General features: G+C 39.2%; 1 long non-coding RNA gene across 1 annotated transcript; it reads left to right on the top strand.

The window, feature by feature from the left end:
• The first annotated feature begins 12,016 nt into the window (after positions 1-12,016).
• On the top strand, positions 12,017-56,659 carry LOC119528554. Its single transcript, XR_005215747.1, has 3 exons — positions 12,017-12,210; positions 12,612-12,708; positions 56,555-56,659. It is a non-coding gene; the product is annotated as an uncharacterized LOC119528554 (long non-coding RNA).
• Positions 56,660-72,089: the final 15,430 nt, after the last annotated feature.

Genomic DNA, 72,089 nt, shown 5'->3' on the forward strand with positions numbered 1-72,089 from the left:
CGGAACTTAGATCTTTAAATGCTTGTGACTTTGAGCACTAATGAGCTAAAGGAAATCTTCCCCGCACAGTTTAACCTACTGCTTCTTAAATGACAATCCTAAGGGTCTTTCCTTCACATCCAGTCTCTGATAAGCTATTTTATAATTTCCTGATGACAGTTAAATTGAGTTTCCTCGTTAGTGCAGTCATCCCATTTGCTTCCAACCATTCCGCCTTAAGAAACTTCTGATGAGGAGATTGCAGGGGTGGCACCTCCAGCCATCCCCAGGGGGATGTCATGCAAATAAAGTATTTGTTTTTTAAAACAGAAAAGGAAAGGAGTTGGAGAAATCATTTTTTGTTTAAAGCCAGTTTCTAAGTGCAGGAACGGTTTCCCAGGGTTTTATATGGTTAATGAAAAGTCAGACAGCAGATGACATTTATCCAGGTAAATGTTGATGATTAAGAAAGAAAAGGTTAGACCCTGCTTTTTTTTTTTTTTTTTCCCCCCCTGGAGCTTCTATATGAGGAGTCAACATGAATGTCTGCACTAAAGGAATTGCCTGTTTGTGAACCATGGAGCCCAACCCCACTATTGTTGCAATTGCGTTGATGATGGTAATTACTTTGTGTTCCCCCCTGGGTATTTTCCCCTTGCTGAATCTGGCCAGTTGAAAGCCTTGCTCCAGCTTCCCAGCCTCCAATAGTTGGCTCCCTCCTGGACACATGCCAACAGCCCATAATTAAAGTGTTTTCTGGAGGGAGCTTCTCCGTGTACTACCTATTGTGAATGATGTCCTTGGAGTCAGTAATTGAAAAGGAATGAGACCTTTCCAATTTGTCCCTCTTTCTGCTGCCCTTGCCCCGCCCCTTTCCCAGGACAAAAACATTGTGAAATATCACACAGGACCAAAAGATCCATTTCTGTCAATTTGAAAGCTGAAGCTTAATACCTTCCCAACTCCTCCCTTTTCCCCCTCCCCAGGAGCGAATATTTCAAGTGTAACCTTCTTATTACAATTATTCTTGCATGATTAAATATAAACTGTCCTCTTATTGGGCTCTTTGTTGGTAGATTAAATGTTCCGGTAATACATTAGACTGTATTATGATGAAATATTTCTGGAGCATCACACTGTAAATTAGGTATGTCTTTGAGGATTACCTTCAATGAGGTTTGACTATGTGTCTGTTAATTCTAAATAATAAATGTTATCAGCATTTTCATATATGGCTTCTCATTTGATATCAACAATACTTCTATCGGGTATTCAGCACTGCTATTATAAATCCAATTTTTACTTGTTAGAAAGACTAAACTCAGAGAAATCAAAGCTTGCCCAAAGTTCCCCAACTAGTAAGTGGAACTGAGACTTGAATTCAGGTTTCTTGATTTCCAAAGTGGAGTTACTTTCACCCCACCATAAACTTGTTTATGAAGTCAGTGTACTGAATATACATTTCGATTTTCACAAAATTCTACAAGTGTATCTCCAAATGCTAAAGGCCTGAAATTGAAAAACATAATGGTATTCAGAATATAAAACTTTGACTGAGTCGTGCTCTCCTACCAAGTGGTCCAGCCTCACAGAGGGAGAACAATTACACTATCAAATCCTGTTCTCTGCAATGAATCTCATATACAAAACTTGGAAGGAAATTAAAGAGGATTGTTGGCTTCTGTTCCACAATAAACATGGGAAAAGAGATCAGTGTTTGCTTAATGGAAACCTTAATTCAAATTTCTAATTGGGTATAATGAACAAAGGAGAATTTCCCAAATGCTTGAAAATTGTAAACAGTACAGTGTTCTTTTAATGAGCACACACTGATTATCCTAGTGAATGTAAGTAACATGGATCCAAATGCTGTAGTGGGAGGCACAGCTCCTTAGGGTTTCCTATAAACTTTTGCTGTCAGAGCCAGGTGCTGTGGGGGTGGGAGGGTTTTTTTTTTTAATTCATTTTTATTGAGATATATTTACATACCATGCAGTCATACAAAACAAAGTATACATTCAATTATTTACAGTACCATTACATAGTTGTGTATTCATCACCAAAATTAATTTTTGTCATTTTCATTACTACACACACAAAAATAATAAGAATAAAAATTAAAGTGAAAAAGAACACTGGGTGCCTTTTTTTTTTTTTTTCTTCCTCCATTTTTCTACTCATCCATCCATAAACTAGACAAAGGGGAGTGTGGTCCATATGGCTTTCCCAATCACATTGTCACCCCTCATAAGTTACATTTTTATACAATTGTCTTCAAGATTCATGGGTTCTGGGTTGTAGTTTGATAGTTTCAGGTATTTACTGCTAGCTATTCCAATTCATTAGAACTTAAAAAGGGTTATCTATATTGTGCGTAAGAGTGCCCACCAGAGTGACCTCTCGGCTCCTTTTGGAATCTCTCTGCCACTGAAGCTTATTTCATTTCCTTTCACATCCCCCTTTTGGTCAAGAAGATGTTCTCCATCCCAGGATGCTGGGTCTAGATTCCTCTCAGGAGTCATATTCCACGTTGCCAGGGAGATTTACACCCCTGGGTGTCAGATCCCATGTAGGTGGGGAGGACAGTGATTTCACCTGACAAGTTGGCTTAGCTAGAGAGACAGGGCCACATCTGAGCAACAAAGAGGCATTCTGGAGGAGGCTCTTAGGCACAATCATAGAGAGGCCTAGCCTCTCCTTTGCAGCAACAGTCTTGATGGGAGGGTTCTTGCTAGCTGGTTGACAGAGAGTTGCCAGACATGAAGAAGACCCCTTTTCAAAGAATTAGGATGAAAGAAAACCTGATTTAAGGATATTGGCTTATAAAACTTGTACATGAAAAGAACTGTAGTTTATGTTTAAATTCATAGTCTTCAAAGTCTAAGCCACCTATTCTCAGAATGCTCAAGCTTTATTTCGGAAACTACGTGGTGGTGGTGGTGGTGGTGGTGGTAGGGTTGTCTTTAGAGTTTATGTCACCTTTCTTTGAACTTCCTCAGCAGTTGCAAATCTTCTCCCTAGGAAACAACTTGGTTTTGGAAAAAATTAATATTGTTTGGAATCAGACCAGGGCTAGTGAATCAAGTGAGGGAGAAAGTGGAGGGGCAAGGTCATTTTCTGGTTAAAATGAAATGTGACCAGAAAGTATGGAGAACCATTTTCTAGAGGGTCTTGTTCACTACCTCTGAGGGATATTCCAGAGGGAACATTCCTAAAATGTTTTAGGCAGCAGAAGCATCTTTGAAGTAATTCCACTCAGCAGAATTTTTAAATACAGTTATTTTTAGTATAAAATTATTTTCTCATTATTATATATAATGATATATTGCATGTAATAATTTAGAAAGTTTAGGTATGCAAAAAGAAGAAATTCACCAAGTCACCACTATGTCTCTACTGATGTCTGTTCTGTTTCTCTAATGCAGACATATAGGATTCAGTGGTTATGAGTTTAGATGGGAGAATTGGGAGACTTGGATTCAAATCCCCACTTTGCAATTTCCTAGCTCTGTGATTTTGGCCAAGTTACCCAACCTCGATAAGACTCTGTTTTCTCATCTATAAAATGGAGTTAAGAGTAGCACTAAACTTATTTGGTCATTGCTCATTCAATTTTCATGCAACAAATTTGTTGAGTACCTACTATGCACCTAGCTCTGTTTTAGGGTGCAGGGAAGAAAAGAGAAGTGAACACAGTTAGGAGATCCAGAACTCAAGGAATGTACTAGAAAGGCGAGATCAACAAAATCCTTATAAATGCATTTAAATACATCATATATAAAGTGGCTGTGCTAACTCCTTGAAGCCTAATTCTCACAGGCCGTGCCAAAGAATCCAGATAATGCCTGCACACACAGAGGCATGCATTACAGAGGAGAATCATGAGCTAGGGAACCTGAATCTTTTATCATGGACAGTGAGCTTGCCTGACCTTTGTCCTGGAGAGACACATTATTATCTTTATTATATTGGACTGTAAATAAACTGATCCTTTACTTTGGAGGGAGATACTACTACTATCTTCTAAGGCTGTTTTCTCTACAGACATCTTTGAAAAGTAGTCGGGAACAAAGGAAGATGGTACCTCTGCTTGCAAGAGGTGCAGAAATGCAAGAGACTGGTGGAGATTGGTCTCTCAGCACTTGTTAGTAAAGCAAATTCCTGGACTCCGCCCAGACCTATTGAATGAAAACCTCTGAGGGTGGGCCCAGCAGTTTAGGTTTTAAAAGGACTCCGGATGATTTTGAGGCACTCTAAAGTTGGAGCTCCACTTTCTAGAGAATGCACTGAGGACTGGGGAATTTGGACATAAGCAGATGGTGAATCAGTAGGTCCATTTCCTAGGGCAGTGCCTGCAGCAGACAGACTCTGGTGTGTCTGGGGCTCCTCGTCATGGTAACCCACAGGTGGGGGTGGGGGAGGGACCCAGAGAGGCAGCCTCAGTATATAAACATGAAATCTCTAGGAATCGGGACCACAGGTTTCAGCCACTGCATTTTCCACGTAAACTTGACAGTAATCCTGTCTCAAAGACTTAAAAATCTGAAAAAGGATTTTGAAGATCACCTAGTCCTGGAACTCCAAATAGGGTTTTTCTTTTTTGAAACTCTGATCCACCGAAACACAGGCTTTAGGGGAATTTGCAGGTGTCTGCCATGGGAGAGAAATAGGATGTGGAATGCTCTTAGCAGACACCACTAAGCCACTAATCCATCCAAATGGCCTTTTTTTTCCTTTTCTTTTTTTTTAGGATAACGGAGGACAAGTTGTTTGTCCCTTGATATTTGCTAGCCCTCTGTCCTCTGTATTCTTACCAGGAACACTCAGTGCTAACTTTCTTTCCTGAGTGAATTCTCTGTTACAATTTTGCATTGCTTAGTTCAGTCATCTCTGAGGCTGCTAGAAAAGTGTAGGTTATTTGGACCCTTTGGCCATGACTTTGTACTAAAATTTAGCCCAGATCAACAACTTCTGAGACAAAAGGCCTTGCCGGGCTTCTTTCTTTGAAGGGTCATTAGTTCCCAACCCAAATGGATTTCATAGTGCACCTGTAATTAGCAGCAACTAGAGAAAGAGACAAAAAAAAGAAAAACATTCTAAAGTAGGTGCTTAGAAATCAGTTCAAAGGGCTTAGCAACTTGGATATATCATTAATTGCCTAGTGAGTTCTCAAAAGCAAGTTGGAAATCTTAGAATCTTGTCTATTTTTACATTTTTAAATTAAATGTTTTCAGTCAGCCAAGCACAACAGAAAAAATAATGTGAAATTTTGATTTGAATCTTACCAATTCCTTTAAGGTGAATCCTTAATTTTAAGTGGGACTAATACTTCAAATGGAATTAAACGATGTTAGCAGATAATGGTTTTGGTCTGTTTCCAGGAAAAAATTATAGCTACAGATTTGTTACAGTACTAATTAGTTATTGCCCTAGCTAGCACAGTATTTAGAATAATGAGGAAAAAAACAGAAACAGGAAAAGCAGTAGTATAGGGGAGAAAAATAGAGAAGACTAGGTGGGAGAGAAAGAGAAGAGGGAGGGAAGAGGAGAAAAAAACAGTAAGGGAGAAAAAAGGGCAGTAAAGGGGGGAAAAAGAGCTAAGGGGGAGAAAAGAAAGAACGAGAAAGAACATACGAAAGGCTATTGTCAGCCTCCACTCTCGCGACCCCACCCTTGGAACATTGTCATTTCTAGGGGGTGAGCAGCTCCTTTTCAGTTTGAAGCTAATGCTTTCCCAGAAAATGTTTTCTTTGCTCCCTAAATTATTGATTGCACTATTAAGAGTCTAAAATGGAACTTGAATTCATTGTTAGATCCTTCGCAGTGTGACCTTCTGGAACACACTGATGAGCTGAGACACCACCATCCGACTAACCAAAGAGAGAGGATGGATGCACTGGGGACGGAAGCCAATACCCATGGGCAGCAATGGCCTCACTCCTGCAGGGCCCCTCTCACAGGCCTGGCATCCTGGGGGCAGAGAGGGCAGTGGGAGGTTGGGAAATGCCCTCCGGACTGTCCGTCCAGGGAAGGGGTCCAGGGTCCTCCTGCCAGTGCCCTCAGCAGCATTGAAATTGTTTCTCTGCTCTTCTCAGGGGTCCAGTGCACCCACCCCAACCCATCACTCCTGACCCTGAGGCAGAGCAGACGGACAGGGGTTCAAAGGTGCAGAGCTGGGGTAAGTCATGATCCCATCCAGGCACAGAAAAGTTCTTAGAGTCTGGAAGTTGCAGTGGTATAGATGGCAAGAGAACGGCCTTTGGCATCATGAAACCCTGGATTCAAATATTTTCTCTGGCTCTTAATGACAATAATCTTGGAAAAGGAAGTTCATGTCTCTGCTCCTTGGTGTTCTCATCTGTAGAATGGAGATGAAGTTGAAAGAGGGGGCCCAGTGTGCAGAGGAAAGGCTATAATAAAATAGTAAATAAAATAAAAAGTGCTTAGTGTCTTCCCTGGGACCTGGTATACAAATATTCTGCCATTATTTTTAAAGTTACACTTGCTGTTGTTTCAGTCATCGTCAGAGCCTGGAGGATAAGAGCCTGGACAGAGTGTTAGCCGATCACCACGGTCTAGCTTTGCTAGACACACTACTTTCTGTGAGTGATAGAATTTTAGGCATGGACTATTCTGACTGGGTAACAGACAGGGTCTGACAGGCAGTAACTCAAAGGTTCTGGGAATAGGTAATGGTTCAAGGGGAGATGGCAACCTGGTCTTGGGAAAAAGACTGGCTGAATATGGAGACAAGAAGGTTAAGCTAACATGCTAACTAGCTTGTTACAAATACAAGTACCCAATATTTATTGCACGTCTGCCAGATGCTGCACTCTTTCATTATATCATTGTTTCCAATCCTCACATGCATTCTACAAAAAAGAGATTATCATTTTCCAGCATTAACTAATGAAGAAACAAGAGCTCTGAGCAATTATGTAGCAGGCAAGAGTCCAGTCCTCCTCCAGTCCGTGGTCTTTCCATTCTACCCATGCTTCATGTGGGTATTAGCTGGGTCAGTGGGCTCTGGTCTGTTTTCTACTTCTTTCCTTCTGTATTTGCTAACAACTAGGACTTTTCACCCCAGAGAAATATTCAAAGGTCTGTTCCTTACCCATATCTGCTTGTCTTTCTCCTCTCATTTCCTTTTTATTTCCTGGCTCCTGTTTTCTTCTGTGGTTTTGGTAGATCATATTGTACCTCTGATTTTATTATGAACAAAATATTTTAAAATACAGTGTACTTGTTATGGAGAGTAGCAGGCCAACCCCATACACCAATCATTTCTTATTTCTCATAGCCTATGGGTAGGCTGGGGGTTGGTTGGTCTAGCCTGGGCTTGGCTGCAGGTGGCTCTGCTCCACATGTCTGTCATCCTCTTATGGAAATATCAGGCTAGTCCAGGCATTTTCTTGGCATGGCATGAGGTACAAGAGAGCAAGTGGAAGCACACAAGACTTCTTAAGACCCAAATTCAGCACTGGCATCCTTCACTTCCATCCCATTCTGTTGGGGAAAGCAAATTACATGATTACATGTCTGAGCCCAGAGTCAAGGAATAGGCAAGAGAACTCAGCTACAGTGAAGGGCTCTATGGAATTATATGGAAAAGGAAATGGATAGAGGGAGTAGGGAATTGGGACCGTTGATGCTACTTATCACAGAGATGTATCAATCAAGCAATTATTTTGAGACCTACTATTGCATGGTGGTTTCTCTTCCTCCCTCTGACTCTGACTTGTGTGTTAGCTCCTCTTTGGAGTCCTGGCAATGATGAGAATCAGATGTCTCCCTTGATGGTGGTTAACACTGAGTGTTGCTTTTTCTAGGGTCTCATCCTGTCTCCCTCTCTTCAGTGAAAATATAAGCTCTAGGGAAGGAGCAGTACCTTTAAACTCTTGCATCATCTAGCAGGGCACATTATTGAAGAAACTGAGGTTTTTGTCTTTGAATCCCCAAACATCTTACTGTCTGAGTTGCACACTTTATGAATATTATCTCATTTACTTTTCAGCATCACTCCAAATGGTTTGCTATTATTATCCCCATTTTATAAATGAGGATACTGAGGCTTTGAGAGTCTAAAACCTACCAAAAATCATGGAGTCAATAAGGGGCAGAAACAGGTTTTGAACTCAGGAAGCTTAACGTATGCAACCAAGAATCTTGTGTGGCCAGATTGAAGGACTCTGCAGAACCTAACATTTTGAGTGGCTGTTACTCTTTTCCTTTTTGATCTTTATGCTCTTTTGAACATTGCTACAAAATGCCTTTGTCTCTATTTCTTTGGTGTTGGTTATCTTTGATCACGTGCCATGTTTACCTAATAGCCAATGTCATGTGTAAGGCTGCATCTCTAACTGGATAACCTGTCCCTGAATGATACATTCATCACCCTGATAATGGCAATAACCAACCTTTTTAATCCTGTGACTTTGTTCACTCCATTTACCATTTATTCCTGTGCTTCTCAGTACTTGGTCTCTGGCCTTACCCAAATGTCCTCACTCCATGCTTGTTCCTCTTAACTGTGTTTGTATTGACTTTGGATCTCCTTGACACTGTTATTTCACTCATATCTGCTACTGCAGCTACTTCAGGCAGTACTAGGAAACAACCTAAAATAATCTCTGTATCAGGTTAGCTACATTAAGCTGCCATAACCAGCAAACTCCAAATCTTAGTAGATTACCTAGCAAAGGTTTATTTCCAATTCATGTTAAGTATCTCTAATATGTTAATAAGCAGGCTACTTATCCTAGTCCTTTAGGGATCCACCATCTTGAACATGGCCTGCTGTAGACCTCTGACATTTGTCACCAACAACTGAATGCTTGGCCTGGAAGTGATACTAGTCACATGGCCCCACCCAGTCACAAGGGAGCCAAGGAGTGCAATCCTGCCATGTGCGCAGACCTTGGAGACCAAGATATACTTGTTTTTTATTTGATAACTACAGTCCAAAAGACCATGGTCTGTCCTCGGGATAATTTGATACAGAAACTTGTTCAATATAGCTCACGTAAAATGGAAATTTATTATCAGAAAAAGGACAATAAGAGATTTTAATGGAATCCAAGGGTTGAAGTGCAATAGACCTTCATGAAATATGGTCATTAGGAATTGGAAGGCTTCCAATGACTAAGCAGATCTTCCTTCATTCTATTTCTCTTTGGAACCAAATGGATACCCATCTCTGATTCCTTGCACATTTGATCTATTCTCTTTTTTACCCCCTGCCAACTAGCGTTCTCTGCTTATTTCTCAGAACACACGGCTCTGCAAATGACTACTCCAAAATGGCAGCCTCAACTCTTAAGTCTACTTTATTTAATAGGTCCAGGGCCTGCAGCTAGCTAACTCAGAGTCTTTCTGCTCCAGATTCTCAAAAAGCCACCAAGGGAGACTCTGATTGGTCTAACTTGGGTCAGTATCCTTCCATAGTCCAATTAATAATGGACATTCACAATGCAAAGATGAAGTCAGGTGGTGGTAAGAAACCCTGCCTTCAGGGAGCACAGAAGAGGAATCAATAAGCATCTTCATCACATTAGCCCGTCCTAGCACAAGCTTAGATGATCAATGATACAGTTCCTGAGAAAAGGAATTAGACATCTTCTTAAGTAGAGTGGGACATCCGGAAAACCCCAATCATTCTCTTTTGTCTAGTCTTTTTCTAGCTGACTTCTGAAATTTTACCTTATAGTTTTATCTCTTAAATAGTAAGATTTAAATCTCAGTGAACTTTAAAATTCTCTCCCACTACCACTCTCTATATTTCAACTAATTAATTAAATAAATAAATTAGCTAATAAATTGATAAATTAATCAAATAATTATAAATATTTGAATAAATAATTATAATTATTTGAATAAATAGTTATTTGAATAATTAATGATTGAGTCCCTATTATGTTAAATTGTTTAAAATCAGGTATTGATAGTATTTTTGTGGATTGAGATTCTAAGATCAGGTTTCCAAGTCCAACTAATCACAGGTACTTGACTGTGGTGAGGGGGAGAGAACTGACTTTTATGGAATACCTACTACATACCAAGAACCACATGTTGGGCCTTCTATGAACACTTTCTCAAAAATCCTTGCATTACACCAATGGAGATGGACATCATTATTACAATTTAAAGGGTAGGAAATTGAGGATAAGTAACTGTCTGAGATATTACAGCTAGTGAGTGACAGAATCAAGACTTAAACTCAGGTCTTTTAGATTCTAAAGTCTGTGTTTCTCCCTTGGCAGGCTGTCTTCAAGAAGGAGGTGATGGCTTTGACCAGAGTTGGATATATTGGGTAGGCTTTTGATTCTCTTCCTTTTCTTTTGGGCTTGTTGCACTGCCTATATGATATTTGTCTTATGCATTGCATCATATGAAAACTTGTTTCTCACAGTCTATAAATAACTGGGTTTTTTTTTTTTTTAATTTGGGTTCTTTCTTAATTATTATGTTACATTCAAATTCTAAGTAAAGCTTCATGATAAGATGGAGAGGCCAGATGAGTATGGGTTGATGATTAAAGCTGGAAGCAATGATTTCTAACACCGTCATAGTGGGAAATAAATTCTTATCAGAAATTTAGTTAACAATTGACCAAGGTGTCCCTGTACCTATGCTTTTTTCATGAGGAAGCTGACCCTCTGGGAGGATATAATATTTGCTCACATAGTTTTCATTTCAGAGCTGATCATTGTCCTTTCCATTTCAGAGGCTCATCCATCAGTTTATTAAATGGTGCCCAATGGCCTCAAAGAGCTCTGTCTCCTTTTACACTTTCCATCTCATTCCTAGGAAATTACTTAAGTCCTGGTGGAATACTGCATGCTATTAAAGTTTCTCAACTTGCTCTGCTCTAAAAAGCTTTCACTAACAATCAATAAATTAAGGAGAGGCACAGTGGGATGGTGGAAAAAAGTCTGGAACAAGTCAGACCCAGGTTTGAATGCTGACTTCTCTGTTAAGTAGCTATGTAGCTATGGTAAATTACTTAGGCTCCCTTATTGTCAGTTTCCAGATCTGGAAAAAAAGGGGGCGACATAATCTACATTGGAGGCTTGTAGTTATTAAATAAGGTAAATCATGTAGAAAATACTTGATGTGACAATGCATTTATAATGTATTTATAATGTATGGCTATCTAGGTTCTTCACTGCAGAATTCTAGGGGGTCCCATCACATTGTGATCAGAGCTGTGTAGTTAACAACCTGTATAACCAAGTGGGGTCACCCTATTGAAGCACCTAGTATACTGCCCAGGACAAAGAAAGTATTCAATAAATGGTAGTCCATTATCATGATTAATGTATCCAGTGGAATTTTCATACTAGGTGTTCTCTCTTGCTTTCTTCTTTTTGTATTATCAACTCTGTTGGGCTACCTGCCTACCTAACTTCAGTTTGTTTTCACCCCTAGCTGGACATTGCTTCTTCAGTGGCTCTTATGGGTTGAATTATATACCCACAAAAGATATGTTGAAGTTCAAATCCCCAGTACCTCAAAAATGTGAACTTATTTAGAAATAAGGTTATTGCAAATAGAATTTGGCAAGCTAAATTGAGGTCATAATGGAGAAGGGTAGGCCCATAATCCAATATGGCTGGTGTCCTTATAAGAAGAAAGAGGAGACACAGGCAGACAGAGAGAGAGAGGGTAGCCATGTGAGTCTGGAGGCAGAGATTGAGTTATGCTGCAAGCCAAGGGATGCCAAGGATTGTCAGCTACCGCCAGAAGCCAGGAGAGAGCCAGGAGAACCGATTCTTCTCTACAGACTTCAGAGGGAGATTGGCCCTGCCAACACCTTGATTCCTGACTTCTGCCCTCCAGAACTGTAAGACAATAAATTTCTGTTGTTGAAAGCCATGCAGTTTGCAGTACTGTTATGGCAACTAACAAAGGAAACTAAGACAACCCACTTCCATTTTGGACCCGACAACTTATGGACAAGTTCTGACTTGTCCATAAGTTGGGATACTTTTACCCAACCATCAGCTAGCCTTTCCATTTGCCTGGGAGGTGGAATTGGACACCCTGGATGGAAAAAGTGCGAGCTGGGCTTGAGTGACAGAGAAGCTAGCTGGTTTGGGGACAGTGGGCTTCAGATTGTTAGGACTTGAACTTGAAAATTGTGGTGATCTTGAACATCCATTTCTCAATCACAGAAGCACAAAAAGGTTCTTGAAAGCAATGACAAAAAAGTTCAAGGATGAACAGAATTCTGTGAGTATGGAATTTTGCACTTCCTTAGAGAGTATCTGTGGGAAGCACAATTTATAATTGGATTGTCAAGCATGAATATATATTACTGAATGCTGAACTTTAGGTGTAACCAAATTCCATTGTTAACTGGAGAGGAAGTATTTTGTGAACCTTGGACTAGATTGACTTTTGAGTAACCTGGCACCTCACCTACATATTTATCTGCTGTTTTTCTCTTACATTGTAAAGTGATGCCTTACCCAACTGGTAGTTGTGCTATTTGCTCCTCTTCTTCAGGAGAGCATCGAGGGAAAGAAAAGGGTAGAGAAAAGTGGGAAATTACATCTATTTGGGAACTATAGGAGGGCTGGAGTTTTAATCCTTTATACCTCAATAATTATTTTTGAAATAAATTTTAGTAGGTTGAAACTATAAAGTTCAAGAGAAGTAGAGTGGGTTGTAGATGGAGGCTGAGGGATAAAGCATAGGACAATCGACAATTGTGCGATCTGCTCTGTGGTAAGCTCTTTGCATATTTGTTTATTCCTCATGACATCTCCATAAAGCTAGGATCAATTGTTCCCATTTAACAAGAAGAACCAGGCTCAGAGAGGATAATTCTTTGCCCAATGCCTTAAGTAGTGGCAGAGCTTGGATTAAAACCCTTATCTCTGAACCCAAACCAATTCTCTTTTCTTTAGGCCAGGGGTCAGCAACTTTTTCTCTAAAGGGCTTTAGTGAATATTTTAGGCTTCAGTTGAAAGTATTCAATGTACTCATGTAGTGCAAAAAGGGTCATAACCAATATGTAAACAAATGAATATTGTTGTGTTGCAGTAAGACTTTATTTACAAAAACAGGCGGGAGACAGGATTTGGTACACAGGCTGTAGTTTGCCAACCCCAATTTTAGGCATATAGCTCAAGTTAAAAAACAAAGCAAAAAAGAAAAGAGTTACAGGAAGGTAGAGTTGTGGGTGGAAATTCTGTTTTGAAAAGGGCATCACTGAATGTACATAGTTTTCCTCATACATTGAAGGGAATGCTATTTCATACATGTTGTTTTTTTGACTGTTTTAGTTGTATGACTCTGTCAGACCCTCAAAGGTAATTAAACCTTTCTTTAAACATATACATGCCTTGTTTTTCAAGTGTTGCATCTTAGTTAATTCCAAAAGGTTGGGTCGGGGAATTCCCCAGCACATGCACCTGCTATGATCATACTCAAGTTGGGTGGCTGGCTCCTTCTCTTCTTCTCGTTGATAAACACAACATCATGTTGTTGGAACAATCACAATATCATACAACCTGGCATAAAAAAATTACTTTTTAAGGTAAAACTATAATATTATTTTCTGTACTGACACATCACAAATGATACATCTCTAAAATAAATTTCTTTGCCATTTTTCTATTCATTTTTACATGCTACAGAGATAGAGACTGGGAGACCCCAAACATGAAGCCACCTGAATAATACTAAAAATTATTTTTTCCCAAAATCAATAAAAACACTTCAAAAAGATGAAAAGAACAACTTGTTAACTCTCACTAAATGTTACAGAAAGTCACCACTTGTTTTCTTCTTCTCATATGAAAACGATGGGACACCTGGTAGTTGGAAAATGGCTAATACAATAACTAAACCAAAGAGTGTAGCTGAGTAATACTAAAGACTTGAAACCAATTTGCAATAGGGTTCAGGTTCAGTGGCTTAATATTTTGGTTTAGGAATCCTTTTGCAGTGGTTCAGATTAGAGATGATGAAAGTAAAAATTGAGGCAATAACTACAAGGGTGGCAAGAAAGGGATTCACATAAAAATTTTGGAATATAGAATTGACAAAATGTGGTCTATTACTAAAGGTAATTGCTATTGATGATGATCTTGGTGGTAGGTAACATAAATTCACCTTTGAGTTAGAACAGAAATGGGGATTTGTTAGAAGGATTCTGAGGTAGCTCACATAATTGAAGAAAGGACTGATCAATCAAAACTAGGGAAGGCAGATATCAGAGCAGCTCTGAGGACCTCAACATTGAGCTTTCATACATCTTTTCTCTAAGGTGTTGCCAGTAGAGTTGGTGACTTCCCATTTGTGGTTGGTTGGTTGCATCCATGACCTCAACTGAAGGCCTCACTGTACCCACACTCTTTGCTCTGAATCCCCTCCCAGTCTGATTCTGAGCTTGGCCATGGAATAATAGCAAATGTGTTGTGAGCAGAAGCTTGACGAAGCACTTGCAGGTTTTCATTCCTCCACTTGCTCCTTGCCTTTGCTGTGAGAATATGCCCTGACTAGCCTACTGGATGATGAGGCACATGGAGCAGAGCTGAGTCATCACTATTGTAGGATCTGAGGCCTTAGATATGAACAAAACCCATTTAAGAATTTCCTATCAAACCTGCAGGTGACTACGGACACAAGAGTGAGCCCCACCAAATCCAGCTCAGGTCAGCAGAAATGTCCAGATGACCCATAGACACATCCAAAAAAAAAAAAAAAATGTTGTTTTAAGTTTTGTGGGAGTTTGTTACAGAGAAGTATCTAACTGATACACTATCCATGTCTCTCTTGATTGAAGTTTTAATTTATTGAATATGAGTCTTTTTAAAATTTAGCTTTGTTCATGTGTTATATCCCTGAATCATTTAGCTGTGACAAAGGGGCAGGTGGCATGGCTAAAAAGAGAAACACTGTGATCCCATCTGGTAATTTATTGTGTAAGGAAGAGAATGGATAAAGGTGGAGAGTCAGAAATTCCTGGAAACATTAGATTTGTAAATGTTCCAAAAAGTTCACCAAACTCCTGAGCAGAAAGACTTTTAGAGTTTCACTGATAGCGGTGGTAAATCAGCATTGGGGAAATTGCTTGTTCCTAACAGAAAAAAAGAAGATTGCTCCAAAACCATGAAGAATTTCATTGAATAGAGGACATAGAAATGATATGTTTTTCATCTCTGTGTCCCCAGTGCCTAGTAAAGTATGGCACCTAGAAAACCAATATTTTTTGGGGGGAGGGTGGAATTGGCAGAGCATCAAAAGAATTGTGCAGAATAAAATATCAACTGTGGAGACAGAAAAGAGAGGGATCAAATTCTCCTTAGCAGATAAACCAGTAGATGGTAATTCAATGCCTACATTTTACTAAATGTGATGGGGACTTTCCAAAGAATTAAAAATAAAAGTAGGGGCTTCCTGAAAAAAAAAGGAACATACCCTACAAATTTGCAGTTTAAGTAATATTTATAAATAAGCTGTTTTTGATAGTGTAGAGATAACCTATCAAAAATAGGCAAGTCTGACGTAGTAAACAATCTATGATAATTCCCTGATTTGTAAGATACTCCTTTATATTGAAGAACCAATTATTGTATCTTCCCCTTTGGAAATTCTTTAATTGCCTTTATAAGCCAATATAACCTATTAACCATTTTGAGACTCTTAGGTTTGAGATCTCCCTGCTTGAACAGTTTCTCTTTCAATAAAGTCACTGCACTGATTATTGATTATCATTGGTAACTCAGTTTCTTTTGACAGTTTCTGTCAGAAGTGGGATCCACAGAAGACCCTTGACCATCCTGTGGCTGGTGAGCCACTAAACGTTGGTACCCACAGGACCTTTTGCATCTGCTGCTCTCTTGCCACTCATGGAGGGTGAGGGATAAGTTTCTCCCAGATCTGAGTACCACTTTCTTTGTGTTGAGCTCTTGAGTTTTATTGTTAGACTTGGTTTTGGTTTGGCTTTGGTATTGTCCATACATGTCCTTGGTGAGTACTCCTGATCTGTGCATGTGGGGGGGTGGGGGGGTGGGGGTATGGAGGTTCCAGTATACCTTAGGACAACTGTTTTTCTGTTTGTGGGACCTGTATGTAATTTTCATTTTCAGAACATTTGATTGAACATGAACTCTTTTCTAAATCTAAAACATAAGATCTAAGATCTAAAATCTAAAATCTTAATCTCTTCCAGAAAATAGGCCTACTGCTTACATAATTTCTTACTAGGGGCCAAGTTCTTGTTTGCTTTTGAGTAAATGGGTAAATCCACCAGGGAAGACTTGAGTTTGTAGTGGCCACTTCAGGTAATTTTTGACATGAACAAAATTGTTCACTTGAGAGAGACCATAGAAAAGAAAGGATCCAAGAACCTCCAAACTGAACTGATTGCTCCCCTGGTTCCCCTATCCTTGCCCCTTCCACTGAGAGGGACTTTTTTCAGGTTTTTTTATTTTTTTTTTGAGGTCTCTGTCTGTTTCTCTTCTCATTTGAGATCTCATGTGAACATTGATTTTCCTCTTTTGTTGGGATATCAATTGCTGCTTTGGTGTCCTCTCCCAATGAGGGAAATACCTAATCTTTTGGTACTCTGCCTTTAAATGGACTTTGGAGACACCCAGATGGACAATTAATCCCTCCTTAGCCCCTTGCCCAAAATTTAGTCCACAAGCACACATTAGGCAAAAAAAAAAAAAAAAAAAAGCTATAAATCCTTTATTTGTATTATGGATGTTATGTATCTTATGGGTATGATATTTTCCTACCTTTAGATGGTGTTGGGTATAGAATTATGTACACCAGAGAAACACGTTCTTAATCTTAATCCATTCCTTAATTTTAATCATTGTAAGTAAGAGCTTTTGAAGATGTTATTTTTAGATAAGTTGTGGCCACCTGGATTAGTATGGGCTTTAATAAAGATTATTGGAGTCCTTTATAGACAGAATGAAAGTCAAACATAGAGAGAGAAAGTCACAGGAAAAAACTGGTAGTCAACAGAATCTGAAGGAGAAAGGAGAAGATATCAGCATGTACATTATCATATGCCAGAAAAGCCAAGAACCAAGGATTGCCACCTGTCAGCCCCAAAATGCCGCAGTCTTTGGGGAGAAAGTATCGTTCTGCTGAAGGCTCAATTTTGGACTCCTTCTAGCTTCAAAACTGTGAGCCAATAAATTCCCACTGTTTAAGCCAATCCATTGTCTGGCGTTTTTTAGAAGTAGAGAAACAGAGACAGATGGTATTGCCAAATTAACTTAAAATTCCTGAAAAGAGCTCTGTTCAAATTGGCTTGTAGGTAAATAGGCACTTAAATACTCCTAAAATCTCAGAAGTAAAAGAAATCAAAATTGAACACCTCAAATGTTCCTGAAAGCTAACTCAAATGTCTTAGATATTAAGATACACATAATTTGGGTAAATCTTCAGCAAATGAGGCTATAATGTTGGTCTAATAGAATAGCCATGCCTTTTGAATTATCAGTGTTAGGTATAACACAAGCACATTGTTTTATTCTACTGGGGTATGTTTTTCCTAAAATTATGCAGGTTTACTGATCAAATACATTAGCATTACATCTACTAAATGTTCAAGATTAATGTGTGGATCTAAAAGTGCAAATGTGAACTACTTTACAAAAGTTACTGCAGTGTTCAAAATTAATCATTAAAATTACTGTTTATTCTTTTTATCAATTTTATTACCACCTTAATGAGGGTATTCTTGAAGTTTTGTTGGGGACCACCTGGTAATCCACAATTGGAGAACCAGGTGGTCTGTGGGCTGTGGTATTCATGCATATTTATTATAAGATAATATCTATGGGTTTGTTTCTGGTATTACTAACTCATTTGTTCGTGATATTTAATAAAAGCAGGTGCTGTCTCATCTGCATCTTGGCAGAGGCAGTACCAGCCTTTCCATTTTCTAGGGTGTGGTTTTCATTTAGAGCAGCCCCAAGTGGGAATGTGGGTGGTTGGTGGTTCGTGGGCATCTTCCATCTTGTCAAAGTGGTCTGCAGTCTACTGGACCTTGAGAGCCTTGATTCCCATGAGTGCATTGACTCTTGAACTGAAAGTGTTCACAGAATATCTATTGCTTCATAATAGATTGAATTCTCTCTCCATTAGAGAGATTTAAATAGTGCTTGAGGTGTCTGAGAAAGGGCAGGAGGTAACCTCCACCAGAACATGCTAGCTACAAGTGTGGATGAAGAAAAATATTTCCTTGAAGAAAGAAATCATAGCAATGAGAGGAGGAGGGTGAGGCAGCAGCTGCTATTATATACCTGATACAAAATTCCTAAGATAAGCCTAAATGAATTTTTACAAGGCTTGAATGTTTGCTCAGTTCATTTAAAATCTATGGATTTCCATTCTCTCCAATCCTATTCAATCCAATCACTGTTTCCTGAGACTATGGTATCAGTAAGTTGGGGATAGGTGCTAACTCAGAGATGAATAAGATATAAATTCTGGCCTTATATAGAAAGTCTGGCTAGTGGTGAAAACACACACACACACACACACACACACACACACACGTTAGGGGTTAGGAGCTAGGGTTTTGGAATCAGGCAGACTTGGGTTAGAATCCTGAAGTAATGTCTTGACTTTGCTAAGCCTCAGTTTCCTTGGTTAAAAGTGTGCAAGAAAAATGTGTATCTCATAGAGTTCATCAGGTATTTACTCATTTATTCAACAAATATTAATGAAGCCCCTGTTTGAGTCAGGGGGTGTGGAAACCTTCAAGGAGTCTACAGACTTATAGGGGAGACAGATAGTAAACAAATAAGCATAAAACAATGATTTAATAATGATTTTGAAAAGTTCTGGCCAGACCAATTCAGGGTATGTGGGCTATGAGGTAATGGGGGAGTAAAGTATAAGATATGTGGTGTTTAAAGGTCTTAACTTAGGCAGGACAGGAAGGGGCTGCTTCCCTTTAAGCAGAAATAGGAAGGATGCTTGTGGCCTAGCAAGGGACACACATGTGCATGAATGCATGCACATAGCACTTGTGTTGGGGTTGGGAAAGCAGAATGTTTCAGCCAGAGGGACTGATAAAAGAAAGGACATTTTGGTGGGAAGGAGGATTTCACATCAGTGAGAGAAGACAAGTATGGCAGGAGTGGGTTGATTGGGTTGAAGAGGCCAAGTATATAGAAATCATATTAAGGAATTTGAACTCACTGTTGTAGGGATTTAAATAGGGGTAGTGTCTGGGATTAGATGTTCTACAGTGTGAGTGGTGGTTAGGAAGAAGGCAAGAATAGGTGTGGAGAGGCCAGCTGCAAGCCTTTTGGAAGACAAGTGCTATTGGCCTCCTAGCTGGTAGAAGTAGAGATGGAGAAAAAGAGCTTCTAGATATGCTCTTTGAGGTCACCAATGTCAAGGTCACTAATGTTCTCCATGGTGCCAGATTCATTGGTTAATTCTCTGTCCTAATCTTACTCTATATTTGACATCAATTGATTGTGTACTTACTGATTTTCTTCCCTTCATTTCTGGGATGCCATGCTCTGTTGGATTCTCCCTGCCTCCGCATGCACTGGGCACTTCTTAGTCTATTTTGCTACATCTCTCTAAGCTTTAAAACTTATAAATTATTTTCTCTTTTTAGTCACTCCCTTTCCAAATTATTATTTCCTGCTGTGCTGGTTTGGATATATTATGTCCCCCCCAAAGCCATATTTTAATCCAATCTTGTGGGATATTTGGATTAGGTTGTTTCCATGGAGATGTGACTCACCCAACTGTAGGTAATATTTTAATTAGATTATTTCCATGGAGATGTGGCCCCACCCATTCAGCATGGGTCTTGATTAGTTTACTGGAGTCCTTTAAAAAGAGCCAACATGGGCCCAGATGCTTGCTGACACTTTGAGATGCTAGGCCAGAATTTGCTCCAGAGAAGCTAAGAGAGGACAAAACACTTCAAGAGCAGCTGAGAGAGAACTTTGGAGAGATGCTTGGGAGCTGACAGAAATGCTCAGAGATGCTTGGAGTTGTGGACAGTTTGGAGATGCTAAGCTAAGGATGCACAGGAGCTGCAAGAGGAGCTGAAACACAACCTAGGACCAGCAGATGCCAGCCATGTGCCTTCCCAGTTGAGACAGGTATTCTGGACACCATTGGCCTTTTTTCAGTGAAGGTATCCTCTTGTTGATGCCTTAGTGTGGACACTTTTATGGCTGTAGAACTGTAAATTTGTAGCCAAAAAACCCCCTTCATAAAAGCCAATCCAATGCAAATAAATAAAGTCAGAAATGGGAAAGGGGGCATAACTACTGACCCCACAGAAATAAAGGAGATAATGAGAGGATACTATGAGCAACTATACACTAATAAATTAGACAACTTAGATGAAACGGATGACTTCCTAGAATAGCATGAACAACAAACATGGATTCAAGAAGAAATAGATGACCTCAACATACAAATCATGAGTAAAGAGATTGAGTCAGTCATCAAAAAGCTCCCAAAAAAGAAAAGCCCATGATGATATGGCTTCACATGTGAATTCTACCAAACATTCAAGAAAGAATTAGTACAAAACCTGCTCAAACTCTTCAAAAAAACTGAAGAGGAGGGACAGCTACCTAACTCATTTTATGAAGCCAACATCACCCGAATACCAAAGAAAGACAAAGATACTACAAAAAAGAAAAAAAAAAAAAAAAGAAAAAGAAAATTATAGACCATTCTCTTTAATGTATATAGACGCAAAAGTCCTCAACAAAATACTCACAAATCAAATCCAGCATCACATTAAAAGGGATATACACCATGATTAAGTGGGATTTATTCCAGGGATGCAAGGCTGGTTCAACATAAGAAAATCAATTAATAATAATACACTACATCAGTAAGTCAAAGTTGAAGAACCACATGATCATCTCAATGCAAAAAAGGCATTTGACAAAATTCAACATCCTTTCTTAATGAAAACACTTCAAAGGATAGGAATAGAAGGAAACTTTCTCAATATGATAAAGGCAACTTATAAAAAAACCCACAGCTAACATCATACTCAATGGGGAAAGACTGAAAGCTTTCCTTTTAAGATCAGGAACAAGACAGGGATGCCCACTGTCACCATTGCTATTCAACATTGTGCTGGAAGTTCTAGCTAGAGCAATTAGGCAAGAAAAAGAAATAAAAGGCATCCAAATTGGAGAAGAAGTTTGCAGATGACATGATCCTCTAAGTAGAAAATCCAGAAAAATCTACAACAAAGTTACTAGAGCTAGTCAGTGAATACAGCAAAGTGGCAGGCTACAAGATAAACAGGCAAAGATCAGTAGTTTTCCTATACACAAGTAATGAGCAACAGAAGGAAATCAAGAAAAAATTCCATTTATAATAGCAACAAAAAAGAATCAAGTATTTAGGAATAAACTTAACCAAGAACACAAAAGACATATATAGAGAAAACTACAAGAAACTGCTAAAAGAAATAGAACAGGACCTTAAAAAATGGAAGAAATACCGTGTTCATGGATTGGAAGACTAAATGTTGTTAAGATGTCATTTCTACCTAAATTGATGTATACATTCAATGAAATACCAATTAAAATCCCATAAACTTACTTTGCAGAAATAGGAAAACCAATAACCAAATTTATTTGGAAAGGCAAGGTGCCCCAAATAGCCAAAAATATCTTGAGAAAGAGGAAGGAAATGGGCGGTCTCTCATTACCTGACTTTGAAGCATACTACAAACAACAGTGGTCAAAACAACATGGTACTGGAATAAAGATAGATATACTGACCAATGGAATCAAATTGAGTGTTCAGAAATAGACCCTTTCATCTATGGACAATTGATCTTTGATAAGGCAGTCAAGCCAAAACAACTGTGACAGAGCAGCCTCTTTAATAAATTGTTTGGAGAACTAGATATCCATATCCAAAAGAATGAAGGAGGGCTCCTATCTCATACCTTATACAAAAATTAACTCATAATGGCTTAAGGATCTAAAAATTAGCACTAAGACTATGAGACTTTTAGAAGAAAATGTAGGGAAATATCTTAAGGATCTAGTGGTAGGAGGTAAGGTTTCCGAGACCTTACGCCCAAAGCATGAACAATCAAAGAAGAAATAGATAAATGGGATCTCCTCAAAATTAAACACTTTTGTACATCAAAGTACTTTGTCAGAACAGTAAAAAGGCAACCTACATAATGAGAGACAATATTTGGAAACCACTATCAGATAAGGGTTTAATATCCAGAATATATAATGAGATCCTACAACTCAACAACAAAAAGACAAACAACCCAATTTTAAAATAGGCAAAAGACATGGATAGACACTTTTCAGAAGAGGAAATACAAATGGCTCAAAAACATATGAAAAGATGCTCAATTTCACTGGCTATCAGGGAAATGCAAATCAAAACCACAATGAGATATCATCTCACACCTACCAGAATGGCCATTATCCAAAAAACAAAATTACAAGTGCTGTAGAGGATGTGGAGAAAGAGGCACACTTATTCACTGTTGGTGGGAATGTAGAATGATGCATCTACTCTGGAAGGCAGTGTGGAGGTTCCTCAAGAAGCTAAGTATAGATTTGCCATATGACTCAGCTATTCTATTGCTTTGTATATACTCAAAGGAACTGAAAGTTAAGACACAAACGGTTATTTGTAAACCGACGTTGATTGTGGCATTATTCAGGATTGCCAAGAGATGGAAACAGCTCAAATGTCCATAACGGATGACGGGATAAACAAACTGTGGTATATACACATTATGGAATATTATGCAGCTGTAAGACAGAACAAAGACAGAGAACATATAATAATGTAGATGAGCTTTGAGGGCATTATGTTGAGTGAAGTTAGCCAGAAACAAAAGGACAAATACCATATGGTCTCACTAATATGAACTACCATTAATGAGCAAACTCTGAGAGTTAAAACTGATAACAGGCTACCAGGAGCTAGAAAGAGGGTAGAGATCAGGCACTTGATGCTGAAGGATTATAGAATGTTTGACAGGACTGACTGTGTAGATACAGAAATGGGGAGTGCAGTGCTGTGTGATGGTAGCACAGTATTACAGATGCACTGACCAAAGATTTCTGTGAATAAAGTTGAAAGAAGAGAGCTGGGGGCATGTATGATACCAGAGGGAAGGATGGACGATAAAGCCTGGAACTGTATAACTTAGTGAAACCTAGAGTGGTCAATGATGGTGACTAAATATACAAATGTAAAAGTATTTTTACATGTGGGAGAACAAATGAATGCTAACTTTGCAAGATGTTGAACAAGGGATGGTATTGGTGGAAAATACAATCAATGCAACTGGAGTCTGGGGTTAACAGTAACACTGGAATTAAATGTAACAAAGGCAATATACCCAAGCTAAATGTCTGAGACAGAGAGCTGTAATGGAGGGGTATGGGATTCTTGGTAGTGGTGTTGTTGACTGACCTTATTGCTGTATTTTATTTTATTTTTACTTTTCCTTTTATCCTTTTTGTTATTCTTTTTTTTTTTCAATTCTGTTTTTGAGTAATGAATTTGTGTAAGTGCTAATTGTGACGAATACACAACTATATGATGATACCGTAAACAATTGTACAATGTGGAGGATTGTGTGGTATTTGAATATATCCCTATAAAATTGCAGGGAATAAATAAACAGAGGAACACAAGTGCTAGAGAGAACTTGGAGAGAGAGATGCATGTATTCACTGTTGGTGGGGAAGTAGAATGGTGTACCCTATCTGGAGGACAGTGTGGTGGTTCCACAAGAAGCTAGGTATGTGGGTATTTCAAGGTCCTGAAACCTCAGTATGGGGTATACACTTGGAGGATCAGAGAGCAGGGACATAAATGGACATTTATGCACCGTTATATATGACATCAGTATTCACTATTTGCAATGGATGGAGGTGGCCTAAGAGTACATTGACCGATGAACAGAATGGTGAACTGTGGTGCATGCATACAATAGAATACTGAGGAGCTACAAGAAGGAATGAAGCTGTGAGACACACAATGAGGTGAATGGATCTTGAGTACAGCATTTTGAGTGAAGCATGGGAGGAACAAGAGGACAAACGTTATAATGCCTCACTAATATGGACTAACTATCATGTGTAAACTCTAAGAACTGAATCTTAGGGCCCAGTTTATCGGGGAACATGTATTCAGTGGTCCCTAGACTGTAAGCTCTTACAGCAGTCACATCTATTCCTGAGTTGTAATGGTTATCTCTAAATCCTGAGATGCTAAGCTCCTTGTGTATAACCTGGTCAATCTCTGGAACTTTGAGTATCTGTGTGACACCTGAGACTCGGAGCTAGAGCTTGGCAGCTATGAATGTCAGTATTACCCCATATGGAAACGGTTGAAAGAGCTGAAAAAGAATTCAGACTTCCATTAGAAATATGAATGAAGAGGATCTGGTTAGGACTAAGGCAAATCAGCCCCAAGGATAAAGGATGATATTGACTGGGTATTTATTTATTTATTTATGTTTATTGAGATTGTTCACATACCATACAACTATCCAAAGATCCAAAGTATACAATCAATTGCCCATGTTACCATCATACAGCTGTGCATCCATCACCACAATTAAATTTTTTTCAATTTTTAGAACACTTTCATTACTTCAGAAAAGAAATAAATAAAAAAATGGAAACCCAAATCCTCCCGTATCCCTAACCACCCACCTCCCGTCCATTATTGAGTCATAGTTTTGGTACGGTATATTTTTTACTGTTGATGGAATAATGTTAAAATACTCCAAACTGTAGTATATAGCTTGCAATAGGTATATATATTTTTTTCTATATGCCTCTCTATTATTAACTTCTAGTTATAGTGTCATAAATTTGTTCCAGTTCATGAGAAAGATTTCTAATACTTGTATAGTTAATCACAGACATTGTCCACCACGAGATTCACTGTTTTATACATTCCCATCCTTTAACCTCCAACTTTCCTTCTGGTGACATATGTGACTCTGAGCTTCCTCTTTCCACCACCTTCACACACCTTTCAGCACTGTTAGTTATTCTCACAACATGCTACCGTCATCCCTGCCCATTTCCAAATGTTTAAGTTCACTGTAGTTGAACATTCTGCTCATAATAAGCAAACACTTCCCCTTCTTTAGTCTCATTTTATATCCTAGTAACTTATATTTCATGTCTATGAGTTTACATATTATAATAAGTTCATATCAGTGAGATCCTGCAACATTCACCTTTATGTGTCTGTCTTGTTTCACTCAATATAGTGCCCTCAAGGTTTCTTCATCAACCCCTTTTTTTTAAGATGGTTTTGTTCACACACCATACATTCCATCCTAAGTGAACAATCATTGGTACCCTGTATAGTCACATATTTATGTATTCAGCACCATTGTCACTATCTATATAAGGACATCTCCATTTCTTCCCCAAAGAGGAGGAAGAGTCAAAGAAGGCAGAGAGACAAAAGAAAAAGAAAAGAGAACGAGAGAGAGAAATAAAACAACTACAAAAAAAACCATGACAGCTAGAAAGCAACAAAGGGACAGATAGCATTAACCTAAAGTAGAATAAAAAGTCAGACAACATCACCAGTGCCAGGAGTCCCATATCCTTCCCCTATCCACCCCCCCCATATGTATTTAGCTTTGGTATATCACCTTTGTTATATTAAAGGAAGCATAATACAATGTTTCCATTAATTATAGTCTCTAATTTGCATTGATTGTACTTCCCCCCAATCCCACCCTATTTTTAACACCTTGCAATGTTGACATTCATTTGTTCTACCACATGTAAAAACATATTTACCTTTTATTACAATTGTTGAGCACCCTAGGTTTCCCTGAGTTACACAGTCCCAGTCTTTATCCTTTGTCTTTTCTTCTGGTGTCCCACATGGTCCTAACCTTCCTCTTTCAACCATGCTCACAGCCATCTTTGTTCAGTGTACTTACATTGCTGTGCTACTATTTCCCAAAACTGTGTTCCAAACCTCTCACTCCTGTCTTTTTCTTTCTGTCTGCAGTGCTTCCTTTGGTGTTTCCTGTAGAGCAGGTATTTTGTTTACAAACTCTGTCATTGTCTGTTTGTCTGAGAATATTTTAAGCACTCCCTCATATTTGAAGGACAGTTTTGCAGGATATAGGATTCTTGGTTGGTGGTTTTTCTCTTTCAGTATCTTAAATGTGTCATCCCAGTTCCTTCTTGCCTCCATGGTATCTACTGAGAAATCCATGCATAGTCTTATCAAGCTTCCTTTGTATGTGATGGATCACTTTTCTCTTGCTGCTTTCAGGATTCTCTCTTTATCTTGATGATTGATAATCTGATTATTAAGTGTCTTGGCATGGGCCTATTCAGATTTATTCTGTTTGGGGTACACTGTGCTTCTTGGATCCATAATTTTATGTTTTTCATAAGAGATGGGAAATTTTCATTGATCATTTCCTCTATTATTGCTTCTGCCCCTTTTCCCTTCTCTTCTCCTTCTGGGACACCCATAACATGCAGATTCCTGACTTTTATTTTGTCCTTAAGTTCCTGGAGACATTGCTCATATTTTTCCATTCTTTTCTCTATTTGTTCTTTTGTGTGTAGGCATTCAGTTGCCTTGTTCTCCAGTTCCTGAGTGTTTTCTTCTGCCTCTTGAGATCCGCTGTTGTATGTTTCCATTGTATCTTTCATCTCTTGTGTTGTGCCTTTCATTTCCATAGATTCTGTCAGTTGGTTTTTTGAACTTTCAATTCCTACCTTATGTACACCTAGTGTTTTCATTATATGATCCATCTCTTTTGCCATATCCTCCCCAAACTTTTTGAGTTGACTTAGTATTAGTTGTTTAAGTTCCTGTGTCTCAGTTGAAGTATAAGTTTGTTCCTTTGACTGGGCCATAACTTCGTTTTTCTTAGTGTAGGTTGTAGTTTTCTGTTGTCTAGGTATGGTTTCCTTGGTTACCCCAATCAGGTTTTCCCAAACCAAAACGGGCTCTGGTCCCAGAAGAAAGAATTATTCAGTATCCAGTTTCCCTGAGGTTGTGTCTTAGAAAATTGGTACACCCTGTGAGGCCTCAGGTCACTGTGCTTTTCTGTCCAGCAGGTGACACTTCTCGGCCTGTAACTCCAGACTGGTATAAGGAGGTGTGGCCCATGGCTGTTTTCCCTCAGGCTCTGGGGTCTGGATCTGAATGGAAGGTGGGTAGTAGAGTTGGGCCACACCCCTTTCCTTTTAAAGAAGATAGGCCCCCTAGGGAGAGGTCATTAGCATTTCAATGGTCTCTCTCTGCCTGTGCTATCTCCACCCTTGTCTGGGTTAGAGGACTGGAACTGAAAATGGTTGAGGCTTTCTCCACTGAGCCAAAACAGGGACAGAAAGCCCCCTTTGGGGCCAGTCTGTGACCACCATCCAGCTCTCCAAGGTCAGTCTCCACCCAAAGCCTCTGTCTGCTTGTTGGGAATTCATATCGAGCAGTCCACACTTGTTAATTAAAACCCCAGTTGGAGCTCAGCTGTCCTATATTAGCTGGCTCGGAGAGAGCTGCTCTCTGGCTTCCTGAAGCTTTGCAGCTTGGGCCATGGGTGGAGGGGGCTCCCAGCTTGGATCCACTGTTTTTATGTACAGATTTTATGCTGCGATCTTGGGCATTCCTCCCAATTCAGGTTGGTCTGTGATGAGTAGACGGTCATGTTTGTCCTCCTGCAGTTATTCCGGATTATTTACTAGCTGTTCCTGGTTGCTTATTAGTTGTTCCAGGGGGACTAACTAGCTTCCACTTCTCTCTATGCCACCGTCTTAGACATTTGATATGTTTTAATCCATTACCTTAATAAGTATTTTTATTTTTTATGCTCAAACTTGTTCCATGTTTATCTAGTGGGAACCCCTTCCTGTTGGTTCCTGTATCCTTTTGACATAATCATTTTGGTTTCCTTGCTTCTGGTGTCAAAAGATGTTCTAGGCTCCCCTTACACATTTCCTGCTTCAGATTTGGAATCAGTCATTTCTCTAAGGGGTGGAATTGCTAAGTCATATGGTAATTCTATGTTTAACTTTCTGAGGAAACACCATACTTTTCCAAAGCAGCCACACCATTTTACATTTCCATCAGCCCGATGTTTGAGGATTCCAATTTCTCCACATCCTTGCCAGTACTTATTTTCTGTTCTTCTTTTCTTTTTTTTTTTTTCAGTAGTAGCCATTCTAGTGGGAGTAAAGTGGTATCTCATCATGTTTTTGATTTGTATTTCCCTAACAGTTGTTGATGTTAAGCATCTTTTCTTATATTTATTGGCCATTTCTCTTTGGAGAAATTTCTATTCAAGTCCTTTGCCCAATTTGTAACTGGATTTTTTTTTTTTTTTTTTTTTTTTGTTGTTATAGAGTTGTAGGAGTTCTTTATATATTCTGGATATTAAACCCTTATTAAATATTATTATTTGCAACTATTTTTTCCAATTCTGTAGGTTTTTTCACTTTCTTGATAATGTCCTTTTATGCACAAAATTTTCAATTTTGATGAAATCCAATCTATTTTTTCTTTTGTTACTTGTGCTTTTAATGTCATATCTAAGAATCCATAGCCAAATACAAGGTCCTGAAGATATCCCCCTTAGAAGATATTTTCTTCTAAGAGTTTTGTGGTTTTAACTTATATTTAAATTGTTGATCCACTTTCAGTTAACTTTTGTATATGGTATGAGATAGGCATCCAATTTCATTATTTTGCATATGGCTTTCCAGTTTTCCTGGCATTATTTGTTGAAGAGACTATTCTTTCCCCTTTGATAATTTGACACCTTTGTCAAAAATCTATTGGCCATAGACATAAGGGTTTATTTGTGGATTCTCAAATTTTATTCTGTGGGTCTATATGTCTATTCTTCTACAGGTACCACACTGTTTTGTTTACTGTAGCTTTGTAGTAAGTTTTGAAACTGGGAAGTTTGAGTCCTCTAGCTTTGCTCTTCTTTTTCAAGACTGTTTTAGCTATTTGGGGCCCTTTGCAATTCCATAGGAACTTTGAGGATTGGCTTTTGCATTTCTACAAAAAAGCTGCTGGAATTTTGATAGGTGTTACACTGAATCTTTAGATTGCTTTATGTAGTATTGACATCTTAATACTAAGTCTCCCATGGATTAATGTATTTTTGAATTATGTGAAATATCTATATGGTCCCAAATTCAAAACTATACAACAAAAAATAATTATCTGCTTCCTCCCTCCTCTACCATTTGACATTTCCTATTTATATGTCCATTGTTCTTCTAATAAAAAGCACACATATTTTTATATCTATATATTTACCTACCTACCTATTTAAAGGTAGCATTCTACAAACTCTTCTGCACCATACCTTTTTCACTTTATAATAAATCATGAAGATCATTTCATAGCAGTATATAGAGAGCTTCCTCATTTCTTTTCAGCTTCATGGTACTTCATTGTGTGGCTTATTAACAGAAAGATATTTGGGTAGTTTCTAGTCTTTAACTAAAACATATTTACTATTACTTTTACAAATAGCCCTGTGAAGTATACCAAATTGCATATTTCTGCCGGATAATCTTTGGTTAGATTTCTAGAAGTTGGATTGCTAGGGCAGAGGGTGAATGCATATATTTTGATAGCTATAAGGGAATGGGTTTTACCTGGCCTTTCCATCTCCCTCCTCTCTCAGTGCCCAGAGTAATGCCTATCAGATAACACATGCTCAATTTATATTTGTTGAATGAATGAGTGAAGTGTACACCAGAATTTGGCTCTCTATGTGCACTTTACCCATTACCAAATGAGCAGATTAACTTTGTGTACTGTGGTTGTGTTATAAATCCAAATCTAAACTTAAATGGCTAGTTATCAAGATAAATCATATTCTCTCACTAATAAAATACAATCTGATTTTATAAGACTTAAAGCCCTTCTCTTCATAATGTTGAAAAAGCTTTAACCTCCGTAGTAGGTGGAGTCTTTCTTGTTCTTGGAATATCCTGTATTTCATAGCCTACGTCTTTGACATTTGCGGCTTCTACAATTCTTTTCTCTCAAATAGTTTGTCCTCTCCCATTCTTGTGCTCCGAGATATAATAGTATTTGTTCCCGAATTGGTCCATGTCCACGTGCTTCTTCACTTCCTTTGGCAGCACTCTCTATAAGCCATGGAACAAACTTGGAGACCAACCCATGCCATCCAGCCTTCTCCCAGCGTGAGCAGCATCAGGACCTGTGGGTGCAAACAGAAGAGCACCCCAACTCTTGACTGGGTTTTAAAACTACAACTTCTGTGTGAGACCAAGGGAGAAGATGTTTATTTGGTGCAGGATCTATATTTTCTGTAGCACACTAGATAATTTAACTTGTATGATAAGTTTGTTTGAACACCATAGATGCATGGAGCTTTGAATGGGAAGTGAGATTTGGTGAGTTTGTACAGGCTGGGGTGAAATCCCGATACAACCCAGAGTGATATGTGCAGAGAGTAAAAGTGTATTTGTGGGGCACCCTGAGGAACTGGGGAGAAATGCGTAAGTGTTGGACTTCCCCACCTGGGCTATTGCTGATTTTCCCACAAATATTGAGGACTGCCAATTTAGTGGGCTGAGCCCTCCATCTGGGGGCTTTCCCTTGTGAGGCTAGTTGCTAATAAGCCTACTTATAATTGTGTCTAGGATTCCCCCCAGAAAGCCTCTTTGTTGCTCAGATGTGGCCTCCTCTTTCTCTAAGCCCACATGGCAGGTGAATTTACTACCCTCCCCACTATGTGGGACATGATACCCAGGGGTGTAAATCCCCCTGGCAACATGGGAAATGACTCCTGGAGATGAGTCTGGACCCAGCACTGTGGGATTGAGAGTATCTTCTTGACCAAAAGGGAAAAGAGATGAAACAAAATAAGGTTCCAGTGGCTGAGAGATTTCAAATGGAGTCGAGAGGTCACTCTGGAGGGTATTCTTATGCACTACATAGATATCACTTTTTAGTTGTTAGGGTATTGGAATGGCTAGAAGGAAATACCTGAAGCTGTCAAACTGCAACCCAGTGACCTTGATTCTTGAAGATGATTGCATAACTATGTAGCTTGCACATTGTGACTGTGTGATTGTGGAAACCTTGTGGCTTGTACTCCCTTTATCCAGTGTATGGACTAATGAGTGGAAAAATGGGGACAAAAATCAGATGAAGAATAGGGTGGGATGGAGGAGATGGAAATATTTAGGTGTTCTTTTTGCTTTTATTTTTATTTTGGAGTAAGCAAAAGTTTCAAAAATTGATTCTGGTGATGAATAAACAAATGTATGATGGTGCTGTGAATAATTGTACACTGTGGATGACTGTAGGGTGTGTGAATATATCTCAATTAAACTGCATTAAAAAAGTAAATGAACAATGGGGAGATGAGGGGAATGGGATGTTTTGGATGTTCTTTTTTATTTTAATCTTCATTTGATTTTTCAGATAATGAAAATGTTCAAAGTTTGTGGTGATGAATGCACAACTATATGATGATACTGTGAGCAACTGATTGCACACTTTGAATGACTGTATGTTATGTGATTGTATCTCAATAAAATTGCATTAAAAACAATAAAAATAAATAAATAAATAAATAAATAAATAAATAAATAAATAAATAAATAAATAAAAGTTATAACAAACAATAAAAAAAAAGCCAATCCATATCCGGTATTCCGCATAATGGCAGCATTAGCAAACCGGAACACCTGCCTAACTTCACCCTGACTTGTATATCCAGTTGATATCTCCACTTGGATATTTAATAGTCTTGCAAAGTAACAAATCTAAAATGGAGCTGCTAATTCCATCTCTGTCTTCCATATCTCACAACTCCATCCTTGCAGTTCTATAGGGCCACAGCGCTTGAAGTTATCCCAGATGACTTTCTCTCATAATTGACGAGTGTCAGCACATCCTGGAAGGTTGATGTGGGTTGAATGCACTGATGGTCTCAGTTAATGGTGTCCCTTTACCCACAGTTTTTGCAATGTGGCTTTGCAGTTCCTCCCATCAAAATGTGATGTCTATTCCCTACCCTCGAATAGGGCTACATTTGTGTTTGCTTTGGCCAGCAGAATACGGTAGAATTAACAATGTGTCCATTCTGAGTCTATGTCTCAAGAGGTCTTCCACAAGTCTGCTTTCCTGTCTTGCTTTTTTGCTATCACCATGAGAACAAGTCTGGCCCAGCCTCCTAGGAATTCTAGGGCCTGCTGGAGTTGAAAGGCTCTACAGTGTGGAGCTCAGGTGTTCTTTTGAAATAGAATATACTTCACAGTGAAGCTCTCTGGAAAGTAAGAAATAAAAATAAGGAAACTGAGAAACTTAGTGATTTGGGGGTTAAATAGGGGGTGAGGCAAAGGATTTAGTTTTCCAGTCAAGAACAAACAAGCTAGCTGGGAATACTGCTAACTTGTGCAGAAGTTAATTGGAAGAGGCAGGCTCATTCCAGGGAGCTGGGCTAAGATGCATCACCTAGTAATTACCCAGGCAGGAGCTAATGGTGAAGCCCATGAGCAAAGCTACCGTATTTCCTAGGGCATTTTAAAATGTGGCTTAAATAAGAAATACTGGTTTTTATGGAACCTGTGAATGAAGACGTACATTTATTAATGCTTACCAAGTCTTATGAAAGAGAAAGATAAGCATTTAGTCTTGGGAATCTGTAAGGCATGATGAGCTGACAACATGCCTGGTTGGAATTTCTGTTGCAGAGAGAGGTTATGCAAACAAGCCCCTGAGAGCACTCAAAGGTTTGCAACTATGCCTATCAAAAGGTCACATTCGCATTAATTAGACCACACCTTATGCTTTACTGAGAATATTACAATCAAAGAAATATTAATGAAACTGAGTAGGAGCCATGTGGGCTAGGTTTTCAATGGCCCACATTTTTTTCTTCCTCCCTCCCTCCCTGCCCCCCCTTTCTCCTTCTTTCTTCCTTTCTTCTTTGTGCAAAAGATGCTTTGACTTCTTCCATGGCATTTCTTTTCTTTGCACTTTGCACAGGCACCATGCACATGCACTCTGTTTGGAATCCAGGTGTTTTATCTCCTGACAGGTGGGATACTGAGGACAGCGCAGTGAGGGGCTGGTTATCCCTGGGAGCTCTCTTTCCCCCTAAGCAGTTCACTAAGAAGTACACCTGAGGCTGTCTGCAGTTCACTATTACTCAGAACAGTTTGAGTCCCAACCTTTTGACTCTGACCTGTGGGTCCAACTCTGGTATTGTTTTTCTAGTGAATTCACAACAACTTGGAGATCCTCTGTGCAAGGAGAAATCTTCAGGAACTTTGCTTTTAGTTCTCTCTCTAACTTTCAAACAATCAAACAATAATCTTCACATCACATGGAAGATTTTGTGCAGGCTTTTTTTATTTATCATTAAGGTAATTATGTCTAAGATCCCATGGGCATACAAACAAAATAGCTACAGGTGACTGAATATGTAACATATGTTCTAGGTTCAAATCTTAGTTGGGTGACCCAGGGCAAGTCATTTGCTGGGCTACCGTTTCTTCAGCTGCAAAGGAAGATGGTCTCTAAAGTCTCTCTATGTCTAATATTGAATAATTTCAACTGTATGCAAATTCTACATTCTGAATTCTTAATAAATTCTAAATTCCATTTATTGAGTGCTTATTACATTGTCAAGTGATTTCAAGATATTTATGTCACAAGCATTAATTGACCCCTCCTGTGTGCAGGATGCCCTTCCAGGTGCCGGGATAGAACAGTGAGCAACACAGATGTGGGTCCTGCAATCCTGAAGCCCACTTTCTAGCAGCAAAACTAGCCTAAGGTCCCACAATGGACAAGTGATGAAGCCAGACTTGAACCCAGGGTTCTGTTCTTATTACCTAGGCTTGACTGTCTCCCGAAAAAAGAAAGACCTAGAATTTTACCTTCTACTTTTATCTTGCCAGGGCAAACAAGGGGGTGGTCATGAGGAGTTTTTTTAAAATCATTCTGGTAATGAAGCCAGAAAGGGATCTAATATATTTATTGAAAGAACATTTATAGTCTGTCACCGTAATTTTGGGAATATGGTAACTTGTGGCCTGGCACTTTGTATTTCTCCTCATACCTGTTTCATGAACGTGCAGAATTAATTAATATCAAGCCCTATTCTCTCTCTCTCTCTCTCTCTCTCTCTCTATATATATATATATATATATATATATATATATATATATATATATATATATATATATATACATACACATATCTCCCAAAGTTTAAGCTCCTTCTTCTGTACCTTACCTCTGTAATGGGTTTGCTATTAGGATAAGAGAGGAAGTTACTAATTCCCCTGAAAGAAAAGACTCTATGAAATTAAATATTTCTACTAAGTACCAAAATAGCCTTGACTTCAGCAAGGACTTTACTGAGACTAAAATCAACCAACAACCAACAACCAACCAACCAACCAACCAATCAAGCAACTAACAAAACTCAGCAATATAATTTCCTCCCCTGTGACTTTGGCTAACTTCATATGCTAGTTTGGAACTGTTATGTACCCCAGAAAAGGTCATATTCTTTTAATCCATCCCTGTGGGTGCAGACCTATTGTTGGTGGAAACTTTTGGTTTAATTGAGATGTGACCCAGACCATTCAAGGTGGGTCTTAATCCTTTTACTGGAGCCCTCTAAGAGAGGAGAGGAGAGGAGGGGAGGGGAGGGGAGGGGAGGGGAGGAGAGGGGAGGAGAGGAGAGGAGAGATTGAGAGAAACACAAAACACCCACAGAAGCCAAAAGAGCCACTGAAGCCAGAACCTGAAAGCAACAAAATCTGGGAGAGAAGGACCAGCAGACACTGGCCATGTGCCTTCCCTGTGACAGAGATGTTCTAGATGCCAGCAGCCTTTCTTCAGAGCAGGTATCCTCTTGTTGATGACTTAATTTGGACATTTTCACGGACTTAGAATTGTAAGCCAATAACCCCCCTTGGTAAAAGCCAACCCATTTCTGATACATTGCATTTAGGCAGCTTTAGAGAACCAAACGCTTCACTTCTCTGCTCCCCTATCAGAGGATTTTATCTGTATCAACCTCAGCTGAGACACAATTTGTTAAGTGCCTGACATAGTATCTGAGCTCATTATAGGCCTTCAGGAAATATCAGTTCCCCTCCTTCTCTAAAAGTGACTCTGTGTCCACACTTGTTATTCACTTGCCTTCCCTCAGCACCCAGAGATTTAGCAAAAGGAAAGCTGAGCTGAGTGAAGCCTGCAGCCACAGGAGACAGCTAGGTAAAGAGAAAGGTAATTAACTTCAGCATTGTGATTTTCCTGCCCATTTGTTCACATCCTTATCCGTCTACACCCATTTTATAGAGGGGGAAAACTAAAGGATCAGAGAAACTTGACTTATTCAGCAACATCCTAGCTAGGGATGGCAATTAATAAGCCCTTGAGTGACAAATTGGATGAGAGGTGTTTGCAGGTGTCCTGCTGCTTTCTTTACCATGGGCAGACAACCTGAGCAGGAAAAATGTGCTTCTCAAGAGCTTTCAATCCCTTCCCCCAATGTCACTGGAGATGACGGCTAGAAGGCTATCAGTAGATCCTCAGAACTGAGTAATGGAAGAGCAGTTCCAATGGTTTCTATTCTTCATGAAAGGTCAAAGAGCAGTCATATTATCCATGATCCAGACACCAAGAAAGGTGCAGAGGTAAAGATACTAAAATTCTTTTGATTCTTTTGCACATGGTTGATGTGGTTTAATCTGCAGAAAAAGGACGTTTGCTGAAATTGACACCAGCCCTCAGCAGATGTCATCTATGTTCATTCATTCCTCCATTCATTCAAACATTTAAACAACTTTTGATCAATGGCTTTGGACCAGGCACTGGGATAAACCTTAGGCAGCACACAAAGATGACCTGGACGCATGCTTGGCCCCCATGGAGCTTAGAGTTATGCAGAGGAGAGAAGCTGTGTGCTTACGTAGCCCTCATGGAAAGTCAGATGTGACAAGCGGAGATGGGTGAGGGGCACAGACACACTATTTCAGCATTGCAGAGAGAGGACAGCCATTGTGAGCCATGGGAATCATGGACTTAAAGGATGAGGCAGGTTTGAGAAATGCCAGGGCATAAGTTTCACTAATAATATTACTAGCTACCAGTTACTGGACACTTAGTATGTCCTGGACACCCATGCTATACTTTACATACTCTATTTCATTCAATCAGAACAATTACTCTACATAGCAGATATTAATACCTTATTTTGCAAATGAGAAAGCTCTAATAAAGAGAGGTCAATTAATCGTTCAAGGGCAAACAGGAAGTGGTAGAGTAGGTATTCCTTGATTCATTATTTCAGTGAGGATTGAGGGCACACTAGGCGTGTCCAGCCCTCTGCCAGATTCTGGGGAAGCACAGCTTCTGACTCAATTGCTGCCTTGTGCTGACTTTCCCGTGCTAGGTATGAAGATTCAGGCTTTGAAGTGTCTCCTACACTAGGCTGTTAGGCAATTGGGAGCCGAAGAAATGTGCGAGACGGATTGTAAGCCCTCTGGTCCTCAATGAGTTTGGAGAAATGCCATCTTTGGATAGAGTTTATGAGTTATTTGAAGGAGGCAAAGCTGGAAGAGAGAGACTTTAATCTTACCAGATGGGATGTGAGTGAAGAGACTAGTTGAAACTCCTTGTAAACAAAGCATTTCTTTAGTTGATAGAGCATGGTTGGGCAAGAGTGTCTGCACAGAGCCTGCCCACATGATGCATTCACTGTTTCAGTTTTTTTGGAACCCCAGGCAGGTGTGCCTGACTTACCCATTGTTGGAAATTGGTTTATTATTGATTTGGATTTTAAGAGAGTTAAGAAGGCTGGTTAGGTTTTTTGTGGTGATTGATTTGGATTGCAACTCAGCCCAGATGCCAAAAAAAATTTTATATTTATGTAGTACTTTACACTTGCAAAGCACTTTGATGTATGATGTTTAAGAGCCATTTTACAGATGGGAAAGCTGAGGCCCTGAGTGGTTTCACGACTTTCCCAAGGTCACACAGCTATTAAGAGGCTGAAAAAGAAGTTACACTCAGATCTTGTAGCTGAATTCTGCCCTCTTTTCAGGCTACCAGAAAACTGTACAAGTGATCCCAAACTCTAAGTGGACTAAACAGTATCCCTACAGCATAAACTATTTGAGCTTTAAAGGGAATTTAGGGACCATTTAGTACCAACTCTTCATTTTCAGGTCCAGAGAAATTGTGACTTGATAGATTCCAAATTTAGGACACAGTAGAGCTGAGATTATAACTTTTGCCTTCTAACTACTGCTCTAAGGCTCCCTGGATCCCAAAATATGTTTAACCATTTTCACTCTGCCAGGCACTTTCCCTTAAATCACTTCCTTTATTTATCAGAATGGTCCTGCAGGTATCAGGCTTATTTTACCGATGAGAAAACAGAAGCTTTAAAATATTCGGTAACTTGCTACAAGTTGTCCAGCAGTAAGTGAAGAGTTAGGTCCTATGAACCTCCTTTTACTGATGAGTTATCTATGTTCAGAGATGTCATGTGATGTGTCCCTGAAGTTGCTCGTGAAGCCAGCTCTGATGATTTCAAATCCAGTGCTCTTGCACCATGAAAGCTAAGGCAAATCAGAGCTGTGCCACCGTGTACAAGGGATAAACCTTAAGGGCTTCCCAGTTAGCTTGTGGTCATGTGTTGGATGAGGTCTAGTTGGATGAGGGGAAGGGAAAGCTGAGTAAGTGCTGGAGTGAGTGTTGGTGGATCTGGCTTGCTCTGTGCCCTCTTTCATTCTAGTGCGCTGAGAGCAGAGTCTCCTGCAGTTTGTGCCTGTGTTGTCTGAGCCTGGTTGCTTCCCCACGGTTGCCATGACAGCTTTGCTGCAAGCCTGCTCTCCTAAGCCTCCGAGGACACCGTTAACCCTCTGATCTCCCCTGCGGATTTGTTCCATGGATCACCTGCTGTCCAGACAATCCGTTTATAGAAGGAGGGCATCTCCGTACATTGTTTGTGTTATAAACTGCCAGCCAGGTCTGGTCTTCCCTCACTTCTCATCTGTCACATGGGCTTGTGTCAGAAGCAGGGTCAATTAACTTCCTACAGAGATGTTAACTTGACAGACACAACTTGATTGATTTGTTTTAATCTGACTGATTTTTGTGGTGAGCATCCCAGGTAGGGGGGATGGCCAAGCCTGGGGCCTGGGGTAAATGTCAAGATTGATTGCTCTTTTATTTTAGAAGAAACACAAAGTAAATTGTAGATGTGGGCAGATGGCAAATTTGTCTGATAGACTGATGTCATCAAAAGCCTGAATGGATTGCTCTTTCCTTATAGCCTTCTCTTTTTACAATGTCAGCCTCCACTTCTCCATGTTATCATCTTTCCCTCTAAAACAGCACCTGCTCTATGTTGGTTATCATAGTCACTTTTCATCTAATGTCCCAGAAACCAGAAATGAATTTATAATCTAGACATAGCATAATTCAGATATACAATAATCCAGAAACCAATTGTCATCTGTTTTAACCTCCTTTCTCTCTTGGTTCTACCTCTGAAATACTCTCAGTTCATACCTTCTGCTACCTCCTGACCTACTTAAACTTGCTTCAGGCTACTATCTTTTCTCCAGTGATCATTGCTGTCAACTCCTAACAGGCCCTCCAGTCTTAAAGTCTCCAATCCATTCTCCAACCCAGTCTTGATTTGAGGGCAAATATGATCATGTTACTTCCCTGTTTAAAAATCCCAGGAATGCCCACTGTCTACAAAATGAAGTCCCAGCATGTATGCATTTTTTAAAATTCAGTTTTATTGAGATATAGTCACATACCATACAATCATCCATGGTGTAAAATTAACTGTTCACAGTACCATCATATAGTTGTGCATTCATTACCCCAATCTATTTTTCAACATTTACCTTACACCAGAAACAATAAAAATAGGAATAAAAAATGAAAGTAAAAAAGAACACCCAAATCATTCCCCCATCCCACCTTATTTTTCATTTAGTTTTTGTCCCCATTTTTCTACTCATTCATCCATACACTGGATGAAGGGAGTGTGAGCCACAAGGTTTGCATTTTTTTTTTTAATGTTTAATATGGGAATTTATTTCACCAATCAGGAAAACTTCACACTTCACTGAAATAAATCAATATTTAAAAAAATAAAACAATTCTTGTTCTATTGTCAATGGGAAGAGAAAAAAAGGATATGTAAATGAGGCAGTTAGGCATGCCTACAAAACCAATTTAAACCAACACATACATGGAGAAAAACTACTGAGGGAATGTATGATGGAAAGTTTCTTCTTAAAAAAAAAAAAAACAAAACAAAACAAAAGAGAGAGATTGAGCAGAAAGAGACACAGTTCCTATAAATATCAGAGCTTCCCTAATGCAGAGTTGTATTCAAAGCTCAAAAAATCAACAAGCACTGTGTGGATAAAGAAACTTCAGGTGGTATTATCAGAGTCAACATCCATTTAAGACCAATTAATGGAATGATTAATAATGGGATGATAGTAACAGCAAAGAATGAATCTTAGGACATACATAAGTGAGCAGCATAGCAGTGGCTATTTGCCAATGCTAGACACAGCTGAAATAACTACCTTTCTCCTTCCTCCTTCTCCCTTCTCCATTACTGAAAAGTCTTCGCAAAGCAGATGCCCTCCTGACACACTGGCAAAGCTGGCCATTGCCTTGGTTACTTCAGAGGTGCCAGGTATGTATCCCAAAACATTCCCCTCAACTCCAGCTCACAGCTGAGATAGCCTTGCTTCTTAAGTTTCACAACTTAATTCCTGTTAAGGCTTCAGTCCTACTGGAGGAATGTTGCTTATCAGTCATTCACATCATCGTGTGAGCTAAGTTCCTAGTACTGGTGATGACAGGGTACATCACTAAGGGGAGGAAAATACAAAGAACCAGGAGGCTCCAAAGATAAGCTTGCCAACTTGTCAACTCAGACATAAGAACACTTATTAGAAATATGTAGGAAACCACTTCTGAGAGACAGAGTTGGGGAAAAAGCTCCATTGCCAGAGGGCTGTAGGAGGAAAATGTCTCCTTGGATAAAATGTCTGCCACCTGGCACTCAAGTCACAGCCCTAAGGGCACCAAATCTACAGGCATACCAAAACCCAACTGCCTTCCCTGATCTGTGAACTGCTGCTGGTCCATGGAACATTTCCCTTATCTGGGAACTTCTTAGAAATGCAGAATCTCAGGTCCCACTCCAGCAAGATCCCCTATAGCATACTATATGAGGACCAGCAAGATCCCCAGGTTATTAAATATGCACATTATTATTTGAAACCTGCTGGCTTTGAGGCAATTTGATCCTTTGCAGGCTGCACAACATGCTGCAGAGCCAGTTCACCCCACATGGATGGAAAAGGTATTGACCATTGTATAATTCTAAAGAAAACTCAGACCTGGCCAGGTGGGGCTCTCAGCAAAACTGAGAATAGGTGAAAAAGAGTGTCTCTTTCCTCTCTTGCTAACTTTCTCCCAATCTTTCTAGCCCCAACTCTGTCGTTCTCTCCATGTGTACGTTTGGGCAGACAACATACACTTGCACGTGTACACACACTCTTTCTCTCGTACATATTTGCATCTCTAGGATAACTAGACAACGGACTATATATAGACCACACAGTGACTTAGCTCACCGAGTCCTTGCTCTCAGAAGCATCTGCTCCTAAGCTGCGGTAATAACCACAGACTAAATGATTTCATCACCACTAAAGGAGTTTAAGGTATTGGAGAGCAGGTGAAGCAAATGGGGGAAAGAGGGAAGGAGAAAGGAAGTAGAAGTGGAGGGAGAGGCCCTTCCTCAGACCTCCAGACAAGCCAGCCTCCTACCCACCCAGGCCAACAGCGCAATGCAGAGAGACAGGCTTGTCTTGGAGCTTAATTCCACCCGGTGTTACCTTCTAGGTGTGTGCAACCCTGATCGTCGCTAATCCTCACCACAGCCCTCTTCACCATCACTAGGGATGGGGATTCACAAGTCCAAGTGTGGTCCAAATGGTCTAGATAACCAGCCCCATATCTGGAGAGAAAGCATCCACTAGATTGGGTGTGGGGGGTGGGTATCAGCACCAGGCCCTGGCAGAATTCTGGCCTCACCACACAAGAACTTACTTCTGTCTCAGAGGATTCAAAGGTTCTCTCCGACTTGCCTCGGCCATTCATTCAAGAAACAAATACAGAGCACCTACCCTGGACTGGGCACACTTATCTGTGTGGTGGGACGCTAAGGGCTTTGGACTCAGGCCAGAATTTGAATACCACCTACATGCTCCAGACCAAGATACTGAATGTCTCAGTCTCCTCACATGTAAAACACCTACCACACTGGGTTATTGTTGAGGCTGAACAAGATCGCTCACATGAGCGCAGCCGGCACAGGGCCTGACACCTGGAACAGCCACCATTTACTGCATCCCGGCTGTGCACCAGGCACTGTTCTAAGTACACATGTATGCACTTTATACAAACCTGTCCATATGGCTCTGCCAGTCTTATGTCCTCATGTTCTCTTCCTTGAAGTGATGCTTTCCCTGAAACTTGCTATATTGTTTCATGTAATTATAACTTCACACATGCTCCGTTGTCTGAAGGAGTCTTTCCTTTTATGCTCCATAGCCAACTCCTATTCATCCTTCAAGACCCAGTTCAAATATCACACCTTTAGAACAGTCTTAACTTATCCCTGCTTTGAAATGAATGTCACCACCGAGCCAGCTTTGGTGACTGCCAAGCCAGCCACAACCCCAGGACTCCCAGGCCTGCCTCTGCCCAACAGGGCTCACATTTTTACCCATGATCCCTGGTAAGATGCTCATACCCTCTCTCTATTATAGCATCTATCCCACCATTTATTTCTTCATGTTTGTTTCTGCTGCTAGTTTGAACTCCTCAGGAAGAGGAGCCACATTTTATGTAACATTGTATCCTTATCATTTTGCATGGTGGTGATTATCTATGATGATTTCTCTCCAAATTTCACTACCAGCAAAGATTTATTGAGAGCTCTTTAGATGCAGAGCCCATTTACCTTTCGTGCTATGATATTTTATATTTGTGATCTTTTGCACATGCTTTCTCTGCTTGGAGTGGCCTTTCCATTTGGTTACCTAGAAAACCTTAGGGACTCTTCAACTTTCAAATGTTTATAAGAAATAAATGTCTTTGTAATAAGCTCCTGTGCTGGAACTCCATAAGGCCCCTGGTGGAAACTTACAGACAGGCCTTGCTTATACAGTTCATGGTAAAATGAGTTGATGGCTATGAAAATGCAATGTTGAATTCAAATATTCCAGGCTGCTGCTCCAAACTGCAGCATACCCAAGAGGTGATCTCAGGGTATACAATGAGTCCTCCAGAGGAATGTTTTTTTTTTTTTTTAAGATGGTTCCATACTTAATTTCATAACTTTCCTTTGCCTCTTTTTTTTAAACTTTTAATTATAGTTATATATATACAATTCAGAATTCCACATTTTAATCACTTTCAACTGTACAATTCAGTAGTATTAATCTCATTCACAATAAATTTTGCTATCATCAGTAATAAATCCATTACCCCAACTTTTTAATCACCTTAAATAGAACTCTGCACCCATTAAGCAATAACTCCACCCACCCTAGCCCCTAGTAATCTATAATCTACTGCCTGTCTCTGTGAAATTTGCTGCTTCTAGGTATTTCGTATAAATGAGATCATACAATATTTGTATTTTGGGGTCTGGATTATTTCAGCAGAACTGAGAATACATGAAAAAAGTGTCTCTTTCCTCTCTTGCTAACTTACCCCCAATCTTTCTAGGCCCAACTCTGTTGTTGACTCCATGTGTGCGCTTGGGCAGACAACACACACTTGCACATGCACACACACACATCCTCTCTCTCTGATGTCTTCAAGGTTCATCCATATTGTAGCATGCATCAGAGTTTCATTGCTTTTGATGACTGAATTATATTACATTTGTGTATATACCATGTTTTCTTTATCTACTCACCCATTGATGGACAGTTGGGTTGCTTCCTCCTTTTGGTTACTGTGAATAATGCTGCCATAGACATAGATATATGAGTATCTGTTTGAGTCCCTGCTTTCAATTCTTTTGGATATATACCAAAGAATGGAATTGCCAAGTTATAACGTAATTCTATTTTCAACTTTCTGAGGAACTGTTAAACTGTTTCCCACAGTAGCTGGACAATTTTACAGTGCCATCAGCTTAAGGGTGCCTATTTCTCTGCATCCTCATCAGTACTTATTATTCTCTTCCTTCCTTCCTTCCTTCAGTCATATGGACATCTTAGTAATATTAAGTCTTACTGTCCATGAGCATGGGGTGTCTTGCCATTTATCTTGGTCTTCTCTATTTTCTTTCAACAGTGTTTTATAGTTTTCAGTGTACTTCTTTATCTCTTTTTACCACAGAATAGTGCAAAATACTATCCCATCAAGAAGCAACATAATTTAACGTCAGGGGATAATCATTCAGATAATTGCCACAAAGGCAGAATAGCACGATGGCTAAGTGCATGGGCCCTGGAAGTAAAGGGTCTGTGTTCAAATGGCAGCTTACTCTAGCAGAATAAGCTTTGCAAGGCACTTAACCAATTTTCCTCATCTATAAAAATAGGCCTAGTAATAGAACCCACCTTGGTGGGTTGGTGTGAAGCTTAAACAGTTAATATTTGAAAAGTTCTTAGAACAGAACCTTGCACATAGTAAGTGCTATGTGAGGATTTATTAAATAAATGCTTACCTCTGAGGTTTTTTCTTAAAAAGTTCTTCTACATGAAATGTTTTTCTTCATCCTCTTTCCCTTCTTCAGTGCTTATTTCTACTTCCATTTCTATATTAACCTGGAAGACTTTGATGACCAGTCTTGCCCTTGTTCATATCTCCCACATTTGAACTATCTCCCAAATATATGGCAAACTCCTTGAGATCCTTCTTCCATAATTGTCTGTCCAGTGCCAAACTGTGAGTCAAGGCACAATCATTGGTTGCTTAGCAATGTGTCAAGCCAAGCACTTAGAATTTTCTAACTTAAAATCTTGTGTGCAGAGATGTTCTTAAGCAAATTGTCCAAACACAAGACAGAACCTGAAAAGTGCCACAAGAGTGGTTCAAATCAAATATGATGTATTAAAGTGTGTGCTTAATCCTTGCCCATCCACAGAGTGTCAAACAGGCAATAGCTGCTCAATAACACTGTAGCTAAACCCTGTAAAGGTTACTTTGGACTAGAAAAACAGCTGCAATCAATATTCCCATGGGAACTTCATCTAAGGCAGTGAAGCACTACAAAGACCATGAACCCCAAAGGATTGTGTGCAGGCCCCAGTGAACTAGCATTTGAAGTTGAGCCCTTGTGGAGGCAATCACTGGAGGGCTGCAATGTGTGTTGTCTCCTTGGATTGTTTGAGTTGACCTCCATAGTGAGGGTGACATTTCCCTTTAGTTTCATGTTTGCATTTTATATCCCTTCAAACTGTGCTGTGCAATGCAGTTCCTACTTGGGCACATGAGCTTATGAGCATTTGAAATGTAATTCCAAATTTAAATGTAAAATACACATCAGATTTCAAAGACTTAGTATGAAAAAAAGGCAGAACATCAAAATTTTTATATTGATTACATGTTGCAATGATAATATTGCAAATATATTGGGTTAAATAAAATGTTTTTAAAATTAGTTTCCACTTGTGTTCTTTTACCTTTTCTAATGTGGTACTAAAATATGTAAAATTGCACATGTGGCTTATATTCTGGTTTTATTGGACTGCACTCCCTTAGACTATGGTTTGTAAAGGCTGCAAACATTTATTGAGCAAATATAATGTGTAGACCTTGTGCAAGTTGCTGACTATTAAAAGATAAATGAGATGAAGCCCACAGTTAAGAGATAAAAATAGGCATAAAACACTGTGGATGCAGGGAAATGAGTGTTGTGCTTGGAAGTCAATATTGTGTGGACAAAAGATAAGGGGTTTGGGTCATTTTGGGTCATACCTCTTTTATCTGTTGGTTGTGTGAGAAGTTAATTTGCCTCTCTGATTTTCAGTATCCTTATTTATATAATGATAATCATTATGTCTACCTTACTTATTTGTGGTTAGCATTTGCATAGCTCATAGTAGCTGTTCAATAAATGAGAGCCGATATCTTTTGGTCATATGATCAAATGCTATGATGCTGTCTTATCTTCATGAAGCTGCTGTAACAAAGTACCACAAACTGCATGGCATAAAACAACAGAAATCACTGTCTCACAGTTCTGGAGGCTAGAAGTCCAAAACCAAAGTGTCAGCAGGGCCAGGCTTTAATCTAAGTCCTTAAGGAAAAATTTGTTCCATTCCTCTTCTGTCTTCTGGTTGTTTGATGACAATCCAAACCATTCTCTCCTCTGTCTTTCTCTCTGAGTCTCAATTTTTTCTCCCTATAAGGACTCCTGCCATGTTTGATTAAAGGCCCACCCTACTCCAGTATGACCTCGTTTTAACTTGTCTAAGTCCTCTGTAAAGACCCTGTTTCCAAAAAAAGTTCACATTTTGAGGTACAAGGGATTAGGGCTTCAGCATATCTTTTTGGAGGACACAATTCAATCCATAACATAGTGCTATGGGAGAAGAGTAAATGAAGTACCTACTGTGTCTCAGGGTGGGAAAATGGAAGAGGTCAATGATACAGAAAATTTTAAACAAGAATTTTAAAATTCCATAAGAATTTATCAAGTGGAGAAGGGATGGTGAAAGGGTATTCTAGAGTCAAGGATAATATAAAGCAGGCACTTTTCTGAGCATTGCACATGCAATAGCTCATCTAAGCCCCTCAAACATGCTTCATGGTAGGCACTTTAATTATATCCCCATTTTACAAATGAAAAGAGTAGGAACAGAGTAGCTAAGTAACTTGTGCAGGGTCACACAGCTGATAAGGGGCACCACTGAGATTGGACCTGGGCCTTTAGACTCCAGAGTCCAAGCTACTAAGCCCTTGGCTCTGATGCCAGAAAGAGAAATCATCAAGTGCAGGCCCATAGGAAAACTCAGGAGGCCATCAACCGTGGCTGGAACTTAGAGAACATGCGAGTAGAGCCTGGGAGAGTGAGGATGGTGATTGCCTAGGGGTGAGATTGAAATGGTCAGTAAGGATTTACTAGAAAGAAATTTCTGATGGCAAGGTGGAGAGTTCATGAGAGCAGATAGAAGCTGGAAGCAAGGTGGCTATTTAGGAAAGCACTGTACCAGTCCAAGCAAAATAGATGGTAGCAGGGATAAATCCAAGAGGCAGGTCTACAGGACTTGGTGGTAGGAATCACATTGTCTAAAACATTATAATGCTTTTATTCCTTCTTTCTCTCCAAATGTCCATGTTCTCTTTAACTGGCACATACTTCCTAGTTGGGTCCAGACTGAGCTTTGTGTTTTTCTTTCTCTCTCTCTCAAGTTGTTCTTCTACTGTTATTTATATTCTGGAGATTATAGCACATGATAATTATGATGCTTCGGGTTACAGCTCTATGTAAAATACAGTGTGATTATTGTTCATCTGTACTTTTCCTTAATGCTTAATAGTATATTTTTGCCGGGCAGCAGTAATCATCTAATTGCTTTGTAGTAACTGAAATCAGATACAATGCTCAAAGATTACCCTAATTATGAGGTAAGGTTATTAGATTCTCACTCTGCCTAGTTTAGGCCTATATAATTTTCAAAAGGCAAAAGGTTGCACAAGCACTGAAGCTCAATACTACCTCATTCAGTGCCCCTCCCATTTGGCTGTTAGGGCAACCATTGCACACAAACAGGTTGGGTCTGATCACACTCACTGCTTTGATGAGACCAGGCAGCCTGAGACTCTGAAATAATGCCCTAGGGCAAGCTGGGAAAGCCACTGTCACCTAAATTGAGGACTATCTGATCAGATACATGTGCTTTTGTTTCTAGTTAGATTTTCAACCCTGATAGTATTTTCCCTTCTGTCCTTACTAGTCCTACATTCTACAAATGCACATCCCACATTTGTTTTTTTTTTTAAAATTTTCTTTAATTTGATTTTTGATAATGTTTCTAGCACTAAGATCATAGCAACAGTTTGGTCTTCCATTTATTAAGTGGGAATTTGAATGTAACCTCCCATCATTGAAAAATATATTTGGAAGAATGAATTTGAAAATAGGCAAAGCATTACAATACAGTTTCTGTGCAAGGGATAGGATGTATTCCGCATCAGCCTTACATTGTACTTTTCATGCATCCATGACCATTCACTCATAGGTCATTATCCCAAGGAAGACAGTCATTAGAAAGTTGCAGATCACACACAACTGGAAGGAAAAAGGAAATCTGTGTGATATTAAAGACCTCAAAAATCTTGGCAAGCTGAGGCAATGAGTTCAAACTAAGATGCCATTTTAAGATGCCTTTGCTTGGTTCCCAATAACCAATCACACAAGTACAAGTACAAATTTGAAGAGAAGAGTCTTAGATGTCACATATAAGTGAAAAAAAATCTTAGACTAGTATTTTAAGAAATTGGCCGGTAAAAGAAAAGAAAGAGAGGGGGTGGCAGGTTAAGAGGAAGGTATTTTGCTGCCTGCCCATCTTTCCTTAAAGCCCAGAACTGTATCTCTAGGTTAAGGAGAGAGCTGTCTCTTCTAAAATGCTGGAAGAAGAAGAGAAACTCGTTGTCCATTTTCAGTGTGTAGAGAGTGAAGCCAAGTGGGGATGAAAGAGTTTGAGCATAAGAATAGTTGGAAAGATTAACCTGGGAAGAAATGAAGGAGAGATACATTTTTTGAGATAAGAGGGAAGGAGACAAGCCTGAGAGCACAAAACCATCTCAAAGTTTCAAGGACTGTGTTGAAAGTTTCAAGAAAGCAGGATATGAAGCTGTTGAAGCTGGGAAACTTCAATCTTCTTAGAAATAGTAATGTAAAAATAAAAACTTGAGCAAAATTGGGTAATATCTTGGAGAGTTTTATTGAATTATTCATGAATTGAGGAGATTCCAATCGCCAAGAGGTGGAGAGGAATTCCGCAGAAGAAAGAGAGCAATGGGCTTTTATAGAGAGAGCAAGGGAGCATTTTGGAAGGAAATTTTCATTGGTTAATGCAGACTGTATTTCCTAATACGATTAGCACAGGTGACTGCTTAGCAATGAGGAAGTTAGCTGGCCTAAGAATAGGGAGTTTGTGGTAACTGATTGGCTGATTTAGATTCTGTTTTCTGGGAGAGCCCGGCTTTTATAGAGACTAGGAACTTATTTAGATTTTTGTTTTGCTGACATGACGCTTAGCAAGGTGCCATCGTTCGGCCTACTAGATTTCATTTATTGCTAATCATTTTAGGCCTAAGCATGAAAAGGTGGAATTTGTAGCTGCAGAACTGTGAGAAAAGGATCTGCAGGGCTGGGGAATGTCAGTGGGCTGGAAAGGGGCTTGAAGTTTAAGAAAGTGAGACCTGGGTGTGACCTTGTTAAATGCAAATCAGATCCTGCACTGACCTGATTTAAATGCCACAAAGGCCTCCAGTTGCTCTTTCTTAACATGGCCCCCAGGCCCTCCAAGATCTGGCCTGCCTTCCTGGGCAGTCTCACCTTACTCAGTCTCCACTGCATGAAATGGCCTTTGCTCAGTCCTGCTAACCTGCCGTGGGCTCCGTGCTTCAGGGCTCTGCCTGGGATGTGCTTCTTCCAGTTCTTGGTCTACTTCTTTCTACTCATCCTTTGAGACTTGGCTGAAATGTGGTTTTCTGAAGATGACATCCTTAACCCTACAGACTAGATTGGTTCTCTCTTTAACACACTTGCACAGTAGTCCTCTTTCCCTTTACAGTATTTTCCCCCACTGTAATTAAATAAATCATTGTAAAAATAAATACAAAGAAGTTGCAAAAATCATTTTTAAAATGATAAAAATAAATCAATGTATGTGAGTTCAGGACCTGCAATATTATTTGTGGGGCCAAGTGTGAAATAAAAATGCAAGGCCCTTTGTTCAAAAATTATTAAGAATTTCAAGATAGTGAAAGCAGAGCATTAATCACACATGGGGTCTTTGGGAGCATGGATCCTTGTGCAATGGCAAAGGTCACATGTCTATGAGGCTGGCCCTGTGTGAGTTTCTCCTATAGGGAACAGAGATGATGAGCTCTGGATTTGACCCACGAATTGGCCCATGGGCCCAATAGAAGTTTGAGGGGTGGGACACTCCACAATGCTGGTAAGAACAGTGTTGAAAGGATAAGCCACTGTGTTTGGAACAGATTGGGCTACAAAAAGAAGTCCGAATGAGGCCGACAGAATGGCTGAACACAGAGTAGCAGAATGCCAATATGGTAGGATTTGAGGGTGATGGGCGATGGTATAATAGAATGCCCATGCATTATTTTAGCTGAATTTTTAGCTCCTGCTGTATGATGGTGGGAGGGGTCATTGAATTTTTCAGAGCTTCCCACAAATGGAGCCCTTCAGAAATTTTAGAGAAGGGCAGATTTGGAGTCTGTGTGATGCAGCAAGGTAGAGTGGTTTAAAGAACAGGCTTTAGAGCCAGACAGCCTGTGCTTGAAGCTCAGTATCACTAGTTGTCAGCTCTGAGGCCTTGGACAGGTTACTAACTTATCTGTGCTTTAGTTTCATTGGGTATAAAATTGGGATAATAGTTGTTGTAATGATCGAATGAACAAATTAACAGGACCTGGCCCATAATAAGTTCTTATTATAATTTGATACTAGTGGTCTTACTTCCTCTTCAATGTTATTTTCTTTCTGTTAGGTAGTTGAATTGAGTCACAATATTGTCACATATTATTAATAGCTGAACTTCATTATTGGGCTTAGGTAAATGCAAGGAATGCATTAGCATGCTTTGTGAAACTTATAATGGGATCCATATAAGCAAAAGGAACATAATATACAAGCTAACTTATCTTCATTATAGTGCAGTAGGTGCCAAGCACATATTAGAACACATTAGCGAATTAATGTGCAATATCCTCTTTTGAGCCAGTGAGCCTCCTCTTGTGTACCACAGAATAATGTCCTAGTGCTAGGAATTGTGGACAGCAAGTAGCCTTTAATTAAATGCTTTTCTATCTGTTTTAAGTCACTATCTGTTATTTATTGAGAATATAGTATTTTTTTTTCATTGTTAGGATGCCATTTTATTTTAGGTTGCTCTGCTCTGGAAAATATTTTGGTTAATTTCTGGTATTTTCTATTCCTAGTATTTTCATTGTATTCAGGGCCACCAACAAGGTCATCAGTGGGTGAACCATATGAACACCAAAGGCATCCTAATCTACATCTCCCAACTACCTGTCTCTTGTGAGTTCCAGGTTTGACTCTACAATTATCCACTAAACATTGTTATCTGGATATCACTTAACACATCAGACTCCACATGTCCCAACCCAAATCCATTATGTTGTCTGTAAACCCAACTGCTTCTTTAGGATATATTATTTTTTAGCTCACCCCTATGAAAAAGGTAAACTTGTTTTATGGAGGCCTCCTTTTTTACAATTCCTGAATCCAGGCACATCTTTCTGTTCCTCTTGCCATTGGCCCAGTTCAGAGTCTCATCATCTTTGTCTTTGGCCACTATGCAGCCTGTCAACTACCTCTTAATTTACAGTCTTTCTTTCCTCAAATTTACTCAAACTCAGATTAATGAGAACTATTTTTCTAAGCTAAAAATCTGATCATGCTTTCAGTAGGTTCTCTGTTGTTCACTAGATAAATTCCAAATATTTTAGCATGCAGTACAAAGACTTGAAAATCGATTTCTAGCATTTTTTTCTACCCACATCTTCTGCCATTTTGCTGCTCTTAGAGGGATACATGAGATTTCACCAGAGCTCATCAAATGAAGAGCACCTTACCTGGGTGAGAAGGCCAAGACAGTCTTCCTGACAGAGGTGATATCTGAATTGAGACAGCCAGGCAATCATGGGAGGAGCCTGTGTATACAACTATGTTATGAGATGTATAAAAAAATTGTAATTATTGGTTTAAAGGGGCAAATAGTATCTGTCCTAGTTTCCTAGTGCTGTCATAATAAATAACCACAAACTGAGTGGCTTAAAACAATGGAAATTTTTTTCTCTCACAGTTCTGCAGGCTGGAAGTCTGAAATCCAGGTATCCAAATGGCCATGCTCTCTCTGAAATCTCTAGGGAAGAATCTGTTTCATGACTCTACTAGCTTCTAACAGTTAGAGACAATCCTTGGCGGTCCTTGAGTTGTAGACACATCACTCCAATCTCTGCCTCCATTTACCTCTCTTTGGCATTTTCCTCTCTGTGTCTGAGTGTCTGTGTCCAAATTTCCCTTTTCTTATAAAGACACCAGTCATTGGATTAGGGGCACCTAATTCAGAATGAGCTTATCTTAACTTGATTATATCTTCAAAGGCTCTATTTCCAAATATGATCATGTTCATAGGAGTTGGGTCTTTCGGCAGGACAAAATTAAACCCATAAATGCATTCACACCAGGTAGCCTCATTATTCTAATGCTTTCTAAGTTTCACAAACTTTCATTATAGTTGCTTTCTCTCTGCCTGTTAGGCTGTCTGCATTTGATCTACCTTAGAAATCCTATCTAATGTAGTGGAACTATCCTTGGGGGATACAGGTCTTTAACATTAGAGTGAAAATCTGTGTGATTTATTCATTCAACATGTCATTGCTGAGTATTTCAATGTGCCAAGTGCTGCACTAGGTGCTGAGGATATAACAGAGTCCAATACTGACATGGTTCATGCCCCAATGGAACTTACACACTCCATGGGAAGGCTATCAGTAAAAAAGTAAACTGATAAAATAATTACAAGTTGTCATAAAGTACAAAAGATTAAGCCAGGGGTTCCAGATAAAGACTGATAGGTGATAACAAACTTCACCTAATATGGTGGGCACAGAAGGCAACATGGAACCTAAGAGCCAAAGAATGAGAATGTTGTGTGGGGAAAAGCATTCCAGCTGGAGGGACTGGCATGTATAAAGATCCTGGGGAGGGGAAGAGTGTGGTGTGTTTGAAGAGGAATGGAATGTGCCAGCATGACTGGAGTACAGTGAGCAAGAGGAAAAGGCATGCAATGAGGTTTTGGAGAAAAATCCAGGTCTTGTACATGATGCAGAGTTTGGATTTTATTCTCAAAGTAATGCAAAGCCAATGAGAGGTTTTAAGCAAGCACGAAGGTAGAGAGTGGAGTGGAGGACAGAGGAGGAAGATGCATTGGGGATGTGTTGGTGGCATGATTTTCTGTTTTAGATTCTCCCTCTGGCTGCTGCTTTCAGAATAAAGAAGTGAAGGTTAACCTGTGACAGGGAGGTCAGTTAGGAGATTGTTGTAATTGTGGAGACCAGAGATGATAGTGGGCTGGACTATGCAGGCCTTTTACTAAGGACTGAAATATGATAAGGAACCATTATGACATGTAAAGAGCAAATCCTTTAATAGGGAAGAAATATTCCAAGCTAACTCTTATTGGATTGACAGGGGCCCTATTAGCAACACAGAAAATGAGTGGAGGTAACTCAGAGAAGGGAGTGATCATTCCCCCTGTAGCTACAATCAGGTTTCACAAAGGAGACAGTAATGATCTGGGTCCTGGTGTTCAAAACTTGCAAAGCTTCATAGAAGCCTCTCTGTTGAGGCTGGGAATAAGGGCACATTCTCAAGTCTCAGGGCTGGGCTGAAAATCTAGAAACAGGGAGCAAAAGAATACAAAATGAAGCCCGTTGTACATTCTTCCCACTCCTCTTCTTATCAGATGCAAGAGTAACATTTTTTGCCTGTTTTCTGATCTTCCCTCCATTTTCCTTACTTGACATAGCCTTTGGCAGAGAGATACTGCTAATGAAGTTGAACTGATTTCATAAGCCCTGATGATTTGGTGCTCTATTTTATGGCTGAAGTTTCCACTTTGATTGGATGAGACCCAAAACAAAGACTTGACTGCTGCTGGTGATTAAAAGCTCCCTTGATGATTTTTTAAAGAATTATTCAAAGCTTTTAGTGCCACTGAGTAGGGAATTGCACTCTACTTCCCTACAACTTCTCCAGCAATTGTCCATGAACATGGCAGCCTTTCTTTCTTGCTGCAGAACACTGCAAAGAATTTTTTAGTAGGAGGTTAAGTGATTTCTGTATATATAATTTATAAGGCACTCGGAGCTTTTTGTATGAAAGCACATTGGAAAAGTAAAATTGTTTCTCCTCTTCTCATATGAAACATTAGTTTCTGAGTTAAGGGTTCAGAGCAGAACTGTTGGACATGAAGATAAGAAGGAATGATTGGACAAGCATGAAGAATAGGGGAGAGCTGCCAAACCAGATAAGGATGAGTAGTATACGAGGATTGTTTTTCCGTGAAATGATATTTTTTGATAAGTGTTGTGTAGACATTTTTTCCTGGGCTCCTGTATATATAGAAAGGACATCCTGAGAGTGGTGATATATTGGCGTGTGCACACAAGATACCTAAAGTCATAAATTATTTGAAATAACTATTTTGCTTCTGCTTCCATTCATCTGATAAATAAAAAAATTTATTATATAATTGGGATTATGGTGTTTTTCAGTTAAGAGGAAGAAAATAATAGGGTAAACATTTGCCTCTCTGATGCCCATCAAAGAGTTTGTGTTGGATACTGGAATATTGTCTGGCTTTAAACATTTACTATGCCCAAGGGGTAGGAATGGAAATGTGAGCAAAATAAAATGTTTGATTAATGATTCAACCCATTTGGGAAAGAAAAATCACAGATGAAATCAACCTTTGTTTCCACTATTAAATTTACATTAATCAAAATATTCTAAATATTTTTAAATATATTTTTTGAACATATTTATATTAGTTAGGATTAGATTTGGCTTTGTGCATGTGAAATCCCAAATAATAGTGGCTTAAGTAAGAAAGAAGCTTATTTCTTTCTACCTTGAAGCTGGATTGGAGGTCGGTAGGGCTGGTCATGGAGGGACACAGCCTCTTCTATCTCATGGTTCTGCCATCCATAGCAGGTTGACTTCTGGTCCAAAATGGCTATCAGAGTTTCATCCAGCATATTAACAATCCTGGTATCAGAAAGAGGGAGGGGAAGAAGAGAAGTATAGATGTTTCCTTTAAGGCTTCCTGGAAGTCTCACTACTACTGTCACCCAGCCCACAGCTAGTTGAAATATAGTCTTTGTGATAATTCACCCAACTAAAAACTTCCTTTTATGTTACTAAGGAAGAGAGGGAAAAGGGTACCAGAAGCCAGTTTGCAATTTTTGCCACAGTACTTATTTGAGTTTATTTGAAATTATTCTTACTGAGGGCAGGGGCATTGATTTGGTTTAAATACAGTTAATTTTATTGGGTGTGATGGAGTATTGGATTCTAATCCCAGTTTACTATGATTTTTAGCTTCTGTGTCATCATCTTTAAATAAGGAATTTATATTATATGCCATTTAGGATTTCTTTCAATTCTTGTTCTGTTATCCAGTTCCTGAGGTTTTATAACAAAGTTAGGTACATATGTTTATATTCCACACATATATAATGAAACCTACTTCTATAGAAACAAAAGAGGTATACATGCAACCACCTCAGCAGAGAGTGACTTGATTAATCTTTTTTCAATTTCCACATTCCTTGCTCTTAATGAAACAAATTGTAGCATGCAAGGAATTTGAAGTGTTAAGACTGAAGGTAGGATATATTGTGCTCTTTCAAATTGGAAGAAACTTTTCTTCCTAAAGAATATCCATTCATCCACTTCAGTTGTTTCCATTACTGTCGTGTTTGACTCATTGCCTTCTGTAGGAAATTGTGGCTTAGCAGAATTGGAATTTGCGCCTTAAATATACAATATTACAGAATCCATGGTACTTTGGACACCTGAACATATTAATCCTGGAATTCCCGGGAAATAAGATGAACAATTGCATTCTCCTTCTGTCCTTCAGTTTCCCACTCAGTTTCAATTGGCTGTGGATCTTCGTCCTGGGGCAGCTGCTGTATAGCACTAGGTAAAGCTCTTCTGGAGAATTCCTTGTGGTGCTCAGTGAACGTTCCACAGACCACACTGGAGCCTCCCTACTGGGCACTGCCAAACTATGCCCCTTTTAAACTGCTGGTATACTCTGCCAGCTGAATGATTCCTAAGGCACTAATAATACCCAATATACGTCTCTGAGAGCTCATAGAAAAAATAAATAGAGCAACCAAGACAAAAGAATGTTAATTGTATTTTCTTCTCAAGTGTTGTAATTTTTCTCTGTGGGGGAGAAAAACAACTATAAAATGGTGCCACATCATTCAAGTCTTATATGGAATATGGTGCAGGTAGAAACAAGCAAGCACCATGTGCCTTTCTATGCTGTTGAAGCAAAAAGATTATTGACTAGTTAGATGGTATTAGGTTGAGCTGTATGAAATTGTTGTTTTTGTAGGCAAAGATGGTTGAATATAAATAATTCCTAATGGTTTGGCCTAATAGTAGCAGTTTCTATTCTGGCTACAAAATAGAAATTCATTGACTTAAAGCTGATACCATTCAAAGTCTCTCCTTAGTCACATACTTCTATTGTAAAAACATTTGGCTATTAGACGATTTTTTAAATTAAAGGAAATATAAATGTATCACTGGCATTCAAACATCATTTAAAAATTCATCCATAATCCCACTGCACTTAGGTAACTATTCTCTATGTGTCCTATCCAACTTTTTTTTTTTTTTTTAATCATCATTTTATTGAGATATATTCACATACCACGCAGTCATACAAAACAAATTGTACTTTCGATTGTTTACAGTACCATTACATAGTTGTACATTCATCACCTAAATCAATCCCTGACACCTTCATTAGCACACACACAAAAATAACAAGAATAATAATTAGAGTGAAAAAGAGCAATTGAAGTAAAAAAGAACACTGGGTACCTTTGTCTGTTTGTTTCCTTCCCCTACTTTTTCCTATCCAACTTTATCCATAATTTATAACTGTTTTTCCAAGGTGAAAATCAAAAATTTTAATTCATACTTTCCAAAATTTATATAGATAGTTTTTGAACATATCGATTTTTCGACTATATACGTGTTGTTTTGAACAATCAGAAGAAAGCTTTCCTCGTCCTTAAATCTCTGAATCTATGTATGAATGCACAATGCAACGAAATCTGTGAGGAACTTCGTTGTAAAAAAACCGCACTCTTTGATCAGCTCCAGTGCTCTCTAAAGGCAAAGATATACTTTTTATGAATTATCTTAACTAGCTGAGGGACATACATTTCCATCAAGTATGATTTAGCATCTACATAATCAACCCTGTGCTCTTTGGGAGGAAATAATATTCTTTCCCTGCTCTCTGCTTGGGGGTGATCCCCTCCAGTGCCCTGGTTCAAGATCTAAAAGTCCCCAAGCATTTCTTCAGCCTGGGTCACTTGTCTCCAGGGTCAAGAAAGAGAAAGGGTGCAGTACAAAAGAGAAGAGCAGGGCCAGGGTGGAGTTAACTGTGGGGCTCATTGTGACTTGTTATTTCTTGACACTCCAGGGAATATGGCCGTGGCTGCTTGCGATGGGCCCTGATTTATTTTGGCTGTAGAAGGACTGATGCCACCAGCGACTTGCTGGCTCCAGGGGGCTGAAACCTTATAAGGTAAATACTGAGTGCCCCACGTAGCCGACTCACGACCTGCCCGGTTACTAAGGAACCATTTGCTCAGCTGGTTACTAAGAGGGGGAGGAGGAAGGAGAGGAAGGAAAACCAGCTTGGGATGCAGGGCACCTTCCCCCTCCCCCTGGCTTCATTAAGATTTAAAAAATTAAGACTCTGATTACCAACCTGAGAAAAGAATCAATTCCCTAAAAACTAGGAATACTCTGGATGTAAATACAAGGTCCTGAAAGGCATTTTATTTTTCCCCTGAATTGATATGCAAATTTCTAATTTACTTAAAGAATGCTGTCATGCATTATAATAAAGTCTAATACATGCTTGCATGTAATTATGCGTAATAACCAGTGATCAGTGGGAGGGGGCAAGGGGAGAAGGGAATTGTGTTTCCAGCTGGCCCTCCACACCTGCAAATAACAGACAACTCATTTCTCTGTAGAGGAAACAAGATAATGACAGTATGATATTAAATACAAACATTAATTCTTGGGAACAAAACATAAGGAAGAGGTCTATCAATTAAGATATGTGGTAGTGAACAACTTGAATTACATTCCACGTCATCTTGGAGACAGATAAGGACCTAGCAGAATGAAAACCTTAATTTGCCATTTACTGGAATACTTCTGATGCATTAGTGTTTTCTTTTTTAAAAAAAGATTTATCTGCGCCATTCCAGCCCTATGTTGGGTCCCAATCTTCATGCTCATTTTGTCTGATTTGAGAACCAAGTTGCAGTAATATTCTCTCTCTTTAGAAGGACAAATCAGGCCCTAGAGGGAAAAAACCCAGGAGTATGTTGGGACCTCAAGTTGTGAGGAAACAAAACAATATAAGGAAATGCTTTGTGAATGGGAAAGTACAACCCTACTGGAAGGGACTCTTATTGTCCTGGCTACTGTCAATGCAAGTTTTATTAAATGAGAGATATTCTTGTGATGTCACCTGCAGAAAGAATTTCTTGACATTTAACCACATACCTCTATGTGTGTGGCAGTTTAACATAGTGCTTAGGAATATTTGGAGTCTTTCGGATTTGGTTTCCCTTCCTAGCTCTCTTAATCAATAGCTGGGTGATCTTGGGCAAGTTATTAAGCCTCTCTGAGCCTCAGTTTCTTTGTCTGTAAAATGGGAATAAAAATAACTGAGAATGAAATAAAATAACATGCCTATTGTATATCAGGCATACTCCTTGGGCTCTATAGATGATGCTTGTAAAAAAGAATATATTTTATAATAGTAATTATTTGTATCAGAGAACAATTTCTCCACATTGGTTTATAAACATCAAAAGTAACTATGGTAACTGTGAACTACAAATGGATGGAATCCATGGAGTGCAAAAATTTGTAATGAATGTTTTGTATGTATTGTGGTGTATAGAAGTCAGGAAGTGTCCATGTAAGGTAGAAGAAGAGCCAGCTAGTCAAATGTTCAATCCCTGCTACCCTACTTACTGGATTTATGATCTTGGGCAAGTTGATTAAATTCTCTGGTTTACTCAGAGAAGACTGCCCTCTTGAAGTATGTATCTGATATATACTAGATGCATCAGATCCACAAGTCACCTTTTACTTCTCTTGACTGATGTGGGAATGAAAACACAGCTGTCTTCTAGTTCCTGAGACAATAGACAGGAATTTCCTCATGTTCCAGTTCTTCCTTAGCCCTATAGAGAGTGTGAGGATCTTCTGTGTCTCTACCTCAAGCTCCATTGGGGGAAAAGTGAGCTTTTTGGGATTATAGAGCCTATAAGAGAGGGGGCAGAGCCCTGAAAGGGCAATGAAATGTATGAAGGTAAAGGGAAGAGTGGAGATTCACAAGCTGGAATACACAGGGCCAGGTCCACAAAGTTCTGAGGCCACCAGACATTGGAAGGAGCTACTAGGAGGGTATGGTGGGAAGTCCTAGAAGTGGCTGGATTTCAGAATGCATCCCAGCACCAGGGAACAGTCTGCCTCAGGAGTAGACTCATTGCTTTGCTTTGCTTTGCCGACTTGACTATTAATACCTTGCTCTACGTGTAAGTCTGATCTTTTCTGACAAGACTTTGATGACTGAGGGAGGAAATACCTCAATACCCTAGGACCTTTGGATACCTAAAGGGATGGAAAAGGCTGGTTGTGCCACATCAGTGCACCCCAAGACCAGAGTAGATCCCCCTGTTTTAGTAACAAAGTGATTGACTCTTGATATGAGTTTGAGTGCCTTTCTTAAAACTCATTTTTGACAGGACTTTTCTTCACACACCACAGATCTTTATTGGGTGCCTATTATGTGCCTGGTACTGTGCCAGGGAATAGGAATGTAAAAATGGTTGTCACTATCCTTGCTGTGCTAGTTTGGATATATTATGTCCACCAGAGAAAGTCATGTTCTTTAATGCATTCTTGTGTGGGCAGAAGTATTCATCTTGATTAGGTTGGAACCTTTTGATTGAGTGTTTCCACGGAGATGTAACTGTGGGTGACACCTTTGATTGGCTTATTTCTGTGGAATTGTGGCCCTGCCCATTCTGAGTGGATCTTGGTTAGTTCGCTGGAGTATTGAAAAGAGAAACTAAGAGCTAACACGGACGCAGACACTTGCTGATGCTTTGAGATGCTGGCCCAGAGTTTGCTCCGGAGAAGCTAAGAGAGGACAAAACGCCCCACACGCAGCTGAGAGAGACTTTTGGAGAGATGCTTGGGAGCTGATGCTTAGAGATGTTGGAGATGTTTGGAGATGCTAGCCCAGAGACATTTTGGAGAAAGCCATTTTGAAACAGAACCCCGGAGCATAGGAACAGCAGACGCCAGTCACATGCCTTCCCAGCTAATACAATTTTTCGGGATGCCATCGGCCGCTCTTCAGTGAAGGTATCCTCTTGTTGATGCTTTAACTTAGACATTTTTTTGGCCTTTGGACTGTAAATTTGTAACCTAATAAACCCCCTTAAAAAAGTCAATCCATTTCTGGTATTCTGCATAATGGCAGCTCTAGCAAATTGGAACACTTGCCCACAAAGATCTCAACATTTAGTGAGGGAAATTAGATTATAAACAGACATTTGCAATATAGTGTGATAGGTGTTGTGGCAAAAGAGGTACTTATGAGAGCCCTGAACTCATTCTGGGAGATCAGAAAAGGCTATTAAAGGGAGAGGATGCCTCAAGTGGGACTTGAAGGAAACAGCTGGCTAGGTGAGAAGTTGGGAAGGGTTTTCTGACCTTGGGAAAAGACAAAAACTAAAGCATAGAGACAGGAAACCACAGTGATCCCAGTGAGTAGGCTGTTACTAGAGGCAGGGAATTCGGGTTCAGCTTGATATAAGGGTAATGTCATGGAGGCTCATGAATATATTTCAAAGCATCCCAAACAGTATCCTCAGAAAGAAAGTGACATGATCATATGTGCACTGCAGAAAGAGAATTCTGGCTGCAAGCAGAAGTGTGGGTTTGCAAAAGAAGCTGGACACGGGGCTGGATACAAGCTGGTGATGAGGATATGAAAATCGTCTAAGGAAGATATGTTGATGCCTGGATTCAGGATATGATAGTAGGGTTTAATTAGTTCATTACAAGCATTGATTGAGAGTTTACTACATGCAAGGCTTTGAGAACACAAAAGAAACCTTGGCCAAGTAATAATGGCAATAAATTAATTTACAAACTGTGAAAAGACCTGTGACAGAAAAATGCTGGATGTTTTAAGAGTAATATGATGGACTGATCTGATTTGAGAGGTAGCGGGAGGCTTTCTTGAAGAAGTAATGCTTGAAATGATAAAATATATACTTGAATAGAAGTAAGTGTATTTTGGTGTGTGTGTGTGTGTGTGTGTGTGTGTGTGTGTGTGTGTGTGTGTATTAGGCAGAGAGAGAACCTTCCAAGAAAGGAAACAGATCACCCAAGTCACAACTGGAGGGGTAAGGACTAGGCCAGGTAGGGCCTTGGAGTCATACTAATATTAATTTTAAGAGCAAAATGTATCCATTTAAGAATTTTAAGCAAGATAGTAATATGAGTAATGCAAATAGTGAATGTTGTCAATACAGGGAATAATAAATACATTCGAGAGGCTTTAGGCTGTACCATCAACAGGACTGTGATGTATTAAACATTGTGGGGTGAAAAAGGTGGAATGCCAAAGTTTCTGACTTGCACAACTGGTAGATGTGAGCTTTTTGGTATTGTAGGGCCTATAAGACAGGGGGAAGAGCCCTGAAAGGACAATAGAATATAGGAAGGTAAAGGGCAGAATGGGGATTCCGAAGCTTGTACTTATAGGGCCAAGTTCCACAAAGTTCTGAGGCCACCAGACCAGGGAGAAAGCTGCTAGGAGAGTGTTATGCGGAGTCCCAGAAGTGGCTGGATTTTGGAATGCATTCCAGCACCAGGGCCCAGGGAACAGGTCAGGGCAAGTTGCCTCACCGCAGGAGCAGAATCCTCGCTTTGCTTTGCTTTGAGAACTTGACAAACAGTGCCTTGATCTATGTGTAAATTTGATCTTTCTTGTGGTTGGGCTTCATGTCCTATCCCACAAGCCTGTGACGACTGAGTGACATCTCAGCACCCCTGGGTGCTGGACAGCTCCTAGTGAGCCTGGGAATTCTGGAAGGCAACCGAGACTGAGGGAGGTTTTGGAACATGTTGAGGTTTGAGAGGCCTTTGAAGAGAAGAGAAAAGAGATGCTGAGTAGGCAGATGGATTTGCAAGTCAGAATTTCAGGAGGCAGATCAGGGTTGGATATGTACTGACGAGAGAGAATGTAGAAATAGTTCAATAGTAAATGTATCAAGACACAGTTGCTCTTTAGATATATGGACTGAAGAAGAACAAGAGGTCTGTTTAACTCCAGACTTCTTATTTGATTGATTGGGAGGATTCATTCATTAACAATCTACTCGATAACAATGAATATTTATTTTGTATCTACTTTGTAACAGGTACACTTCTACTAGGGAAACTTCAGTAAATAAAATATTCAAAATTTCCTGCCTCGGGAAGTTCAGATTCTAATGAGAGAGAGAGAGAGAGGGAGAGAGGGAGAGAGGGAGAGAGGGAGAGAGGGAGAGAGGGAGAGAGGGAGAGAGAGAGAGAGAGAGAGAGAGAGAGAGAGAGAGAGAGAGAGAGAGAGAGAGGGAGAGAAAGGAGAAATAAATAGGCAAGTATGTGGTATATGGGAAGTTGAAAAAATCAGTGGAGAAAAAATAATGTGGAGGGTAGATAAATGGAATCCCAGGAGCAGAATGGGAAGTGATGTTTAAAATAAGGGGTCCTTCTCTAAGAATGTTATTTTGAGTAAACACTTGAAGAAAATGAGAGAGGGAACTATATGGAAAATTGAGTTAGCTCTTTTCAGGTAAGGGGAACAATAAGTGCAAAGGATTTGAGCAAGGCTGCTGTGATTGAGAAATACTAAGGAGGTCACTGTGCCCTCAGTACTTGACAAATATTCAATAGCTATTTATTGATGATCTACTGGTTACCAGACACAATTCTAAGCTTTTAGGGATAGACTGTGAGCAAAATAAACTTCTTATGGGGCTTATATTATGAGGGAGGAGACAGATGAAAAATAAGCACATGAGATCACTTTAGATCCTAATGAGTGACATAAAAGAAACAAAATAGAAGGATGTAATAGTGATTGAACAAAACAATTACTGTAGCTTGGAGGTTAGGTAAGGTTTCTCTGAGTAGGTAATGTTGGTCATGAATTAGGCACATTGGGAGGAAGAACCTCTCAGACAATAGGAACAGCAGATTCTGATGATCTGACTTGGGGAAGAGCTTGGTGTGCTTAAGGGGTAAAAACAAAACCAATGTGGATAAATTGAAGGAGGAGTCAGAGGGAGGAAAAGAAGTCAGACTACTAGGCAGGGGCCAGGTCACTTGGATCATTGTATAAAGTTTATATTTTATTCTAAGTGCACTGGAAAGTCATAAAGAATTTTCAAGCAGAAGAAAGACATAACTTCATGTTTTAACAGGATTGCTCTCAATGCAATGAGACTAGATTAGAGAATGGGGAGTACAGATGTGGAGGAACTGATCAGAGGTATATCAATCAAAGTTCTTAATTGCAAACAGCATCATTCTCTGGCAGATTTGAGTAGAAAAGGAATTTATTAAAAGATTTCAGGCAGCTCACACATTCTAGAAGTGGTCCAGAAAGCCAGACCCTGAAATAATGTAGCTTAGAACAATGTTCAGCCACATTATGGGGCTTCTCTAATTAAAAATTTTCTTTTAGAAAACATGCTTTGGCATCTATGCTTCTGGGATTAACATCAAGCAGCTCAGCTACTGCTGCCATATAGAAACAGATGCATTTGTTCCTAAAATTGCTAGAAGACCAATTCCCTTATTTATGACTGCCTTTTCATATTTCTTATTTCTAAATCCAAGTAATACATGACTAAAGCAAGGCCACATGTCCTTACCCAAGGAAAGAATGCAATAGGAGGTTATTTGAAGATAATGGGTGGACAGAAAGACAGAACATCCATTCCAGGAAGCTATTTGAGTTGTGTATACAAGGAATGATACTATGTTGGACTAGAGATTCATTAGAGGAGGTGAAGAAAATGGATTGGAATAGGGACAGGCTTGAGTCAACCAGTCTTACTGATGGATAATGTTGGTGGTGACAGAAAGGAGACTCAGGATGACTTCTAGGGACACTATTCATGCCATTCACTGAAGTAGGGAACCCAGAAAGAGGAGGGTTTTCTTGGGAAGAAAATGAGTTCAGCTTTTGGCTGAGTTGCTTGTGGGATTTCCAATTACTGTTCAATATTATAGTCAAGAGTACAGGAGTATTGGGTATTGAATCATGTCCCCCACAAAAGACATTTTGAAGTCTTATTCACATTCCTGTGGGTTTGAAACCATTTTGAAGACTTTGAAGATATTATTTGTTAAGGTGTTGATTCACTTGTTAATAGGATTTTCAAAGATCCCATTTAGTTGAGGCCAAGTTAAATCAGGGTGGGTCTTAAACCATATGACTGAAGTCCTTATAAGCAAAAGAAATTCAGACAGTAAGTAGAAGCCAGAAGTCAGAAGAAGCAGAGAATGCAGGAGATTGCCATAAGATGGAGGTAGAGATGAAACGCAAGGAACCCCAAGGACTGTGGCAAGCCAACATCAGAATGCTACAGACTCTGGGAAAAAGCATGACCATCCAGAACTTGATTTTGGACTTCTAGCCTCCAAAACTATGAGATGATAAATGCCTGTTACTAAAGCCAACTAGTATGTGGTATTTGTCTTAGCAGTCCCAGAATGCTAAGATAATGAGAGGGGTCCACATTTAAGATAATGATGTGGAAGTCACAAGAATACAAATTATAGTGGAAAAGGATGGCATATCTTAGCAAAAGTTCATAAATAAAGAGAAAGGTGTCTGAAGACAGAGCTCAGGAGAGAGCAATAACAACTTGTAAGGAGTGGCTGAAAGAAGAATCTCCCTGGAAAGAGACAGGGAGAAAGTTGTCAGTGAGGTAGGAGGAAAGCCAGTGGGAGAATATGAACATTGAAGCCAAAGTTTGAGAGATCATTTGAACTCAATCTTATTAAATGCTCCAGAAAGGTAAGTTTAAAAGAGACTTTTTAACTTGGGAATTGGATATGCATGCTCGGGAAAAAGTTTATTATGGCATCATATCAAAATAATACAAAATGAAATACAACTCAAGAGAATTAGGAAGTTCTGAAATGCAAATTGACCTTTTAATCATGAATAGCCCCAAGGTGAAATAAAATGAAAAGGTATCTAAAAACATTCAGGTGAGTGGAGGAAAAGGCTTCCAAAGCCCCTAATTTACAAAAGTTATGAATAGAGTGACCTGTGACTTAAAGACAAATGTGAGAGAGTGGAAGGAAAGCTAAGAAGAGTGTCAGGAAGGCTCAAATCTAGGATAATATCAAGCCTTGTGAAAATGTCAAAAGTGTTATTTTTTTAAAGCCATGTTTGAAAGTTGATTGAAAGTAAAATATTCGCATAGCCAAGGTTTAGAGACTCTTCGCTGTAGCAAATGGATTTAAAGGTGGTACTGAATAAATGTTCATTAAATAATTCTAAAAGAAAAGTTATAACCCAAAATGTTAGGCCCCACGAGGGCAGGGGATCAGTCTCATCTTGTTCACCATGGAGTGTCAATGCCTCTCAGTGCTGGCACATAGCAAGTGCTTGATAAATATCAGTTGAGTGAAAGATGAATGGAGGGGCATATTAGGTCAGAGAAGGAAAATGACTTCATAATCAAAGAGCAGAAATATGAGATCCCATAGGGTGTTGGGGGATTGATAAAGTAGCTTAGGGTGGCCTTGTGTGTGTTTTTGTATTGAAATCTGGAGCTAGAGAATAAGAATTTCTGTTATGACCTATCAAGGAACTTGGGGAGTTATTGGTGTCTTGATAATCAAGAGAATGACATTATCCAATGACTGATCTAGAAACATAATGCTGACAGTGGTAGTGTAACAGGGTTGGAACATAAAAAGACAAGCTTTAGGGAAATCATGTAGGATGTCATTAAAATAGACTAGACAAAAGATGATAAGAATGTGAACTAAGCAAGAGGCAATTGGGATGGAAAAGTATAATGGATGTGAAGGGAATCTGGGAAGTAGAATCCACTGGTCTTTGTGACTGGTTGCATGGAAGGAAAGGGGCAGGAGGACACAAGCATGACATCCAGGACGCTGGCTTTGGGCAGCAAGGTAGATGATTCTGCCATTACCTGGCATAGCTAGGGCAGGAGGATGAGTGGGTTTGAAAGGGAAGATAAGTAACTTCAGTTTTGAGTTTTGCAACAGAATAGTTGATGACATGGACTCTGGAGTCAGAACATAGGGATTTGATTGTTGGCACCACCATTTACTAGCCATGTAACTTGAAGCACATTCCTCAGCTTCACTAAGCACTGGTTTTGTCACCTATCAAATGGACATCATGACTGCTCCTGCCCCACGTGGGGTGCTGAGGATGCGGTGAGATAAGCAGCAGTGTCTGGCATGGTGAGTACTCAACAAAGGTTAGCTAGACAAACCAACAAAATGCAAATAAACCAACAAAATGCATTGAATTAAGCCCCTGGCTAATGTAATTTTGAGCATGACATAAGATTCCTGTGCTTCTGTTTCCCTTTTATAAAATGAGGAATGTTGTCTCTATTATGGGTGGAACTGTGTACCCCAAAAAAGAGATGTTCAAGTCCCAACTCCCAGTTCCTGTGAATGTGATCTCATGTGGATATAGAGTCTTTGAAGATATTATTAGTTAAGATGAGGCCAAACTGGCAATATATGAGAAGAGGAAATTTGATCACAGGAGATGTCAGAGGGAGCCTGCCCCCCCACCACCTTGATTTCAGATTTCTAGCCTCCAGAACTGTGAGACAATAAATTTCTTTTGTTGCAAGCCATTCATTTTGTGGTATATGTTTTTTACTACAGCCTTAGGTACCTAAGACATTCTCTGTAATTTCTAAGTCATTTCCAGCTCTAAAATTCTTTAATTTATGGGGAACAACATAGGATATTCTCTCGTAGTTAATTTGAGAAAAAGGAAACTTCCCTTACAGCACACCTGCAGTACATTTTTTAAATTATTATTTTTATTAGAAAAGTTGTAGATTTACAGAAACATACTTACAGAAAACAGAGTCCCCACATACCCCCTCACACACTCAGTTTTCCTTAACACTTTTTGCAATAATATGGTAACTTTGTTACAATTTATGAAACAATAGTATCGTAATTATACTATTAACTATCTTTCATAGTTTACATTAGTGTTCACTGTGTTGTACAGTCATACTTTTTTATCGTATTTTTTATTGTAGAATATAACATATATACATAAAAGTGATTGCTTTCCAAGTGCAATTTAACAAATAGTTTGAGAGCAAATTTCAAAGAATATTATAGGTTACAATTCTACAGTCTCAGTTATTTCCTTATTATGAAATATATATACAAAAAGGTAATATCTTTCAAAGTATGATTTAACAAGTAGATATATAGGAAATTTCCAATGTTATTATGAGTTATAGTACCATAGTTTCAATTATTTCCTTATTGTGAAATATAACATATATACAAAAAGGTAATAGCTTTCAAATTACTATTTAACAAGTAGCTATAGAAAAAATTTCAAAGGATTCTATGGGTTAGATTTCCACCATTTCAATTCTTTCCTTCTAATTATTCTAATACCCTAGCAACTAACAAAAAGAAAATTATATAAAGATTCAGTATTCATAATCCTTTGTTAAATTCCATCTTGTCTGTTGCTACCCCTTGCTCTAGTTTAATCACTTCTCCGATCTTCAGGGATGTCTAGGCAGCGACCTCCCTAAACTGTTCATGTTGAAAAGGGATGTCGACATTATGAGCAAAGGGGACACATATAGCTGATGTTCTTGAAGAGGCTGTTGCCTCTGGGTTTTGGGACTTAGCTGGCATAGGAACACTCTGAAGGATTTAAGTTTCTGATGAATAAACTTAAACTTTTATAGAGCTTCAGATAGGGATCCAGGCATTCTTTAAGGTTTTTTAAGACTAATGTTGACTTGGGCTTATATTGTGGTCATTTGGCATATTTAGGTGAAGTTTGCATAGGAGTAACCTCCAGGACACCCTCTTGACTCTATTTGAATTCTCTTAGCCACTAAAACCTTATTTTGTTGCCTTTCTTTCCCCCCTTTTGTTCAGAAAGGCGTTCTCGGTCCCTTGATACTAGAGTCAGGCTCATTCCTGGAATCCATGTCCCATGTCACCAGGAAGGCTCATTCATCTTGGGGGTCTTGTCCCATGTAAGAGGGAGGGTAATGAACTTATATTTGCAGAGTTAGGCTTAGAAAAAGTCCACATTTGAGCAACAAAAGAGGTTCCCTGGAGGTGACTCCTAGGCATAATTACAGGTGAGCTAAGCCTCTACAGCCGTAAGTTTCACCCAAGCAAGCCTCAATATTGAGGGCTTGACTTATAAAGTAGGGGGTTCCTAAGTTCATATAAGGTATGTTATATCCACAATAATCCATCCATATCTCACATTATCACTAGGTTGTACAATCCTCATCACTCTCTATTTTAAACAATTCTCATGACCCAAAACATCTCATAGCTCTTGTCAGCCTTTAATTATTTGTCCCTAGTATTTGTGTAATACTAGTATGGTATTCCTATTAATTATAGCCCCTAGTATGCAACGTGTAGATTATTCCCATGTACCCTCTGCAGTACATTCTTATGACAGCACTGGATCTCTAAGAATCCCCACCCTCCTTTACTTTTATGACATAAGGTTAACTTCCCATGATGTCTGATGTTATTTTCTGATTTGTCTTGGTCTGCACCAAGGATGGGAACAACTTTTTCTGTAAAGGGTCATTCATTGCTGGAAGCCACATGGTCTTTGTCTCATCTACTCAACTCTGGCATTGTAGCATGAAAGCTTCCATAGAAAAGATGTAAATAACTGGCCATGGCTGGATTTGGCTTGTGGGCCATAGTTTGCTGAACCCTGGCTATATTATGCTATCATCATAATAAACTGCCCAAATTCATTACATTTATTGTATATAATCTATGAATGCCCTTTGATCTCCTATTACAATTTTATTCTTAAGGCTTTTATTTTCTTCTTTGAAGTTTAGAAATTGTCTGGATTGAAGTGGCTAGTAAAATAGACAGCATCCCCTTGGGTCTTCATGACATGCATATATACATATAGCTACAGATGACATTTTCTATTTCATTTGAGGGAAAACAGGTAAGTGTCCAGATGATGAAACCCACACTCAGTATTTAACCACCTAGAGAGAAATAAATGAAATTAAGCATTTGTTGAATGTCAAGTACCAGCGAGGATTCATAGTTAGTGGGATTGCAAAATGGTGCAGGAACTTAGGGAGATATGTTGAAAATGTCTTATAAAGTTAGACTTATACAACCCAGTGTTCTGAATCCTAACTATATACCCAAGTGAAAAGAAAAGCTATGTTTATACAACCTGTACATAAAACTTTATAAGCTTTTAATTTGTAATTGCTTTTTAAATGGAAACAATCTAAATATCACTCAACTGGGGAATGGGTATATATGTATTGTGATATGTCCAGTAAATGGACTACTACCCACCAATAGAAAGGAAGGAACTAGTGATACATGGAATGACATGAAAGAGTCTCAACTGTGTGATGCTAAGTGACAGAAGCCAGATGCAAAATGCTACATATTGTATTATTCTATCTCTATGACATTAAAAAAAGTAAAAAACATAGGGACAAATAACAGATCAATGGTTACCAGGGTTAGTGGGTGGATTCAGGGTTTGACTGAAATGGGGCATGGGGAAATGTTTTGATATCATGGAATTGCTTTGTATTTTTCTTATGGTGATGGTTATATATACGGGTAGGTAGGTGTTTATTAAAACTTGAACAATATACCAAAAAGGGTAAATTTTACTGTGTATAAATTGTACTTAAATTGTTTTAAATGAAAAGAAATTTACTCTTAGCCCTAAAGTGGGAGTAGTGCAATTTATGAAGACAATTTCTCTTTATTAATAGGGGTAAATGAAGACCATAATTAAAATCATTTTATTTGATAAGTGAGGGTATGACAAGAGCACAGAAAATGAGTGCCCAGTCTCCCTGAGACACAATAAGATTGGGTATCTTGAAAGTCTTCCTGGAGGAGAAGACTATAACTAGCATGACTTGCATTATTAAGAATCCTTCCATATCTTCCAGTTCTTTTAAGTGCCATGATTTATTCTTCACTGTTAGCTGGAAAGGAAACTGACCTTAAACTATCATTTTACAGACAAAGAAAATGGACTTCCTTTTTGTGCTTTTCTGAAGATTTGTTTCTATTCCATCCAGTCTGTTTCAGTATTTTCATAAAGGAAGCTGCCAGAAACAGCTGAAGGATCATGAAACAGTTTGCTGAAATTGGTAAAGACTGATTTTGACATATTCTTCTGACAACCTTTTGATTAATTTTCTGCCTCATTAAAACCCTTAATTAAATTAATATGGGGTGTAGCCATATCCTTGACATATTTTGTGCGTTAGCAAACAAGACATCAGATTTCAAAGACTGGGGCAGTGAAGGGAACGAAAAGTCTCCTGAAGCGAGATTATGGGAGCATGAGGTAGTGATAGGCACTAACCTTGTGTGTGTGAAAGTCCAGATGGATTTGGGCAGTGGGGCTAAATGAGAACACAGAGGAAGTCCTGGGAGGACTGACTTCACCGTGGTCAGAGCCCACCTTTCTAGTGATGCCTTTCCACCCTCATCCCTCCTTCTCCCCAATCGGGTCCACTTTAGACAAGACATCGCAGTTGAAAAGGGTTGAACTCTTGAACAGAGAATTCACCCACCATGCTCAATCCTTGATTTGCTCCCTTAGCACTTACATATATAGCTTTGTAGGCATGCTTTTTATATGAGTGTTGAAAAATGAGGTGCCAGGACTCATATCTTGACAAACTCTAAAAATGATAAATTGATCATTTTTAAAGTTCCTCTTTCACCTCTCCCCATATGTTGGATTTAGCAGCACATATGCTACCACTGGCATGGTATCTATCCTGCTTTGTGCTGAACTTAAAACATGGTGGAAGTAGTAATAAAAGGACCATAATAAAATAAAAATTATTAACACTTATAAACCCACATATTACTTTAAGTAAAATTATTTTTTAAAATGAAATATATTCACATTCACCTTTTAGATAAAAAATTAATTTTCTACCAGGCCCTTTTCTAATATAACAACCTGTCAGAGACAGGTTGCAGGTTGCTCAGTCTCTTATATTAGTGTGTGAATGGTATTAAAACATTTTCTACCATTGTAATTACTGGCATGTGCCAGATGTAGGCTCACAGATGTTTTGATAAATAAGAAAAGTTTACCATTTTTATTTCCTGGTTAGCATAAAAATATAATGCTAGGCTTACTATTTTTTGGAGTAGGAGCATGTAGATCAATTCATGAATTTCCATGTGAACTTATCTGTTTTAAATAAGTTTAGGTGATTTTCATTCATTCATTCATTCATTCATTCAACATAGGAGAGTTTAGGGCCTTCTGCTTACCAAGCATGTCCTTGAAAGAAAGAGATGAAAGACACAGTTTCTGTCTTCGGAGATGTCACAAGTCAGTGCACCAAGTATAGTGACAGAGGTGAGAATAAGGGGATCTGGGCATATATTGGAAACCTAATTCAGCAGGATTGAGGGATGGTGGTCAATGAAGTATTCTTAGAGGCACCAATTCTAAAACCGAGTCTTGACGGATGAAAAGATATTTGAGTTTAAAGGGCTAAGGGGAAGTGTTGGTGTTATATGTGTGGGGAGATATATCCGGGAAGTGCATCATTCAAAGATGGAGTGATATGTGCAAAGAGCAGAGATAAGAAGCAGTATGGGGAGGTGGGGAATGGAGAGGGAGAAGGAAAGTCAAGTTCCTGGATATTAGGAGAAGGTTGGAGATGAGAATATAGAAGAAAAAAGGAATGAGAAAATATCCTGGGAAGTGTGAGGAGCCATTGGAGTATTTTAAGCAAGGAGCTGATCTGGTTGGGTTTCATAAAGGTAACACCAGTAGCAGTGTAGAAAGATGAGAAGGAGGTTTGGCATTGGAGGGGAGGGGTTAAAGGGGCATGATATGGTTGAAACAGGTAGGAGGAGGCTGAGGAAATCCAGGTTGGAAATAATAAGAGATTAATCTATGAGGAAAGAGGGGGTGGTGCTTCATAAAAGGTGATGAATTTTATTGAATGAACAAAAGAAGAGCTACCCTTTGCACTAGTCAAGGATATAGACCTTTTAGAAAGGCTTTTAAAAAACCATACTTCCTAAAGATAAAATATAAAACCATCTCCATGGTTACAGCATATAACCTTGTGTTGGGCAATCCATGTTACTGAACATATTGTTTTACCTTGAACACTGTATTTTTACAGTCACTAGATTAGTTCAGAAGGAGAGACTGCAGCATTATCTTCAGGAGCAATCCTAAAGAGAGCTTGGCTTCTGTGTGGGAAATGTTAGGTGCTATCCTAAGGGCAGGGCACTGGACACTGACTCTTTTAATCCTGACAACAATCTTTAGAAATAGTACTGGAGTTAAAGCCATGCAATATTTAAAGAGACTCTGACATAGAGAGGTTAGGTAACTTGTCCAAGATCACACAGCTGGGAAAGGGAAGAACCAGGATTCCACCTCAAATCCTTCACTCCTCATTTTTACCACTTTCTGTCATGATGCTTTGCTGTCTTTATCTCATGCACTTCCACCAGTCCACTGATTTAATGATTCCATAGCTACAACCTGAGTAATCAAACATATACAATCTTCAAGCAGATCTTTTGAAAGTCAGCATGGAACGGTGGTTATGAGAAGG

This window comes from Choloepus didactylus, chromosome 3, assembly GCF_015220235.1.
Source record: "Choloepus didactylus isolate mChoDid1 chromosome 3, mChoDid1.pri, whole genome shotgun sequence".
NCBI lineage: Eukaryota > Metazoa > Chordata > Mammalia > Pilosa > Megalonychidae > Choloepus > Choloepus didactylus.